At 48.7% G+C, this 60,948-nt stretch overlaps 1 protein-coding gene and 2 long non-coding RNA genes across 4 annotated transcripts; 1 reads left to right on the top strand and 2 right to left on the bottom strand.

The window, feature by feature from the left end:
• Positions 1-19,745: 19,745 nt before the first annotated feature.
• On the bottom strand, positions 19,746-22,132 carry OLIG1 (oligodendrocyte transcription factor 1). Its single transcript, XM_072806791.1, has 2 exons — positions 20,891-22,132; positions 19,746-20,617 (listed from the first exon to the last, which is right to left on the bottom strand). The coding sequence occupies exon 1, from the start codon at positions 22,019-22,021 to the stop codon at positions 21,185-21,187; it is 837 nt and encodes a 278-aa protein (XP_072662892.1). The 5' UTR covers positions 22,022-22,132; the 3' UTR covers positions 19,746-20,617; positions 20,891-21,184.
• Positions 22,133-27,065: 4,933 nt separating this feature from the next.
• On the bottom strand, positions 27,066-32,753 carry LOC140621573 (uncharacterized). Its single transcript, XR_012021322.1, has 4 exons — positions 32,365-32,753; positions 31,152-31,381; positions 28,175-28,349; positions 27,066-27,429 (listed from the first exon to the last, which is right to left on the bottom strand). It is a non-coding gene; the product is annotated as an uncharacterized lncRNA (long non-coding RNA).
• Positions 32,686-36,282, top strand: LOC140621574 (uncharacterized). Of its 2 annotated transcripts, none has more exons than XR_012021323.1 (3): positions 32,686-32,796; positions 33,505-33,766; positions 35,914-36,282. It is a non-coding gene; the product is annotated as an uncharacterized lncRNA (long non-coding RNA). The 2 variants fall into 2 exon arrangements; XR_012021324.1 differs by lacking the exon at positions 35,914-36,282 and adding an exon at positions 35,133-35,907.
• The last annotated feature ends 24,666 nt before the right edge of the window (positions 36,283-60,948 follow it).

Genomic DNA, 60,948 nt, shown 5'->3' with positions numbered 1-60,948 from the left:
GGATTGAGTCCTGCATCGGGCTCCCTGCAGGGTTTCTGCCTCTCTGTCTGCCTATGTCTCTGCCTCTCTCTGTGTCTCTCGTGAATAAAGAAATAAAAATATTAAAAAAAAAAGAAAAAAGAAACCTGGTGTGTGTTTTGTTTGTGTCCTCTTGCACATTCTCCCTCTCTTTCCAAGCAGAGGGGCATCTTGCAATGAACCGGAACCAGAGTCTGACTTGAAGGATCAGAATGAAATGGCCTTTGACAGGTCACTTTGTCCCACTTGGAGGCATTCATTCATAGTGATTGCAGATTGCTCCAAAGTGAGCCCCGCACAATTCCACCCCACTTTATCTAAAGGCCCAGGACTTGGTTAGGCTGCTTGCTCAGAGGCTCACTCCCTGCCAGCCTGTGTCCTAAAGCTTGTTGGGTTGAAGTCAGATTGCAACACATTCACAGATGATTAACCTATCTCCAGGAGGGCAAACCAAACTCTGAGGAAAAGGAGACAAGTCTCCAAAAGCAGAAGTTGGACTTTGAAGGGTATAAGTGGGCAAAGTTGCAGGCATTGGGCTCATCCGCACAGGGGAGGCCACGTCTACCTTAGCCTTGCCTTCATTTTGGCCCCAGGAAACTGCATGATCTGTCCCTTAAAATCACTTCCAAAATGTTTGCATCCTCTCAAAAACATAATTCTTTCTCAAAAATAAGTTTTTTTCCTGATTGTAAAAGTAATTCTTGTTAATTGTTTAAAAAAAAAATCAGTAAGTCCTGGAGCGCCTGGCCAGCTCAGTTGGTAGAGCTTGTGGCTTTTGATCTTGGGGGACATGGGTTCGAGCCCCACACTGGGTGTAGAGATGACAAAAATAAGAAAGCGACCGATAAGTGCCAAGAAAAAAATAAAACAACCCAAATCCCACCACCCAGAGATAAACACAGTTAATATTTTCTCCAGGTATTACCCTTACTCCATAAACACAATTAGATATACTTAAACTCATGTTATACAAGAATTCTATAAACTGTTCAGCAATATATTATGGCATCTTTCTCTGACTCTCTCTCTCTAATGAACTAAAGCTCCAGATTGTCATTTCAGATCATTCAGATTATTTCAGACTTAGGTCATTAAAATGGCTGTGTAGTATTTTATTGTAAGTCCATAACAAAATTTGTGAAACTCATCTCATAAGGAGGACCATTTTGGTCAATTCCTATTTGGTTTTAATATTCAATGCAACTCTGTGGTGAATATCTTGAGACATAAATCATTAAGCCCTTTATGCTATGTCTATTTAGAGTAAAATTCTTTGAAGAAAACTTCCTTGCTCAAGGGGTGAGGTCATTAATGATTTATATAACATAAAAGTTAAATATATAAATGTACATTATATAATATATAATATATTACAGTATAATTGTATATATAAATTGTACAGGATTATTTTTCACATAAAATTTATATGAAATTATTTTACAAACATGTATACAATTATATGTAACACAATACAAATAATTACATATAATAATGCAATATAGTAAGTATAATAAAATATAAATATATATATTTATATTTATATAATATATGTAATTTGCTAGGGACTTTAGGAACCCAGAAGGGTTAGATGTGCTCAATCCCTGAGCAGTGAAGACAGGTAATCATGTCTTTTAGACACTATACTTAATTTTTTCACTCAAATTTCACTTGAAATTCTCCAGGGACCCGCTAATGAAAAATGACTCTACACCCTGCAACAGGTTTCTATCCCCCCAAACCTCTTACAAGAACCTCCTTTCAGATGGGGAGCAAGTAAGCAAGCGAGACTTCCATAACAAAGAAGGAAGGAGGGACTAGCTTATATTGAAAAATAACTTGTTTGGACTCCACGATGGTAACACAAATCTATACCTGAGCAGGGAGGAAGCTGCCTTTCACATGACACTGGATTATTCTCTCTGAGATTGTTTTGTTTCTTCTTCTCCTTCTTTTTCTCCGCCTCCCCCTCCTCCTCCTTCTTATTTTGATACCAATCGGATTATAACTACGCTGTTCTTATGACCTTTTGCACCTTTTGTTTCATAATTCGAAAGAATCAAAAATTCTAGCGTCCATGAATAAATCCAACTCTTAGCTCCTTCTTGCTGACTAAATGCAATGGGGGAATAAATACAGTGAGTGTTCACAAAAACAGTGAAGAATAGAAAATTGTTTAAGTGGCCAAAGAAACTTTATCCTATTGTGCGGCGGGCCAAGCTATGCCAGCTATATGTAAATGTAAGCAGTGGTCTGTGTTCATGCGTCCACTTTGAAATTGCCATCTGAATTTAATTCTGCCTTTGTGATTAAATCAGGCCATTACGTTTAATCTCACTTAATAGTAAGAAACGTCCTTTGTTGTTTTCTATAGGCAACATATTCCGCCCCTAACATATACAGCTTGGCATTCACACTTTGCTATTAATCCCCGATGGCTGATAATTGCTTCATCTCCAGGCCCTCTGTCCAATTCACAAGGGGCTGATTGCAACTATTCTTCCCCTATACATTAATGCACTGTTTGGGTCTTGCTTCTTTGGCTCAGTGAACCCCATCAAGCTGTCCACATTTTCTGGGCATGTGGGCGTATTGTGAGATGTTAAATTAAATTCCGTGTTGACCCCCCTACACACCAGAATCTATTAGCTCCTGCAACTTAGCTGATTGACAAGTGGGACTATTTTTCCACTCAAAATCCTGCGATTAAACAACCACCACCACCACCAGAGGCGGGCTATTTTGTTTTTAGGCAAAGACAGGGGTTTTCTTACTGCTGTCTTGCTATGTACATTTTCTGACCACCGCAAGAGCAATTGCATTATTGCCACGATGCTGCTTCATTGATCTGCCACTTGTCTGTCTTGTGATTTCTCTGGGAAAAATGATCAGACCTCACAGGAGTACCATTCATGGCTTCAGGGTTCGAAATTCTTTTCACCTTGATTTCATTCCCCACCCCCACAAATGTTGTTTTAGGTGATGAGAATTAAGGCTCTTTCCACTTGTCATATATCCCATGAACTGCTCAGGCATAGAGCAAAATACCAGTCGGTGGAACAGCCTTCTGTCTTTCCTTTTTGCATGAAAGGTAACAGATAGGGCTAATTTTAATGTTAAGCTTTGCAAAGCAGAGAGGCTTTCTTTTCTGTCACCCATTCATTAGCTGGGCAATAGTGGCTAAGCTTTTCATTGTGCTAATTTAGGAATACTATCATTATCAAGTTGACTTTGTGGTTCCGAAATTAGTATTAGCTACTTGTGTTTAATTCATATTAAGTGCATACGGTTTCCTAAAGTTTGAACAGTGGCTACGGCATCTATATAACCTTCTGGTTCTGCGAATAGTTTTGCTGGGCTTTATACAATTTCAGCTTCATTGCTGCTCTTGGGAGTCTTAGAAACTCCATATATCCCTGTTGAAAACTTTGTTTTCTGATTATGAGCGACCCCATAAAAGTAATTTTATTTTTGTGTAACATATAACTCTCTCTATATATGCATAGCATTATATAGCATATACTTATATGAGTCATAATTACATAAAATTATTTATATATTCATCACAGATAAATCTTAAAAGTTTAGAAAAACTAAAGAAAAAGTAAAAACCATTCCAAATCCCGCAGACACAGACTGTTCTCAGTTTGGCTTCTTTGCTAGATACATTTTTCATCTGTGACTTACTTGTGTGAATAGACTCAAAGTTTCTAAAAATACAAACACATAATTTTTTTAAATTTCCAAAGGATTTTGTCATAGCAAATGTTACATAATTGAAGCATGGAGGAATGTGTGCCACAAAGTGAAGAAGTTATCTTATTTGTTAAATAAACATTTCATTTTGAAATCATTTTAATTAATTAATTTTCATTGAAGAATCACTGATAATGCAGTATCATGGTATACAATGTATTTGATATTTACATACATATCTTATTTATGTGCATATACATTATATATGGTCACTGCAATGAGTCCTGCTGTCATGTAGAATAATTTTAGATTTATAGAGAAGTTGCAAAGATAGTGGAGAGCTCTCTAATAATCCTGGCCCGGTTTCTTGCTTGTTAGCATTATATATAACTATGGTACATTTGGCACAACCAAGAAACACACATAACTTTTAAAAATACAGTGAGAAGCTTACAGTTTCTTAATCTGCTCCGTTTATCATGTAAATAAATAATCCTCTTTTGTTATTATCCATTTACCATATGAATAAATATTCTCCTATGTTATTATTCGTTTACCATATAAATATTCTTCGGCATCACCATTCTTAGAAAATGTCAGTTTAGGATCATCCTTTTTTTAAAAGAGGAAACTAAGGTAGTAAGTGTGATTATTCAATGAGTTAGATTCTAGCTAAAATTTTGATAGTGTGTGATCAGAAAGCTGCTTCCAGAACAGCTCCTGTGATGGAGGTGAGGGGTGGGTTGGAGAGCATCCTGTGGTGAGGAGCTTTACCCAGGAGCACCGTACCCTCCAACCTCTAATGGACCCTGGTACTCTCGGCAGATTCTGCTTGATGCTTGAAGAAGCATCAGCAGTGGGTCCTGGGGCCGGCCTCTGCAAAGGAGATTGTTTGTGCAAGCACAAGGAGTCCAAGTGTCATCATTTCTAGCTTTTGCTTTTCCAATGACATGGGAATACATTCTCACAAGAGAAATTTTAGAAAAGATACATTTTAAAAAGCAAATAAAAGCTCTAACATAGCCTCACAGAGATGACCACCACCAAGTGGACGCGTATTTGGGATTACACTGCTTTGCAATCTGCTTTTTTACTTCTGTCATGACCATTTTCCCTTATTATTCAATATTCTTCTAAAAAAAATTCCCCATTGGCTTCATGGAATTCTATTCCAGAACTTTGTTGCAATTATTTAACCCCATCTCATATTTTAGGGCATTTTAAGGTGTTTCCAGCTTTTTCTTATCATAAAGGGCACCGGGATCTTTTTTTCTATGACACGATGTTTCCTATTCTTTCCTATTTACATTTTCCTATTGTATTTTTTTCCCTCAAATATCAGTGTAACATAATATAAGGATGGAGTGTAACTAAGTAACACGTCATTTTCTTTCCTCAGGAAAAATCATCAAAAGCAGAATTAATGAGTGAGATCAAGGTTGCCCAGTTGCACCTTTTCCAAGTGGTATTTTGCAAGAGCCACAGAGAAAAAAAAAAGAACACACTGAATTTCACTGCTTTTGGTGGGGAACCCACTGTGGAAGTACGATTCTCAGAAGAAAAGGGGAAACCCTCACCATGGTTTTGGTGATTCACTGATTAGAAGTTACTGTTTAGTCAATTGTGTAGCTACCCAAGGGCTCCCACACAAGGAGATAGGTGTGTATACAAATGAGGCGCTGAACATGAACGCTGACACCCGAGCAACTGCCCAGGACCTGGCCAAAGGGAGATTAAAATAAATGCAAGGAGGTAAGAAGGATTAATGGCAAATTGTCATTTGGTGGGTCAACAGTCATATCGCTATCGTGTACAGGAAGCATGAGTGCAAGATAGAGCGGTTATAAGTAGCATTAAACTGTTCACCTCCTCATGCAGAAGTGGGATTCGGCACTGCAGATAATACTGCTGTGTTGCTAGCTCGTAATTTCAGTAGGGTTTTGAGCTGGATGCCTGTGTGAGCTTATTATGATTGGTTTTATCTACGTTGCCCATAAGTGACAATGACAATGGTCTCTCATTGAGTGGGAGTTGGTGTTTCTGTTTTAGTTTACTTTACACTAAGTAAGATGGGGGATTAGATATGTGATTTAAAAAAAAAAAAAGAGAGAGAGAGATTCCTAAAGCATGTATCAGGTATTTTTTTTAAAAAGACTTTTTAAAAAGTTAAGCTGGAAAATAGAAAAAAGAAGCTAAAAATATCTCAGCTTCCAATGGACTTATTCTAACACTGGGTCAATTAAAAATAAAATTTACCAGCTCTATAAAACAACAGCCGCCTGTACTTGGAGTTGATTTTAAGCCGATTGAGTGGTGCAAGCTCCGTGATCTTTTTAGCTATCACCTCTCATTTCTGGAAGGAAGAAGCCAAACAGCAAAGGTCTTGGGGGTAAATGGAAATAGGTGCCAGGAAAACAGAACAGCTAATGACAAGCTCATGCAATGTGAAGACGAGAACTCTCTGGGGGCCCCACGTGGCCCTGTGGAACTAACTGGCCCTTCTGTGTTTGAAGCATGAGTGCTTCTCGTTTCTTCTGCGTTCTGTAGCCCAGGGGTGTTCCTAAGCAATATCCTAACCTCATTTCTTTATTTCAGAGCATCAAATCAGTAGCCAGAGGAGCTATGGGTATTGGGCTCAACAATTAAATTCCAGCAGAGAGATTCCTTTGCAAACTGGGAAATTATTTAATTTCTGGCATGATTTTGTCTTTATTTGTACACGCGATCAGAGTGTTAGGTGGGGATTGCATTTTGTTCCTCCACCCTCCAAGCTTCCCGGCCTCTCTTTCTCTGCCCACCTCTGTCCCGCTTTCCTCTCCTTGTCCCCTTCTCATGTTCTTCCAGGGTTTGTCCTGCAAAAGGCACGGAGAAGGAGGGCAGACAGATCTGGGCGGGAGGAATGGCAAAGGAATGTGTCTGAGCAAACGAGAGAGGTGGTAGGGAGGAAGCCCGTGCACTTGAGCCAAGTCCTGAAGGGTTTGTAGGGTTGTGGCAGACGGATGAGGGCAGCGACACAGAGGGTGACAGGCTGGTGGGAGGAAGTGGCCAGGATGTGGGTGGAGGGGAGGGAGGAGTGATTGGCGAGGCTGGTACCTAAAGATGAGTGGGGGGTGGGAAGAGCACTCCGAGGAGCTGGGAATCCTGTGCTTTTGGCACTCTAGCCTGCAGGGATGTGGATCATCCGCCTGACAAATGTTAATGAAAAGCTCTCAGCAGAAGTGAAGCGTGTATTGGCCAATATGTTTGCATTTCTGAGGCTCTCCCAAGCTTTCTATGGCAGATGGAGAAGCTGCCAACCAGGTGTATGCTTTAGTCGCATGTGTCACCCAAACACAGTCTTGCAGACTTCGGGATAAAACACCTCACTTTTACCCAGCTGGAAGATTTTTTTTTTTTTATAAGATAAACTTTCTCCATCACCAGCCTGTTTATATCATCAAAATGACACCACATGATCTGGTCTGCTTTTGTGATGTAAATCATATCTGCTTCCCTAAAGCAGCCTTGGAGAAGGGACCCCGTGGGGGGCTGGGAATCTCTGAGAAGTGGTGTGACCAGACCCCAAATGGTAGCTGGGGGCCGGATATGAAGGGCCCCTGCACGAGCCCCTCCCACACCTGGTCTGAGCCATGAGATCAGTACCAACAGGCCAACAGTGAGCACTGTTGCGCAGTGTGCAGACCTCAGGAAGCAAAATGAAGGGTGTGAGGCAGGCTGGGTTTGGAAGCCCATCTTTCCCACAAGTGCTACCTCCACAAATTAACCTTTGTACCCACAAACCAAAGCGATTTATTGTTGTCTCCGGAATCCCCATGAATCTCCAGTCCAGATGGGAAAGAAGCACTGGGCTCTCTGATTTAAAGGGAGCCGGCTGGAAACTAAAAATTAGAAACTTGGCACTTAATTTCTCCTTCTTTTTTAGTCTCTAAACCCTGCGGCGAGGCTCTGTGGCTCCCTACCCCACCTGGGAGCATTTTAACTATTGTTGGCTGAACCCGTTATAGATATTCCCAGGGCAATTCCTTGCCTACAGGCTCCCCTCTCAGAAAGCAGCATCCATCCTCACCCTTCTGCATTGAGCTGAGGTCATTGCCTAGGGGTTTGGGGGAGCCCCCAGTTGTGCTTTGTGAAAAAGAAGGATCCATGATTTTTATATGCATTCTCTTAACCAAATCTCCCTCAACCTGCCTCACCTTCTGCAAGCCACAGGATAGCTAGGCATCCCAGATTACTTTGAAATGGATGCCTCATTTACTGAGACCCAAGACTGGCTTTATGACTTTGATTCAATACTGAAGGGTGTTAAGTCAGGAAAGAAAGAAGAAGAGTAAAGAAAAAAGAAAAAGAAGAAGAAGAAGAAGAAGAAGAAGAAGAAGAAGAAGAAAAAGAAGAAGAAGAAAAAGAAAAAGAAAGAAAGAAAGACAGACTGAGTTTATTTTTTAAAAACATTTTACTGATTGATTTGTCAGAGAGAGAGGGTGTGCACAAGCAGGGGGAGTGCAGGCAAAGAGAGAAACAGGCTCCTTGCTCCCTACTGAGCAAGGAGCCTGATGCAGGACTCGATCCCGGGATCCTGGGATCATGACCTGAGCAGAAGGCAGATGCTAAACTGTCTGAGCCACCCAGGTGTCCCTTAAAACAAAAACAAACAAACAAAAAACAACCACAAAAAAGATTTTATTTATTTGTCACAGAGGGAGAGGGAGAGAGAGAGGGCGAGAGAAACTGAATTTAAATGTTGCAGAAACAGTTCAAAGTTTATGGTTTAGCAAAATAGTCCGGAGCATCAGTAAGAAGGTTAAAGTGAGGACTGATCACTTGGGCTTTTGTAGCACCTGCTTATCTATGAACATGATGTCATAAACTGAAGACAGAGGCACAGGGATTGCTCTTCTCAGCTCCAATTAGCTTGCTCATTTGGAGTGTGGGTGGCGAGCCCAATGACCTCCAAGACCAGGTGAGGGGCCGGGGTAGCTGGAAGGGGTTGTGGAGACCCTGGCCTCAGCTCTAACTCACGGGGCCATGCAGAAGGATGAAGATCTGGATTTGTATGTAAAGTCTCCAGCTTTTCAAATGCTGGCAATTACGAATTCATTTAAAACAGACAAGCAAGCAAAATAAATAAAATAAAATAAAATAAAATAAAATAAAATAAAATAAAATAAAATAAAATAAAATAAAATCACCTGGCAGATAAGGAATTAGCTAAGGGAGATTGGCTAGCTCATCAAATCAATGGGGAGGCTGAGAAACTGGATTCAGGGATAACTGAGACAAGCAAGAGCCTGCCACACGAGCAGTCTACTTTGGATGCTACCACTGTCACCACTGCCACTGGACACTTGCTGCTGTCCCAACTGGATGCCCCCACTGGACTCTCCCCCAGAAGATCCCAGCCTCCACACCACTGAATGCTTGAGTTGGCTGTGGCCACAGCAAATACTCCCTAACAAGCCCCCGGCCTGTCTATTGCAGCCCCCAGATGAGACATCCAGGGCAGGGGCAGCTGATTGACCTTGCTTACACCATAAACCCAAGTTCTGGGTACCCAGGAGCCAGGTAGAAGGAATATATGGGACCTGGGCTGTCCTGAGTGGCATTGGGAGCCCTACCCTCCCCATGGCTGGAAACTGAGCCCAAATAGGAAGAGGATTCATAATCGGTGCTAAGGTTGAGCTTATCAGAACACGCCCAGGTTCAGGGACATCTCAAGGGCAGCTTGGAATGAGCCACGGTGGGAGTATTTACACTACAGAACGGAACAAACACAACAAATCAGGGCTTTGTTTTCTTTTTTTCTTTTTTCCTCAGAGGGCCAGTTTAAGAGCATACCAATGGTTTGTATACCAGATAGCCAAAGTGACACATGTCAGCTATCCAGGGAAAGGAAGTAATGATTTCCACAAATTCGATCCCTGAACTGAATGGAAGAAAGACAGAGAGCGTGAGCAAGTGTGCGAGTGCACACAAGTCTAGATGTGTATTTGCAGGTGTAAAGACAGCTGAGAACAGTGCCATTCAATAGAAATATAATTCAAGCTACATATGGGTATGGAATCTTTCTTTCTGGGCACCTGGGTGGCTCAATGGGTTAAGTGTCTGCCTTCGGCTCAGGTCATGATCCCAGAGTGCTGGGATGAAGCCTGCATTGGGCTCTCTGCTCGACGGAGATCCTGCTTCTCTCTCTACCTCTGTCCCTCCCTCCTCATGTCGTGTCCCCCCGCCCCCTTAAATAAAGAAATAAATAAAATCTTTGGAAAAAAAAGATTTTTTTCTTTCATTTATTTTTATTTATTTATTTTAAAGAAAGAGATGCAGGACTGGCCAGTGGGGGCGATTAAAAGCTCAAAGGCACATCACTTGTCCTCATTCATTTGATTTTCCAAATGTGTCCTGTGCATTCAGCCTAAACCCTATCTTTTAACCTAGGCCTACCCTTATACTTTTTATATATTCAAATCCCCAACTGAATCTTTATGTTTTTCACTTTCTTCTCTACGTGTGTAGATAATGTAATGCTAAATTCTCTACAAGTCACACTAAAAATGAAAAGAAATAGGTAAAATTAATTTTACTAATATATTTTATTTAACCAATGTGTCCAGAAGATTTCTGTTTGAGTGTATAATCAATATAAAATCCTTAATGGAATAGTTTACATGTTTTTCTTTATACTAAGTCGTCAAAATCCAGTGTGCATTTTACACCTGCAGCACATCTCAATTCAGTGCTCGACAGTGACACGGGGGCTTGTTTCCAGGACCCTGAGAATCATGACCTGAGCCAAAGGTGGGCGTTAACCCACTGAGCCACCCAGGCACCCCTTTTAACACGGTTTCAGTTGCTGTGGATCAGGGCGGGTCATTGACCTCGAATGGCCAAGTAGAACTGACAAATTCTCAAAAGAGGGTTCTTACCCATTTCTGTGTGCATGTGCATTTTAACTTAAAAATGAACTTATCCTAGTTTTCTTGGCTGGGGAGGATTGTCCTGGCTGAAGGGGCTACTGAGGGTTATCAGTTATTCCTGCACACACTAGAACCAAGCATGCTCTTCTGAAAGCCACAGCAAATGCTTTTCAAATGAATATATTGATTTTTAAGAACCTGACACAAAGACTCGCAGACAACCAGCACATGAGAGATCGGTTGCCCGTCCCTTGTCTTGGGGAACCGTCTCCCAGGGTTAAGATTTTGGTGTGAGGAGCAGCCATGTGTGAACATCAAGCCTTGCCTGGAAGACACAACTTCTTTATTTTATCCAATTAAGCACTGGGGTGATGTGGGATCATGCTCCAAGATTCCTTATGTTTAATTTTCAAATGTGCTTTCATATGGCCACCCCAGTCTCCTTGCCCAGAGTCACCAGGCTTCCAGGACCAAGTGACAGCCCTCCACCGGGTGAGGGGCGGGGGGAGAAAGCCAGGACTGACGACCTGGGCCTGGCAAAGGCCCCCGTAGGGCTTCAGACATTGAGGCTGGAAGTTGGGCTCAGCAGGGCTGACTGCAGGGCCCTGCCAGGTCCAGCCGCACCCCTGCCTTCCTTCTCGTTGGTGTGATTCCCTCTGCTGTGCTCCACTGTTGACCCCAAGCCCTTAGTACAGACCTGGCATCAAACAGGTCCAATAAAATGCTCAGTAAGGGTGCTGTTGTCACAGCCACCACTGCTGCTACCCACCACCTCTATTTTTAGAGTTTACTTAAAGAAACACAAACCACTCCATCTGGCACCAGCATGTTCTCTATCGTGGGTTCTTCCAAAGTAAGTCCATCGGCCTGTGCTCCAAAGGGGAGGAAGACGAGAAGCGTATGTGGGCATATCAATGGTAATAAGGGTGCCGGGAGCTTTCCTGAGTGCTCATGAGCATCACTGACTCCTAGAAGGGAGGCATCATTATTGCTTGCTCCCATTTTGCAGATGGGGATAGAAAGCCTTAAAGAACTTATGTGTAAACCTGCATAAGGGAACAGCAGCAGAGGATGGAGTTGGGGTTGGTGTGGGGGGTTGTGGGGCCCCTTATGCCCCTGTTACCCTGCGCCGCCCTGGAATCCAGGCCAGGGACAACCCTGTGACCTCATGTGTAACATGGGAATGGCCTTTGCCAGCCGGGAGGGCGGTCAGAGGCCTTGCCTGCATTGCCGGGCTGGGGTCTGGGGACAATGAAATCAGCGACGCTGCTCCTGTCTGGATTTAAACTTCTAGTATTTTGTTCATTGCATATTTTTGCATCCATTCTGATTTTAGAAGCTATTGCATTCAAATGTTATTTATCAAAAAACAAAAAACAGAAAACAAATATTATTTATCATGCTGAGTTTTTTGGTGCCCCCCCCCCCAAAGCGTTCTTTCAAAGAAAGCATGTCACTGGCCTCATCCTGGCCTGGCTCCACTTGCTTCTTGCTGCCCTGGGTAGTTCCTCCTGAGGCCCGAGTAGCCCAGAGCAGATCTGATCTATTATATTGTACTTTGAGACCCAAGTCTAGTTAATCAGAATATTATTTTCTATCTGTGCATTATTGACAGGTTTAAAGTGGATTAATGTAATATCTAAATATATAAAATATAAATAATTATAATAAATGAGTTTGAAGCAAACATAATTACTATTTAGATCTTTGATATTACTAAGAACTTCCTTCCTTCCTTCCTTCCTTCCTTCCTTCCTTCCTTCCTTCCTTCCTTCCTTCCTTCTTTCCTTCCATCCATCATTCCTTTCTCATTTTAACAAGTGTTTCTGTTGAGGGACATTCCTGAAGCAGGCTGAAATTTGCTCCAGGCACCAGCCCCCCCGAGTTCAGATGCCTACAAACATACGCCCCATCCTGAGAACTGATCAGGTCATCCTGCTGGCCCCCAGCAGCCAGCCACCCAGTAAGTGGTCTTGCCCAGACAAGAGGGACAGATGGCTGAGCCTCATCCCTGTCTCACTGGCAGGGAGAAGCCCAGCACCTTGCCGGGAGCCCCTCCCAGGCCCAACTGAGTTCTCTCCAGCCTCCATGTGCAGAGGATGACTCAGTCAGTGATTTCATTCACCCAGCCTGGTGTTTATGCCACTGACCACAAACCAGTTGATACTGTTTGGAGCCGTCCTGAGCTGATGCCGCGCGGGGGTGGGGTGGGGTGGGGTAGAGAATGTCATCCAGTCAGCTTGTGGCCTCTGTGTCCAAAACAGATGAAATGTTGTGGCTTCTGAGGAACTCATTGTCTGCTAGTCAGTCGGAGAGGAGAAGGAAAATCCTGGTGCCCTCCCTCCCACTGGACCTTAGAGAAGCATTTTGGCCTCCTTGGAGGCTCCATACAATCGTGGTGGGTCTGGGTGAGCTCTGTGAGGCAGCTTGGAAGGATGGAGTTAGTGTAGGACTCTGTAGGGGAAACCACATGAAAGACAGAGTTGGGGGGCACCTAGGTGGCTCAGTTGGTTAAGCATCTGCCTCTGGCTCAGGTCCTGATCTCAGGGTCCTGGGATCGAGCCCTGCATCGGGCTCCCCACTCAGTGGGGACCCTGTTTCTCCCTCTCCTTCTGTCTCTGCCCCCTACTCATGCTCTCTCTCTCTCCCTCTCATTCACTCTCTATCTCAAATAAATAAATAAATAAAATCTTAAAAAAAAAAAAGACACCGTTGGGTGCAAGTTAGAGACAGAAGTTTGGGAAGGGGGTATGAGAAGGCAGCTTTGCTTATTTCCAAATGGATTTCTACACAGCACCATCCGATGCTGGCCTTGCAAGAGAAGACTGAGAACATGCCATTGCTTTCTGAACAACCATCAACAGTTTATATAATCATGTAAATAATGCATTTCCAGGCAGTGGAAAAAAAACATATGAGAAGGAAAAGCAACCCCCATTGCAATAGGCGCCGTGCTGACAGTTTCCACATGCTGCCCCGTATACACCGTGTGAGGTGGGTCCTAAGATGACCAGATCTTAGAGATGACCACCCAAGGTCAGGAGGCCAGTGAGTGGAGTGACCGCTTGTGATGTACAACTGAAGGGCAGTGGGCTTCTAAGGCTTCATTCACTGGGCAGAGAGGAAAGGAGGGCAGGAAGGAGGATGGGAGAGGAGATGGGAGTGCGATTGCATTGGAACACAACAATCTCAGGTCCCCAGGAGTGGAGGCCACTGTGGGGTGATTCCCAACAGCACCAGCACCCCATGCCCCCCAACTGGATGGTTCTGTGATCAGAGCTGCCAACTATCCATCTGAGTTACTGTGGGTCTGTGTGAATATGAAATAGCAAAGGGCGTCCTCTGGGGCTCTCACAGCCCCTAGAACCATGGAGTCCCTGGTCATGAGTGGTATCAAAAGTTGTCTATTAAATGGGATGCTGTGGTGTCCTGCACTTATGGTTTTTTTTCTCCACTGGGATTGAGTGCAGTGAGAGTTGTTGGCTTTACTTCCTGCCCAGGACTATCTCTGAGAGAGCAAAAAGCCATGGGGGGGGGGGTGATTGTCATTCCAGGGGGGAAATGATAATCACCAGAACTGCCAGAAGCAAGCAAATGAACAGAATGACAACAGAATATTCCGTCGGGCTGGTAAGTGAGGTAGATAAAACGATAGCAAATGATCCTCAGAAGTTTCCTTTCCTGATTCTTCATCTGCTTGACTGTATTTTTTTAAGATCCGAACTGGAAGATACTTGATGATCACTACCCCGAAAAGCTTTTTTGGGGGTTTGGTTTTTTAATTTTTTGCCTGGATGCTCACAGTGACAGAAGGACCAGGGACACGTACTATCTTGCTCGAAGGGTGCAGGTGATGTGACATCTGCCTCCCGCCCCAAGCACGTCCCTATATCTCATCGCTGTCCCGCCTCGGAGCAGTTGCCACAGGAGCTGGAAACGTTGGAAATCCCTGCGTGCTGGGACACGTGGGGACCTGTCACCTTGAGTAGGACACATTCTGAGGAGCATCAACCAGACCCGAGGCCGGAAGAAGAGGAGGCAGGTGGGGGTACCACAACCTCGTCTGCAGAGGAGGAGGAAGGAAACGTAGGGTCTTCCCTCTTCCGGACAAAGCTCGCTTTCTTTCAGCGCCTGGCTTCTACCACTTTCCTTAACCAGCCTCAGCTTCCTTAGTTTTTGCCTCTTGGTGCTTCTGTGTTGTTGTCTATAAAATGGTGGAATCAGAGTGCCCCCAAATGAAGTGATGCATCTGAAATGCTTAGAGCACTGCTTGGCACCTGGTGTTACCTTTGGTCAACACCGCTATTGTCACCTCTAGTTGTCGAACTCCATCACCTCTACTTCGAGCTGTTCTAAATTCCATCTGCCTGGCCCCGGTGACTTGACTTCTCCTTTTCTCTCTCTCTCTCTCTCTCTCTCTCCATCTCTTTCTTTCTCTCTTTCTCACCCTGTCTCTCTCTGTCCCTCTCTCCCCACCCCCTCTCCCACACACACAGATGAGTGCTCTAAGTTGATCTTGTTATCTCCTGGTTGTACCACTGTACCATGCTCTAAGGAGGTACCTGGATTACTTAGAAGCTTCTGGAACACAATAGCCCTGCTTGACTCCCCACCTACAATGAGCGTTCTCCCCAGGCCCTGTCACCTACCTCTGGCTGGTGCTCCACGTGTAGGGCCCACTGTCAGGGGTGCCTGTGCTCTGTCCCCCGGGCTTGGCGATAGCCAGGGCTTACTCCTGCTGAGCAAGCTTTTGGAAAATCACCCACAGCCATGAAGAACACTTGGCAAAAAGACGCTCACATTGTTGAGAAAATCAGAGTCCATCAGCATCAGAACATCGAGCATCAAGGTGGAAAGGGTGAAAGGTACCGCAGAAGGGAGAGGCCCTATGACGACACTGCTTTCCTCTCCTGCCCAGCGCCCTTGCCCGGCAGGTGTCTGCTCCCTCACCTTCTGCCGGTTGCTTTCTGAAACCCTGATGAAAAACATGCAGCCATCAGAGGTTCTCTCAAAGGGTTTGCTTCACATCTGCTGCTCCCTGTCACCAACCTGGGCCTCCCTCGGGGCTAGGGGGCAAGGCTGCCGGAAAAAGTTCAAGTGGCTGAACCGCAGCTGGTCACCTGGTGGGGGGGACTGGCCCTCAGTCTGCCTTTTCTCGATGCCACTCATAGGGGCAGCCCAAGGGCTGGGCTCTAGAAAGCCTGGAAAAGGCAAAGGTCAGAGATTTTCCAGGAGGCAGGAAGAATGGGTTCATCTCTCGCCACGATTCCTATTTCCAGGACATTCTAGTTCCACCAAGGTAAAGCAAGGAAGCTGATTTGCCTCCCCAAACAGGTACTGGTCCCTGGCCTTGCTGCCTCTGACTACCTGTGTGGCCTTGAACATGTCTCCCAAACAGCCCGGACTTCGGTGCCTTATTCAGTAGGGATGAGGGTAGACAGGTAATCCTTAAATTCTCTTGCCCCATGAGCACTCTGTGGGATTTAGAGATAGGATCTGGCACCTGTGACCTTCGTCCTGGGTGGTGGCCCACCTCCGTGTTCTGTCCTCTGTGGTCATGGACAAAGGCTGAGTGAAGGAGAAACGAACTCCCTTTGCTTTCAATCCAGGTAATGTCCCTCCCTGAGCATCAAGCAGCCTGTAGTGTTTAAGGATGGGGACTATTGACCTGACGGTCCTGGGCTCACAGCCTGACCTCTGGGCGGTCTCTATTAGCCAGATGCGAAGGGGGAAGTTCTCTGATGGAGCAGCTAATCCCTGTGAGCAGTAAGAATTTGGCTTAATTTCTGATCAGGCATTTCAGCTTTTATGCTAGGTTTCCTAAAAAAGGGGAGAATGGAGGGGCACCTGGGTGGCTCAGGGGTTAAGCATCTGCCTTTGGCTCAGGGCATGATCCCAGGGTCTCAGGATAAAGTCCTGATTCAGGGTCCCTGCAGAGAGCCTGCTTCTCCCTCTGCCTGTGTCTCTGCCTCTCTCTGTGTCTCTCATGAATAAATGAATAAAATCTTAAAAAAAAAAAAAAAGGACAGAATGGTTTGGGGAAGTGTTTGAAGTGTTTGAAGAAGTCATTTGCGGCATCTCCATAAAGAATGAGGCTAGTCTGTGTGTGGATTGGGGAATATCTTACTATTTCCTGTTCTCATCTTAAATGTGGTAGGATAAGCTGGATTTGCTTGAAAAAAACCTTTTTTTCCTTACCACTAAAAGCTGCGTGAAAAAAGTGAATGTGTGTTTTAGAAAAGCATGACGCTTCCCAAACTTTTGCTTTATGAAGTCGAGGTGGTCATCTTTTTATGGAATATTTATTGAGTGTGCAGAAATGGAAGGGGTAGCCATGAGCAGGACAACGCCTTCTGGAGGAGATGCACTTTCCCCATAGAGGTGCTCTAAGCCTCTATGGTGGTGAGAAAAGGCATCGATTTAAGGGCACGTCCTAGTGATCACCTGGCCAAGAGAAGAGCCTTTGCTCTTGCTGGTTTTCTTTGTGGCCTGCCTTCCTCAGGCTCCAGGAGGTCTGGCTAGCAGGCTGAGGCTCTAGGATTGGCCATTAACCGGGGTCCAGCCTCTCCTGCATACTAGTCCACATAGACTAGCCCAGTGACCCTGAACCAGAGGGGTGCATGCAAGCGCTATTGTTAATAATCTGACCTTTGGGAATCAAAATACTTTCCAAGCTTGGAGCGGGCCTCTTCCTTGATGGGGACACTTACCTTCGAAGTTACATATTTCACAAGGTTATATTTTCATACCTGGTGTGATCAGTTTCCCTTAGAGGAGAATAGCTGTAAATAGACCATCGCTACGAGCTAGGCAAATCCCATGGTGCCTTTAATCTGCTGTTTACTGATTGCTCACCTGGCCTCCCGTACGTCTAGCAACTTTCTCAGGGGCTCCTGTATTTACCCCTTAGGTTCCATTCGCTCTAATCACCGGGATTGCGCATCAGTGGGTGGCTGGGTGCAGGGATCGTTTGTTTTGGGCAGCGAGTCACATGTTCCTTCTCATCTTGCTCCTGAGGCTTGACGTGCTTTTCTCAAGGGGTCCGACTTATTCCTTCTCTTCTTCCCCAATCCCTTCAAAGACCAGGGTAAATTTTTTTTCTGCAAAAAGCTAGCTCTAGCTAAAATCAAATGAGGTGGGCCCATCAGCTAGCTCCTCTGTACATGTGACACAGCACTGCAGATTGGAAAGAAAAGCTCCACGCTCTACCACGTACGTGTCTGGGCTTAAACACTGCACCTGCCACGTGCACGGCTCTGCCCAGAGGCCTGTGTCGGGAGGTCTAACTTTTGTCATCGACACCAGATAGAATTACCTTTTCGTGGTCGCATCCTACAGGACTATTTTGAGTACCCACTGATGCTATTTTTTTTTATCTTATAAGGAGCCAGTCTGCTAGCCTTGTTTAGTCCAATGGCCAACAGAGGCTACATGCAGACAGATAGCTTAAATATTTCGATGAGACTCAACACAGCCCTACAGATTCTTGTTAAATTCATTCATAATTGGGCAGCCCCGGTAGCCCAGTGGTTTAGCGCCCTCTTCAGCCCGGGGTGTGATTCTGGTGACCCGGGATCGAGTCCCCACATCGGGCTCCCTGCATGGAGCCTGCTTCTCTCTCTCTCTCTCTGTCATAAATAAATAAAATCTTTAAAAAAATTCATTCATAATCTCTAGCAGTTCTGGAAAGCATGACTTTCTAGTTGAGTAAAAGAAAAAATCACATACACTATTACCTTTTCTGTAAGCCAGGGGTATCTGCTCCGATTTATAAGTAGAGACAGGAGGGAGGGAGACCACCCACCCCTTCTCTGCCCTGTACGTTCCTTTTGTCTTTTGGGATGATGGTGGCACTCAGATGATGGAGTTGTGGCTGAGGGAAGCACTATTTATTTCTAGTCTCTTGGAAATAATTATTTTTCAGGGAGGACCTGATTTGATTTTGATTAGTTGTTGATTTTTACTTTGGGTTCCTTGTCAAGATGCAAGGGAAGCAAGAATGGGCATTAAAGAAACAGGAAATCCCGATTCAAATTTACTTATTACAAAAGCCTGTGACTTTTCTGATGGTGGAGTCTGGGAAGAACGAGAAGCTCCTTCCTGAGATGGGTTGGTGCATAGAGCTTCTTTCCCTCACACCCTCTCCCTCCTCCTCCTTGAGGAAATAGACACTTAACCAGCGTGGTGGGGGAGGCAATTCCCTCCTTCTAGCATTCTGTCCCCCACCCCCCACCCCCCACCTCCCGCAACATGTTCCCAACATGAATGCTCACCATCCCTAAGTGCATACATACCTCAGATAAACCAATGTGGATAGAATGAAGTCATCTCAGGTTTTCTTTCATTTTCTGCAGGCTAAAGGGGACACTTTCTCCTCCTTTAACCCCTGCCCTTAAACAGTGGTTGGATTTCATTAATAACTACAAAATATTTACATATTGCATGTGAGTTAAACATTTCAAATTCTTTATAATATTGCCAGTCACACAGAGGAGCTTTCTTCGCCTCTCAGAATGATGTCCAAGGTCATAAGTTCCTCGGAGACGGCTCCAACCTTATGTAAAGAACGGGAGAAAGCTCATGGCGGTATGACACTATTTCACCTTCTGTCCACTAAGAGGGAAAGAGTAGATTTTCGAGAAGGACGTTGACATACCAAATAATTTTATGATCAATGTATTTTTAAACTCATTTTTTAGAGAAGAAAGTAATCAAGAGATCCATCTTGGCTAAGAGCTAATTCCTGAAGTTGCCATCCACTCACTCACCTGCGGTCCTTATATTTCTACCTGGTGCCTGAACTTGACGTGCAGTTGATCAGATCATTTTACAAATTCATTAGATCATTTTACAAATCACGAAACCAGGTTTAAAAACTTTGAACCCTGGTCGTATTTAACTACCAAACATCCCGAGCATCTGAATCCACCAGCGCACCAGGACATTTTTAAAAATTTTAATTTTATGTAGGCTCCGTGCTCAGTCAGGAGCCCCGGCCTGAGGCTTGAACTCAGGACCCTGAGATCAAGACCTCAGCAGAGATCAAGAGCCGGAGGCTTGACGGGCTGAGCCACCCAGGAGCCCCAACCAGGGTATTTTTATTAACAAACAAATCAGAGGAAAACGTTAGGTCTTTAAATGTTTTATTTTGTTGATTCTTCACCGAGCAACGAAACGAAGTTAGAGATAAAATAAAAAGCCAGTTAAATTCGGCTACTACCAACAACCAAAAACCTTAAACAGAGACTTCAAAGCAAGCTGCTGAAAGATCATAAAATAATCTTGGGTGAAGTAATTTGTTAACGTCTGTAACGAATCAAGACCGGTCATCTATGCAGTTCTCCAAACGTCAAGCTGCGGAGAGCGCAGGTCCAAGACCCCTCGCGCAAAGGGACAGCGCAGAAAGCGCCACCGCAGCGGGGACCCGCGAGCCGCCGGAGGGAGTTTTGGGGCTCGGGTCCTCCTCTGCGCCTTTTAATGAGAAAGTTAATTAGCGACCGTGCTTTTCCGACCAGACTGGAGGCGACTGCGAAGTGCCGCTGTTACCTATCTTAGTAAACCAAGAACACCAGCTGCGTCAAAGGGGGGGATGGGGGTGGGTTTCTGTTTTTAAGCGAGCTCCAAGGTTGGCTACGCTACCTCCGGGGAAGGGCAAACAAAACGGTGAATCTCAAGTCCTAAACTGTCTTCTTAAGACCTCAGGATTTAAAAGCGAATAATCTCCGCCACAAAACAAAGATAATCTACTGGTTACGCGACTCTCAAAAATTGCACTCTCGCAGCCAGGGTGGAAGAGCGGCCCAACAGCCCAGCCCGGCCACCCGGGGACCCTGGAGTTATCCACGCCCGCGCCTCCTCCCGCGGCACCGCGATGCGCACCGTCCCGCCGCCGCCGCCGCGGAGGGTCCGTCCGTCTGCTAAGCCTCGGACCATCTGCACCGACTAATTGGTCTTTCTCTGCTTCCTGAGGTCGCGCAGCCTCCTTTGACAGGGCTTGGCTGGTGGGAACAAGGGTGCCTGTGACCTCCCCGGCTGGGGAGAAGGAAAAGCACCCTTCCCCATCCCTAGGAGAGCAGCCGCTTGGTCCCCTGCTTTGGCAGGTGTCGCCTCTTTGAGCCGTGGCGCTGGGACCGGCCTCCCGCCGCACCCAGAGCAAGCAAGCCAAAGCCACCGCGCGGTGCCCTGCAGTGCACGCCACCCCCGCGAAGCGCACGACTCCAGGGACCCGGGAGAGACCGCAGCCCGGCAAGAGCGGGGTTGGCAGCGCGCACTTGCCGCCCGAAGCAGCCGGAATCGACTCAGAACCCGCATCGGCCTCCTCGACGCTCCGTCGAACATCCGCTCGCATCACTCTGATCTCCCCGGGGTGGGGGCGGGAAAGGGGGCGCCCCGCGGTCCCTTCCTCTGGGCGAGAAGGTTGGAAGTGCATCCCGGCCCCCCCTCCCCGCCCCCGCCCCCGTGCTCGTCCGCGAAGGCAAGGCGCGGGAGTGGGGTGGGGAGGGCGCGGAGCAGCGGGGCGGCGGGAGGCCGGGCCTAGGTCGCGCCCCGGGCCCGCGCGGGGCCCCTCACTTGGAAAACTGCGCCTGCACCGCGGCCAGGCCCAGGCCGGCGGGGACCAGGTGCGGGAACTTGCAGACCGCGCAGGTGCACAGGCCCGGGCCGCCCGCGCCGCCGCCCGCGCCGCCGCCGGGGAGCGCGAACTGGCCGCAGGGCGGCTCGTCGAGCGCCAGCGACAGGTACTTGGCGGGGCGCAGCGCGTCGGGGGGCCCCACGGCGCCAGGCGCCAGCAGCACGGAGCCGGGCGCGGCGGCCAGCAGGGGCAGGCCGGCCAGCAGCAGGCGCGGCGCGGCGGGCCCGGCGCCCTCGCCCAGCGCGCGGCGCAGCTCCTGCAGCGAGCTGCCCAGCAGCAGGATGTAGTTGCGGGCGAGCAGCAGCGTGGCGATCTTGGAGAGCTTGCGGCCGGGCGCGCCCTGGCAGTGCGCCGCCGAGTAGGGCAGGATGACCTCGCGCAGCGCGTCCATGGCCAGGTTCAGGTCCTGCATGCGCTTCCGCTCGCGGCTGTTGATCTTGCGCCGCAGCTGCTGTTGCTGCTCCTCTTTGGGGTCCGCCCGGGAGCCGCCGCCCGCGTGCGCGCCGGGCCCCGCTCCCGTGCCCGGGGGCTCGCCGGGCGCCTCCGGCTTCTCGCGCGCCGCCTTGGGGAGGAGGGGGGCCGCCGTGGAGGAGGAGGAGGAGGTGGAGGAGGAGGCGGAGGCGGAGGCGGAGGCGGAGGCGGAGGAGGGCGGCTGCCGGTAGCCCACCAGCTCGTACAGGGAGGCCCCGAGCTGCAAGTCTCCGGGCCGCTGTGGCCGCAGCATGGTCGCGGGGGCCGCGTTCACGCGCGCCTGGGAAAGCGCATAGTACATCTGGGGGGCGGCGGGGGCGGCCGAGGGCGCCCTTCAGGAACGCCCCGGGGTGGGCCCTTCGGCGGCCGCCCCTCCCCGCGGACCTGCGCGCGGGGAGCCGATGGCCGGGCAGCGGCGCGCCGCCGACCCCTTTAAACCCGGCTTGGGAACCTGCGGGGCCGCGGGCCGCCGGGCGCAGCCAATGGGGGCGCGAGGCCGGGGCCAGGCGCGCGCTCATTGGCCGCCCCGCCTCGGGCCGGCGCGGAGGTGCCGCTGGCAGCGCTCAAGAAGGTTATTGTGAGGGTCACAGGACCGGCCCGGCCCGGAGGGGGGGCGACGGCGCCTCTCGGGGTGAGACGGGGTTGTTCCTGGAGGCCTGCTGGCTCGGCTGCGGCTGCCTGCTCCTCTCCGCCTCTACCTTTTGTACACGTGTGCGTATTGTAAATTGTAGCCCAGTGCAAGGAACCGGGCACTGCCGTCTTAACCGTCTTAATGCACGCAGGTAGTGCTAAGTGACAGCCCGCGCTCGCTCGTACAGCCAATGACAGATCCCCTCACCGCGCAGGATGCGAACCCCGTGCGCACCAGTGATTCCCAGCCCGCCCCTGAGCAGCGCTGGGCCACCGCCCTTCTTCTGTCCATGCGTTTGACTGCTCTACCCACCTCCTTCCAGTGGGATCATAGGGCATTGATTCGTCTTTTAGTGACTGGCTGACTTAGTACAGTGGCCTCAAGGTTCATCCATGTTGTGGCCCTTGTCACAGGCTGAGTGGCACCCCGTGGTGCGTGTTCACCGTATTTTGTTTGCCCATTTCTCCAGAGTCGGACACCTGGGTTGATTCCACCTTTTGACTTCTTTTGTGAATAATGCTGCAATGAATATGGCAGTGCTGCAATGGGTGTAACGGGTTTTGTCTTTGTTTGTTTGTTTTTGTGTTTGTGTTTGTTTTAAATATGTGATTTCTTGCCAGGTTTTCAGGACTGAATTTCTAGGCTCAAGGGCTAGTCGTATTAGAATGGTTACACCAGGGAGATCCCTGGGGTGGCTCAGGGGTTTAGCGCCTGCCTTTGACCCAGGGCTTGATTCTGGAGTCCTGGGATCGAGTCCGACGTCGGGCTCCCTGCTGCATAGAGCTTGCTTCTCCCTCTGCCTGTGTCTCTGCCTCTCTCTCTTTGTGTCTCTCATGAATAAATAAAATCTTAAAAAAAAAAAAAGAATGGTTACACCTGGCCACTGTCTCCCCTCCCACTGGTTGAAAGGTCTTTAAGGGACTTAGGAGCTTTGGGGGTCCTAGGTACCTTTCCTCCCCAAAAGGGACATGTATCCATTCTATCAGTGACTCTACTCTGGTTTAAGCAAAAACCACATAGAAACTGGCCGTTTATTAGAAACAAGCAAACAAACAAAAATCCACCCACTGGCTCATATCTGTTGAGGGTGGGACTGTATTTCCTCTTCCCCAAATGACATCATGTGGAGGCTATAGAAGTTTTCTACCCCAGGGCCTGGGCCTAGTACTGCAGCCTGTCATCATAGCATGGCAAAGGGGCATGCGGAAGAGGGCACTGGCATCTAAACTTCTACCATCCACTAGTCCACCTGTGGCTAATAAAATCTAATAATTAAAATAAAATTAAGTTGGAATTTAGTTCCCAAGTTGCACTAGCATTGTTTGAGCATTTAGGAGTTCTAGGTGGCTAGAAGCCATCTATTGGACAGCACAGAGAACATAACCTTTGTCACAGAAAGTCCTGTTGGACAGCGTGATGTCAAGGGTCACAGAAAGAAAATGAGCTTTTCCATCTTGGTCCTCCTTGGGATAAGAAGAGAGACGTTTGTCCGCCATGGAAACTGATCTCAGCTCTAGAAACCTGGGCTTGCAGATTTCAAGGCTGCTTGGTTCTCGTTTTCTCCCACCAACATTGGCTCCATAGGCTCATTCTGATCTCTGCTTCTGACCTGTGACATCCTGCCCGTCCCTCTGTTCAATACTACTTTCTTCTTGAAGCCTCGATGAAATCTCATCTCTCTCTCCCACCCCCATCATGTTTGACAAACCACTGAGAGCTTGCCCCTGTGGCCTCAATTGTGTTATGTGGAGATCATCTCCGCATTTGGACGTGATTGTTTTGAGGACGGGGACCACCCATTCACTCCTGTATCCTTCCAAAGTTCAGAATGGAGCTTTGCCCCTACTGTGTGTCCGGGGGATGTCTAGGAATTGGTCTGAAATCTCTAGCTCACAGGCTCACCCCTTGAGATGTTCAAACTCCCAATTTGCTGTAATCCAGGAGTTTCCTGTCGGTCGCACAGAGAGGGGAGGAACCAGGTAGGACCCTCTGGGCCCCAGGAGGCCTTGACTTGACAAAGTGTTGGAGAGGTCGCTTAGGAAGAGAGATGAAGCCTAGGTGGGCAGGAGCTAAGTCTCCAAGCAGAAATGTACTGGACAGGAAGGAAAGAGACCAAGCAAATTGACCTCAGAAGTTCCAAGCAGGTAAGCGGCTCGCTGCTCATTTGAAAACAGTTCTTCTTTTCAAAATATTTTTACAGACATCTGGTTTTTACTAGAACCCTGTGAGCTGGGTATTTTTAAAAATCCCTGCTGTAGATGATGTAACTGAGGCTCCTGGAGAGTAGTGGGTTTCTGGAGTTGACGGGGTGCCGTCAGACAGGAGAGGCAGAGCTGTACCATCAGTGGCTGGCTTCTAGAAGTCCCTCCAGCTGGACCAGGCTTCCAGCAAGCCAAGAGGAGGCCATGATGAGGAGGGTTGGCGGCTGGGGGAAGGAATGGAGGGACCAGCCGAGGCCAAGCCAGTAGCAATGAGTTGATGGGTTCCAGCCAAGTCCAGAAGAGAGGGCTCTCGGGGTCCCACCTCGGCAAACCCTGCACCAGCCCACGCTGGTAGTGCCCACCTTCACCCTGAGGCCCCCTCTGTCCTACAGCTGGGGTACCATATTGGGGCATTCCTCTTGTGTCCCCATGCTAGGCAGGGGCCCTGGGGCCTTACCCTGCCAGCAGGAAGAGGAAGTGAGTGAGAAAGACAGAAGCTAATGCCTAGGATAGAGTGGCCAAAGGGCACCCCCATATGTTTCCCACCCACGAGGCGGGGGAGGCGCCCCAGGAATCCATGAGATGGAAAGACACACACTGCTCTCCCCCCTTGAAGGGCCCCTCTTTACCAGGGATGTCCCTAAGGGTTCCCTTTAGCTCTTGATCTCACCACATTTCTGTCTTGGGAAGGAGAACTCCATTCCCCTGGCCCTGGACACAGTCAGGAGGACATGCTGGTCAGTGTGCATTGAAGTGTTCTCCTTGGAGCCCTCCAAGAGGGTTCTGGGTGGCCGTACGGGCCCAGCATGGGCACAGGATTTGGCGCTTGTTGAAACTGGTGACTTGGATGGCCCCTTCTGCTGGACCGGAGCTCCAGTGGCATGCAAAGTGTGACAGCTGGCAAGGGCCAGCGAGTCATTATAGCTCCTGGCAGGGGCCCCGTGGGCTGTCTCAAGGGGAGGCAGCTGCTGTGGCCTCCCACATTCAGGACATACTTGGAGAGCTACTTGTGTCCCCCATAACAACCACTCTTGTCTTTGCCTAAAGGGTCTTGTGTGAGTGTGCTAGTGACTCCTTTCACCCCCAGGAGATGTGTCAGGCTTCCTTTCCCCTGTATAGAAACCTAGAGCTTCTCCCACCCGTTCCTCCAACCCTGCTGGCCACCCTTGCTTTGGGTCAAGAAGCTCAAATCTTTGAAATGGCAGACAGTGGGGACCCAAAGCCCCAGCCAGTGTGTGAGGGGAAATGTGTGCTTGGGATGTAGCCCCATCCACCTCCCCATAATCACAGACAGACCATGCCTCTGTGAAGCCTGCCCACCACTCAGAGCCCTCTGTTGGCACTTGAGAGACTGCCTCTTGAGGAAGGTCAGCTAAATGGGGAAAAAGTTGTCTTTGTCAAAACGTGCTGTTCAAACTGGCCAGAGCCTGACCGATAATCAAATAATAGAGGTTGCTTTTTAAAGTGCTACTTTCTTCTAAGATGGGCAAAATTCTTCGGAAAGTTTAAGGGATGTGTGAGGTGTTGAAACTTATAATTCACTCTGAGAAGTGACAGCCGCACCTAAGGTTTGCCCTTTAATGAGGTTCCATCCCAGGACAACCCTGCCTGGAACACAGAACACAGGGAAGGCGTCGCAGGGAGAGGGGTGCTCAGCATCTTTCTGGGTGCAGGCGAGCAGTAGTGAGTAGCAGGGAGATAGAGAGCACGGGCAGGAGAAGGCGGGTCGCCCTTTGGTAAGTGTTCTTGGATGGAGCAGAGCTCCTTAGAGACATTGCTGTCCCTCTCCCCTGGGGACCACCTTGGCACAATCTAAGTCACACTTAGACATGGTTCAGGTTAAGAAAAAATTCCTGCTGGGCAAATTGGAAAGAATATGATTTTTGTTCACTTTCAGAAGGGAACAGCTCAAGGTAATTGAGTTGTTAAGAGCTGCCAGGATGTTCACAGGGACTTACGATGTTATTTCAAAGCTATGTCATTGTCACAGTTGTCCTTTACGTCTGGTGTGGAAGCGCACGGGCAGTGATGCAGTGTACTCCGTTCTGGTTCAAACGCTACCGATGATCAAAATAGTGGGTGTGTTTCATAATTATTATAGGGAGGTTTATTTTATTTTTATTTCTTATTTTTTTAAAGATTTTATTTATTTATTCATGAGAGACACAGAGAGAGAGTCAGGGACGCTGGCAGAGGGAGAAGCAGGCTCCCTGCAAGGAGCTGGAGGCGGGACTCGATCCCGGACCTCAGGGTCCCAACCTGAGCCGAAGGCAGACACTCAACGGCTGAGCCACCCAGGCGTCCCTATTGTATTTTTTAATAAATGTCATTTGGATCTGATTTTAATAAACTTGACTACTTAAGAGTATTTCCAAGTCCACATTTGTCTTCTGACTCTTTTTGTGTGCGTGGAGAAATGTAGAAAGAAAAAAAAAGGAAACAAAAATCAGAGGGCATCTGAGTATTTTTCAGATTCCTTTTTACTAATAAAAGGTTGATTAGGCTATTGGCGACAGAGCTCAAACAGACTGGGTGTTTGGGTTTTTGTTTTTTTTTTTTTTTCAAACTCAGGGTGATCTAACAGAAATACATTCTCACTGCTTCCGTGAGGACCAAATGCTGAAATTCTACATGTCCCTGGAGCTCTAGAAGAACACATTTTAATACCTCTCCCCGCATATCCTGAAAGAACTCTTCTTTAAAAGAAATTTCAAGTCATCCTTGTGGAAAGCGGTGTAAAGGAGAGAAGTAACATCTTTTTTTAAGAACAACCGGAGAGCCTGTCCCATCAACACCTAAAAGCACGTTTGCAGAATTTGAGGCAGGGACATGGAATGTCACGCACAGAGGTCCTCCGGGTCAGCGTGATAAGGGTAACTGCGAATTAAAGATACATACGTTATTAGTACATGTGACTCGATGCCTGAAGGGGTTGGTTTGGGGCAGAACAAAAATATTCTCTGCGTCTCCCTAAAGTCAGTAGCTGAAGCCAAATGTTCCAAAGGCTTCCATTGATACAATGAAAAGAGACAATTTGCTTGGAAGGCTGTGGCTAATTTATAACACAATGTCCAATGTCATGGTTAGTTTTGTTGCAAAAATTTGGCAGTTTAATCTAGAGTCTCAGGCAGCCTGAAAAGATGCGAGCGATTCTGGCTACAGCCATCCCTCGCTCGCTAGATGTTCCAAATGGTTCAAACAAGCCCTTTCATAGAGACGCAGGGCCAAGTGTGCTCAAAGGAATGAGGGGAAACAAAGGTGGCTCTGAAGTCATTTCCCCGCACTGGGTCCAGCCATCCGGTTTCACTCTTTCCCCATTGAATGTGCAGAATGCAACAGGAAGAGCAGGGATAAAGAGAACAAATAGGCCGATGTGTTTGGGGAGAGAATGGGGGAGAGGCCGGGGCGCTGAGCTGCTATACTTTCATTCTAGGGTTTCAGAAAGGAGTGAATGATGAATTATAGAAACCTGAAAGGTAATAAAATATGGGTCACTGAAGCGCTGAGGCCAAGTTCCTAAAACACCTGCAGAGACAGAAGGTTCTGGAAGTCACTGCGGCCCTGCGGTCGCCCGGGCAGACACCCTGCCTGGGGCACAGAAGGGGACTGTTCAGAAGCTCACCTGTTGTTTTCCTGTTGGCTCGCAGTCCTTCCCCGGCTGTAGGAGCCAGCGGCTGGATCTGACTCCAGATTAGACCACCGGGGGAAAAGAAAGGCAGTGTGAAGACTTCCCAGGGTGCACTTAAGGAGACCGGAGCTGGGAGGCCGCCGCCTTCCTCCCCAGAAGGCGCTCTGACCTGGAAATATGAACTTGGATGCGGAGGCCTGGCCACGTGGTACATGCAAATCTCCTCTGCTGTAATATTCGGAGGCTTCTCTGCTCAGAGTCTCGGCCTGTTTTATGTCTTACAAAGAAGAGTCCTGGGCCCTGGGCTGGGGATAAGAGCTGGCCTGTTGCCTTTGCTCTTCGAGCTAAGTTTTACTCACTGGGGCCTCTGTTTCCTCGTCTATAATAAAATGGGACTAATCGTATTTTTAAAAAAGATTTATCCATTTTTATTTGAGAGAGAGAGAGCACACGTGCATGAGAGAGTGAGCGCAGGAGGGGTTCAGAGGGAGAGAATCTCAAGCAGACTCCTGAGCATGGAGCCGATGCTGATGCCGGGCTCGATCTCACGACCCTGAGATCACCGCCTGAGCCAAAACCAAGCGTCGGATGCTTAACCGACTGAGCCACACAGATGCCCCTGGGAATAATAGTATTTATCTCCTAGGGTGGTTATAAGCCTTAGAAGGAAATATAAGTCAGGTGCCTTGCCCAGAGCCCGGCACATAGTAGCTGCTTAATGAAATAGCAACAGTGGCTAACATTTCCTGGGCACCTGCTGCCTGCTAGGCACCACCAGAAACACTTAGTTTATGGTTTTCCTTCAGACTAAGGTGGCATTCCTGTTTTGTTTGCTTTAAGTGCATGTTTTCTCTGCATGAAGGGTCCTCGCGCTTGCCGAACACCATGGATCTTCTACTAGACCATATAGCTCGGTTTCAGAGACACTGTCCTGGACACACCAAGCCAAAACCCAGCAACAATTTACTAACGAAGTGATATAATTGAGGGGCGCCTGGGTGGCTTAGTGGTTGAGCGTCTGCCTTCAGCTCAGGTCATGATCCCGGGGTCCTGGGATCGAGTCTCGCATCGGGCTCCCCTCGGGGAGCCTGTGTCTCCCTCTGCCTGTGTCTCTGTCTCTCATGAATAAATAAATAAAATCTTTGTTTTAAAAGAAAGAGATGATATAAACGTGATATCAGTATCCTCCCAGACCACCCACCACATCAGATGGAGGAGTCACACCAGAGATGGTGCTTTTAACTCTGGTGCTATAACAAAGTACTGCACATGGGGCATGTGACATGAACCATCTGAGAGGGCTGTAGGACACATTTTGAGGCCGTACAACCTGGGCCTGACTTGCGTGACTTAGGATAAGACACATTACCTGGCAGTGGCCCAGTTTCTTCCATCTGTAAAACGAGGAGACTAGAACTTCCAGGGTCATGATGAGGACTGAGTGAGCTGACACCAACCAGTACAGGCACAGAGTCAGCTGGTACTGTCTTTTTGTCAACCTCCGTGATGGGTTGACTGTGTCCTCCTAACGTCACATCTCAGTCCTCATCCCTGTACCTCGAATGTGACTTCATGTGGAAATAGGGTCATTGCAGATACAATGAGTTAAAACAAGGTCATGCAGGTGGGCCCTGATGCAATATGACTGGTGTCCTTAGGAAAGGCGGAGAGATTTGGACACAGACACATGTGAAGATGAAGGCAGAGATCCCGGCGATGCTTCTAGAAGCCAAGAAATGCTAGAGACTGCCAGCAGATCACCAGAAGATGGGGTGAGGGATGGGACAGCCTCTCCCTCACAGCCTCGGAAGGATCCAACCCTACCGACAGCTGGACTTCTGGCCTCCAGAACTGGGAGGCAGCACATGTCATACACCCCAGCGTGTAGTACTCTGTTCCAGCACCAGAGCTAACCGCACAATCTCCGAGAGGACTCCTCGTATGCCGTGGTGGGTGGTCAGAGGCCAGGCCCTATAGTCAGACCCATGGGTGCTCACACTCAGCCTCCCACTTCCAGGCCTCTGGGCAGGCTGCTTAACCTCCCTGTGCCCTGTGAAGCTCACAATTATGCTTCTGTTCACAGGCGTGCTTTAGACCGTGAGTTAGATGGTTGCCTGCCTCACGTAATGTGAGCTGTTCTACGTGGCTTGTTTGGTAGTTTCCAGAGATCACTGGAGTTTGGAGGCGAAACTCTGCTCTGGACCGGATTACCTCGGGGTCTTGTTAAAACTACAGATTCTGGTTGGGTAGGTTTGGGTAGAGCCTGAGATTCTGTGTTTCCAATAAGCTCCCAGATGGGGGTGATGCCCGTTGGAAGACCACACTTTGAGCAGCGTGTAGTGAGGGCCAGGATGGCTTCACCTCGTCCCAACCAGGAAGAGGAGACTGACTATTCCAGAAGAGAGTTATTAAAAGAAGCCCTGTTTCCTTATCCCTGTCACTTGGGCACATGGATATTTGATGAGGTCTCAACCATGTTTAAAGCGAGAGCAAAGTTGGCTCTGGAGAAAGGGATGGGCAAATGGGCATGCCTGTGGCTACCCGACAGTGAGGAAGGCCTGCACATTGGCCAGGCACACAGGCACAGACGGGTGGACACAGGCCTGGGATTTGTCCTTCTCCGAGAAGCTGGTGGTGGACAGATGAGACGTGGTGGGGGGAGGCTGTGGTCACCTGGGATCGGGCAGGGTAGACAGGACCCATGGGGAAACATGAGTCAGGCCCTCCCCTCTGTGGGACCCTAGCCCTCCCCACTTCCCTCCATCTAGAAGCCTCAGCCCATGCCTTCCTGTCACTGGGCTCTTGGTGTAGATATGTGAACTCCTAAGGAGACCTTCTCAGACCATCCATCCTAATGGGGCCACCTCCCCACTGGCCACTGTCACTCCTGCCAGCTTTATTTTCTTCATGGCACTTGCCAGCAACTCAAATGGCCTCATCAATTACTTACCTACTTACATGCATGTCTTACCTGCTTATTTATTTCTTCCACGCTTGAGGGGAGGCTCTGCAGGAGCAGTGGTCTCCTCTGTATCCTGGGGCCTTGAATGGGGGTGGGCCCCCAGCAAACATGTGAACGAATGAGGACACAGGCCACATCTAGACAGACTGGCCAAGTTCACTGGATGTCTGCGTGCAGAGCCCTGTGTCTGGTCCTCTCAAAAGTGTGGGCACCGTGCCTTCTAGTGATTTGTAATCCACCTGAGGATATGAAGTTCATGTGTGAACACCTGCCTGGCAGTATCAGGTGACAAAATATGGGGAGGCCTGCCTCTTGGGGCCAGGTAATCAGAGCCTGGGAAGCACCCAGGGTCTTGTTAAAGTGGAGAGCCCGGGTCAGTGAGCCTGGGTAGCACCCGGGGTGCTTCTTTGGGACCCTGGGTGGAGCTTTATTGTGATCTAGCGCCCAGTTGATGCTGCCGCAGCTGGTCTTAGGGCCACGGTTTTTAGGACTCCAAGGCTTTGCTTTAGCTTCTGAGAAGATGGAGAGGTTGCTTACAGCGGAAGCCTCTTGGAGGAGGGTCTGGGAAGCAGAAGGGGACAAGGAATGTGCCCTGATGGCTGGAATGGTGAATGGAACCAGGATGGAGAGATAAACCAGGAAGGTTGGGGGAATGGGGGGTATGACAAGCGAAAGCCCCCCAGCCCCTGCCACACCATGGCACACACCCTCCTTCTGCAATCTTGTTTTTCGAAGCAGTTCCTAGAAGAGTTGAGATATGGTGCCCTGCCTTCCTCTGGTCTGTCAATCAGTGAAAACATGTTTTCAGAAATGTTACAACCTGAGATTGCCCAACACGGTCTTGTGGAGGTGGCAGGACAAGCTCTGTGGCAGATGTTGCCAAGGCCCAGGTTTGCAGGCAGGTGCTGTGCGGCGGTGGCAGTTCTTTTTTTTCTTTTTCTTTTTCTTTTTTAAGATTGTATTTATTTATTCATGAGACACACAGAGAGAAGCAGAGACATAGGCAGGGGGAGAAGCAGGCTCCCCGGAGGGAGCCCAATGCGGGACTTGACCCCAGGACTCCAGGATCACGCCCTGAGCCGAAGGCAGATGCTCAACCGCTGAGCCACCCAGGCGTCCCCTGGCCAGTTCTAACCAGCTGGGAAGGGTATGTTAGCGTCCCAGGAATACCCTTGCACTTATTTCTTTACAAACCACATCTGTTAACTCATTTTAGCCTTACCGTAGCCCCATGAAGTCGAGAGAGCAAGGGCCCATGTTGCGGTTTGGGCCACGAAGGCCCAGAGAGAGTCAGGGCCAGCTCAGTGTCATGGAAGCTGAGCCCAGACTAAGACAATCAGGGAAAAATTGTCCTTTCTTTCTCTTGCCTCCATGCTCATGGATGTGAACATGTCTCTTCCACCAGGGAAAGCCCTCCCTGGAAGCTGTGGAGTGATGGTGTCTTGGTCAGCAGAGTTCTCTTGCTGTGATGAGACCTACTCTTACCAAATGGTTGCTGGAATGCCGGAATATTCGAGAATATTCTAGAATTTCCGGGGGTGTGTGTGTGTGTGTGTGTGGCCTCCATCAGCTCCCTCCACACACACCCCCACAGGAGAGAAAGGGGTACAGCTGTGGAAACTGGCACTGCTTCCCACATTGCCTGGAGACTAAGGTCAGGGCCAATTTCATGCTCCTTTGTCCCCTATTATGACCTTTATTTTCCCGGCACATGGCAGCTGCTTGTGTCCAAATGGGGAGATCGGAAGTATTATATTGTTAATAGGGCTCGAGAAGAGCGATGACACCCTCTCCACTGACTTGATTCTCCCCAACTTTAACAGTGGGGCCGCTGAAAGTGCTGTCGGGCATTTGGGGCAAGGTTTCAATGGCTTTGATAGAACAGGGACTTGCCTGCATTTCTGGATTTTTGCATACTCGGCAATAAGGCAGGGCTGAGGGCTTTTTATCAAAGGGGACAATCGAGGCAGCGCCTCTCACCCTTCACATCTCAGATGCCGTTAGCTCCCCGCGCTGGCCGTGGCTCCAGCTAGCCGGGCTGCTTCTCCACGCCTCCGTTGCACGCTTGCTCGGAGCTGGTGTAACAAATTCGAGGCAGAGGGGCCTGCTCACTGCTGCTGCAGTGTCCCCCTGGGACGCCCCCCGGGGCACCCTTCCACTCTGCTGCCTTTCCGCCTTTATAGTATTCCTGGGCTGCCGCAGTAGTGTGGCTTTAGGATATGCTCACGGAGCTCCAAAGGGTTGCCCCATGCGTACCAGCAGCAAACAGTCCAGACCCCATCAGCCACTTCTCTTCGCCGACATCTGCTAGCAACTTTAATTCTTTGCTCTCCTCCTACCCTTTCCTTTCCAATCTCTCCAGCTTCTCTGCCCATTACTGCACCTGGTTCCAGCCCAGGTCCTAAACTTGCGTCCCAAAGCCGTCCCTCTGCCCTCTGACTAGCAGGACTCACCCTCTTCAGAAGATTTTCTCCTCTGCGTGTACCCTGGCAACCCATCGCCGTGTGTCACCAGGTCAAAAGCAGCACTCTCTCTGGATTTTGGTGAATGAAATTCTCTTTGTCTTACTACCCCAATAATAGATGTCGACTGTAGTACCAAGCAAGAGAGGCATCGTGAGCCGGGTGAGATAGCCCAAAGTGTGTCCCTGTCCTTTTTTTTTTTTTTTTTGTTTTTTTTTTTTTTTGATGTCTATCTACCTTCCCGCTGTCACCTTGGCTATTCTCACTTGTCTCTTGTCTGTCACTGGAACTTGGACAGGTGGAGGCAGCGAAGGCATGAGGGGTCCCGCTTTGGGTCTCAAGCTATGTGGCCTCAAAACACAGCCTCTTCTAAAATCAGTGCAAGAGGACTGTCTGCAAACAGATTCTTGGCCCTGACCAGGAGCCCTGGGTGGGATTCCGTGTTTGTCCCCCTGGCGTCACTCCCCTGTTCCTTCTGCTGCGATGCCGTGTGGATGTTGGAAACATCCCCCCACGCCGAGGCTACACCATGGCTGGACATCTGTGGGAGGCTCTGTGCTGAGGACAAGGTGCTATCTTTTGGGGGATTAATTCATCATCCATATTGTGGCCTGATGATCAAATCTTGATGCTTCTGGTTCCCTGCGGTCATGGTCTGAACCTGAATTGCCTCTGAATGCTCAGACTCAGGCAGCTTGCTCTGAGCCCAGGCTTGAGGGGCCCCACTCCAGTCCTGCTCTGGCTGTGTCCCTCGCCATGGGGAGAGGAGTGCCTGGGGCCAAGGGGATGTGTCCTCCCAGAGCTCGCCCCATCCCATGCATGTGCTTGAGGCCTGTAGCCGGGGGAGGGGAGAGAAAGGAATGGGGCCAAGAAGGCCATGGGGGCTTTTTTCTCCTCTTCCTCTTGGCTGCCCCCATGTTAGGAGTGGCTCCATCTGAGCCTTTATTTTTTATTTTTATTTTTTATTGTTTTAAATTTTATTCATTTATTTGAGAGAGTGAGGGAGAGAGCGTGCAAGCATGAGAGGGGTGGGAAGAAGCAGAGGAAGAGGGAGAAGCAGACCCCACACTGAGCAGGGAGCCCGATGTAGGGCTTGATCTCGGGATCCTGAGATCATGACCTGAGCTGAAGGCAGACACTTCACTGACTGAGCCACCTGGATGCCCCCCGTCTGAGTCTTCAGTCTTTACTTTCTTGTGGATAAATGACCAACACCCAAGCTTCCTCCAGTGAACATCTGGAGACTACCCCAGTTCTTTTTTTTTTTTTTTTAAGATTTTATTTATTTATTCATGAGAGACTCAGAGGAGAGAGAGAGGCAGAGACATAGGCAGAGGGAGGAGAAGCAGGCTCCATGCAGGAGGCCAACGTGGGACTCGATCCCGGGGCTCCAGGATCATGTCCTGAGCCAAAGGCAGATGCTCAACCGCTGAGCCACCCAGGCGTCCCAACTACCCCAGTTCTTAATAAAGAGTAGGTCAGTGGGGTCAGGTCCATCCTCACTCAAAGCTTTTTCTGACATACTCAGCTGAATCCAGGGACCCAAAGGCTCCACCCAGTCCTGCCTCTGAGCTTTTGTGCTTGGAACCTGGCTGCCATTTTTGAAACCCAACATCTTTGTTAGAGAGCCATGTGGAGAGAGAGGCCGTGCGAGTACCTGTGGCTCTGTGGGCCCCTCAGACTCCCCTCCTGCCTCCCTCCATGCCCTGTGCTGCTGCCCCTCAGCTACTGTGCTGACCACAAAGGCCCCCGGGGACCTTTCAGCAACACCCAGCCTCATCCCTGCCTCACACCATTGCTCTCGCAGTTTCCTCTCCCTGGCGCACCCACTGAGCGGCAGGCGATTCACACTTCTGCAGGTCCTCTTAGCCCAGCTGCCTCTCCTGACCTCTAACCTTATAATGACCACACCCCTTTACCTGTGAGCTTTGTTTTCTTCCCTATATAAAATTATATCACAAAAATTTTGTTCTCAGAGCCTAGAACTGTGCCTGGGACATACAATGTTCCAAGTAAATACTTTTAGACTGGATGGATGGATGGATGGATGGATAGATGGATGGATGGATGGATGGATGGATGGACGGATGAATGAATCCCAGCCCTCTTGTTCCTTCATCACCTTCACACTGTTTTGCTGCAAAAACAAACATCTCTGCCACGCATCTTTTTACAGATACCTTCTCAAATTTGGGGAAACTAAGCGTCCATGGTGGATATGGTAACCGGCCCCTGTTCCCATTCTCTGCTTCTTGTTTTCCCATTTGGGAGAGAGGAAGCTCCCATTGACGGCCATCTGTCTTTCCTAGATTACGGCACAGCTTCAGACGGACAGACCTTGCCTGCAGCCAGCTTCCCTGTATCACTGGATGCAAATCCTGTGGGATTGGATTCCAGGCTGCTGTGAGGGGAGTCAAAGCCTTCACTTTCCTCTGTTGGGCATGTGTGAGGCCCCACTGAGAGCACACAAAACAGCCTCCCATTTCTCATTTCAGACTTCCCCCTAGGCCTGTTATCAGGCTTGAGCAATTGCTTTCATGCTGCAAACTGCTATTGTTCACTTTTGTACCAGGGAGAATTTTCCATTCGTGGCTGGATGGTGCTGTCAATGTGCGTCCACTGCCAGTGCTCCTGGGTGCTGGAGAACAAATTACTAACCTTCAGAATTTTGAGAAATAATGAAATGGTAGTTTCAAGCTGCCCTGTGTGGAGGTAGTTTATTCTATCACAATATGTAATTGAAACAACCCCAACCCTTGTTGGCACGTAACTCTTGTCGGCATTTTCTACTTAGGAAAAATGTTTCCCTGGGCCTGACCCACCCCTGACCACATAAAACAAGAAGAACTTTGTTCCCCCTTTGGGCAGAGGATTTTTATCAGTATTAGTTTCCCCTGAACAAAATGGAAAACACAAAATAATAGTAGCTGAAATAAGATATATTCCCCACCCCTTGTAAAAGAAATCTGGGGATAGCCAGTGCCAGGGCTGCTCTGTGCATCCCTCTAGCTTTTTTGCCCTACCATCTTAGTGTTTGGCTTCTACCCTTAAGATCACCTCACAGTCCAGGATGGGTGCTGCAGCTCCAGCCATGAGACCTGCTTCCAAGTGGTAGGGGAACAAAATGACAGAGGGCAAAGAAGCACACCACCCAGCCAAATCAGCATCCTTTACATAGTCTTTGGTCTTATTAACCGGAACATATTGATCACATAGGTGCAAGGGATGCGGGGGGAATGCAATCATACATCTCAGCCCATTATAATCCTAAATAAAACCAAGGTTCTGATGCCAAAGGAGAAGGGGTGCTAATAGGTGACCAAGTGAGGGTGAAGTTCTGATACAGCTGAAGAAGAAAAAGAATGGCAGCGAAGAGGGGGTCTTGTCGCAGCCAGCTGCAGAAATAAGCTAGAACCTTGAGGTGATAGCTCTCTGCTCTCTCCCGCTCTGTGGGCTCCCTCTGCCAAGCTCCCCCCGCCCTCCCCCCGGTCTGCTTGCTTCCTTCTCAACCATGTCCCCCAGGAACTTTCTGCCACCCTACCTACACTCAGGGAAGAAGTTGTTGCTCTCTGGGGCTCTTGCTCCTATAGGCCATGCTGCCTCTTTGTCTTGGGTACAGGTCAGCCTCTCGGCTGCACCCTACAAAAAGGAAAGGGGCCCCACCCTTGTAATAGGCCCTCTACTGAATGGCTTTGATGCGTGTGTGTGTGCGTGTGTGTGTGTGTGTGTGTGTGTGTTGGGATCCTTGTGTTATATTCTGTTGTGTTGTCTAAAGAAACCATGAGATAAGGCCACAGCCCTGGAGAGATCCCCCTGAGGGGGTTACTCTCCCATTCTTAATCTTCTGGGGGTGTTACTTCTTAGACAGGACCCTAGGAGCCAAGACGTGGCTTTGGGCAGGAGAGGGTCTCTCTCACTTGCTCTCTCTGGACCTTGTTCCCTTAGTTGTTGAGGGACCTCTATGGGCAGGAAGAGGCTCCTGGATGAAGGAAGAAGTTTCTACTTTCACCCCCAGAGGTGAAAGCCTCTCGTGAAAGGTGAAAGCTGCCTCGTGGCAGCCAGGAAGACACCTTCTGCAGGAACCCACATAGAATATGATAAACTATATTCTGTTTATTTTCTTTTTTCCTTCTGGCATCCTCAGGCTTCCAGTAAAGTCTGGTTTAAATGCTCCAAACTGGTCTCTGCCATTGGGTGAGGATGGACAGAAGACCGAGGAGCCCTCAGCCAGGCAAACGTGTGAGCAGAGGACGATGTGGTCTCCACTCTTGCTCCCAGCCTCTCTGGGTCATGAGCCGAGGGAGGGCGAGGCTTTGCTCTTGCTGCCCAGCTGCCTATCCCTGTGAGGACCACCTGTTCCCCAGGTCTTTGCCACCCACGGCTTGACCCCAAGGCCAGTCCCTCCCTCACCAAGCATGTGTGGAGGGCCTGCCCCTCATGGGCCAGCCCATGGCTCTAAGTGTACATAGAGGGACGAGGTGGCAGGGGAGGGGAAGCAGACATGCTCATGGGACAGATGGCTAGCTGGGGGGCTGGGGGTGCCAGTTCAGCCTGGGGGGAGGGGCAGCGAGGGTCCTCAGAGAAGATGGCTCTGGGGCTCGGAGTTCTAGTCTGTGTCTCTGTTTTAACGGAGCTAGGATCATGCTGTACCTGGAACAATCAGCTTGGCCTACACCTTGCATGTTTCACGTGGCCATTTCTCGGTCCCCCTTGCAACACGGCACACACAGCTCTAACTCGATTTTGTCTGTCACCCCATGTGTATCGCTGTTTAGTCTGCTCTGTCTTGTACCCAACAGTCTAGGCTCTAGATGTGCTTCCGTGCATGATCTTACATCAATGCCATGGAACCTTACTTGCGGGGGATCTGTGGGGCCATTGCTCATTCCACAAAATTAAGGTCATATGAATTAACACTTTTTGCATCTGCCTTTCTCACTCACTCCGCTAGAATCTGACCAAGTCAGGGGCAGAGCTGGGACTCACAGACTTGAGTCATGTGGCAGTTGGTCACCTGAAAGGGAGGAAGAAAATGAAGGGAGAGGTGGCCATTCCAAGAAGACAGATTCTTTCCATGGGCTAACTCCACACATGCAGGAAGGGAATTGCCAGAAGGCTCATCAAGCCCAGGGGCCTCTACCAAAATCCAGAAAAGGGAAGGGGTGGAGGCTGCACCTCATGCTGTTCTGGGGGTGTGTTTGCGTGCAGAGGGCTGGAGGCAGCTGCGGGCTGCTCTTTGTGACCATCACGAGGCCAAGGACTGCCCCATTTTCAGGGACATCTCTGGCTGCTGATTGCCTATGGGACAGTCCACCTTCTCAGAGCCAGCAGCACCACTGATTCCCCTAGAGGCACAAGGCCAGACCTGTGGGATGGCCAGGACCACCAAGGGTCATGGCAGCCTCTGCCCAGACACGAATGGATAGAGAGTGACCCATCGAGAGAACAAAATCTCCCTCACTTTGCTACGGAATATTTCAGGGAAACCAGTGTATCTGCGAGTGGTGATTTAACCTAAATGCCAACTTCGGTTGCTAGAAAGATAGAAGTCATGGGGCATGTGGGTGGGTGGGGGGCACGAGTGAACATGTTAGCTGAGCAGTTAGACCCAACCAGGCCCTGTTCTAAGCCTTTTACCCAAGTGGCCCCATTTCATTTAATAACCCCATGAGGTTGGTGGCGGTATTTTTATTCTTCCTTCCTCAAGTGGGGAAACTGAGTCTCAGAGAAGAGATTTGTCCCCAGCCAGCCTGACTCACCAGCAGGACTTGATTTTTTTTTTAACAGTATCTTCCACATCCCAGGCCATAGCTGGGGCCCACTGCCATGAGGTCCCCCACCCCTTTCCTAGAAAGATGCCCAGGGAGGGACCTTGTTTTCTGGAAACAGCATCAAACTCAAAGTGATGAGACTGTCTCCAGCAATGTCTTGCCAGGGACCCCTCTGGGCCTCAGTTTCCCTATGTATGAAGTGATCCCTGCCCTGTGATCCCTTACGGATCTTTCTCTTTGATGGATCTCTAATAAATTCATTCACACAGAGGTGATGACTAAGGAGGCTCCTTGTATTTCTTTTTCCTACAAATATTTGCATTTCAGTTCTATGGATATTTGAGACAAATAAGGAAATAAAGATTTGGGAAGCTATCAGTTGGGAAGTAGATGGATGGAGGCCCTTCAGATAACCCTGAAGTAAGGATACATGGGGAGCTGCTTGGCTTCCTTTCTTGTGTCTGAGAGACTTGTAGCCATTACTAAGGCTAAACATGGCCAGAAGACGATCACTCTTATTAACAGTAAAGGCAAAATGGCTTTACAAATTTCTTAGACATTTGGAATATACCTGAAACTGAATGGCACAATTTTTCCAGTATCCCTGCTTTGGGCCCCAAGGCGCAGATAAGGCAGTGTAGAATAGTGTAGAACTAACTGTGTGGAAGAGTAGAGAACAGAGTAGAACAGTGTAGAACACTCTGGAACAGTCTGGAACAGTAGAGAGGATGGGTCCAATGCAGTGGCTGAGGCTCCTGTCCTGCTCTTGGCTCTGCCATGTGACTCTGGGAATCTCTTGACCCCATGAGCCTTGATTTTTTTTCCACTGCATACTGGAGCGATGGTGACCTGACCTGCTGACTTCATGGAGACAAAGGTAACAATGATGAGGAACGGTGACAGAGCATTCAGAAAGATTCATGTTCTCAAAAATGGAAACCGAATCCTCATTACCCACTGGGGGTTTCTTCTAGGATAATTATTTAATTCACCAGAAACTTCTCAATAGAAATTAGTACATGTATTGGCAGTCCATCTATTTTCTTTTGTCCTAGGAGAGTGGCTTTCCAAGGCTGACGTATCCAAGACAGGAAGCTCATTGGAGTCACCAACATTCTCAAATTGTTGTCGTTGGTAGATTCTGACAGTTTATGACCTGTGGGAGTAGAGTAAGGTGGTATCTGGGAGAAAGAAAACATATCCTCCACACGCCTCTCTTGACGGCTACTTTATGGTTTATTCATTCTCTGAAATAACTTTAGATGAAATGAAAATCAAGTTTTGGTTTGTTTTCATGTGTTTAAAAACCACTTCTTCATGGGTTCACCATGCAACAGACTTCCCATCCATGGATTCACCTAGGAAGAATACTTAATAAAAATGACCCTTCTTAAGGTCAATTCTGTGTTGGTTATTTATGAAGGAATGCATATGCATTATGGGTGCTCATCCATATGGCACCTAGGAGAGAGGTAGGAATTTTCTAGAAGTCAGGATATAAGTAGCGGGTGCCAGGTATACAACTGGCAGGTGGTGGTGCTGGGATTCGGACTGCCATCTGCCTGATTCTAGGATCCAAGCGCTTATTCTTACTGCTAAGTTGGAATCAGAGTATCAACCCTCGGCTGACAGTGGACCTCTCCTGGGTGCCTTCATTCCAAAGCTGTCCAGTTACTAGAAGCATTGTCCAGATGCTGGCTGATAATATGTGTTTCTTCAGAGCTCCAGACTGGAGATTCCTGGATTTCCTACAACCTCTTCTAAAAGAGGGAAGGAAACCTGCCAGGGATGTGTAGGAGCTCTCCAGCCTCCATGGGGCTGAACTGAGGAGTGACCCTCACAAGCCAGCCTGGAGCTGTCTTACTGCTCAGAGAGCCATCCTAGAAGTTGCGTGCCGCCTCTCCAACACTACCTTGTTAGAGTACTGGGTTGGCCCCTGGGGCCCTGGATTCCAGACTTTGGTCTGCCAGTTGCTAGGTGGGTGCCCCAGGCCATCACACTTGTTGGGTCCATGCTCAAAGGGGTTCAGCTCTCCCCTTAGGAGGGTCAAGTTCTGACTCTTTGGAATAGAATTGGCATATGTTTGAAGACTCTGGGTTCCACCAGATTAGACCCTGTGTAAAATAGTAGGAGATGAAAAACAGAGCATGCCCCTCTCCAAGTGAAATTGAATTATTTCACAGTATCTTAGAGGTCATTGTGATACTTGCGGGGGGGCGGGGGGGCACCTACAAGATGGCTCTGCTCTTTGGCAGCTGATGGGAAATCAGAGAGTTTCATATTTTCACCCTGTCCACGAACTCCAATATCATGTCAGTCCCGGGGTGGGGGTGGAGAGGTTAGAGTAAATGGTGCTTCTTATTATCCCTTAAACAATGTGTTATGAATTGAACTGTGTCCCACCAAAAATGATATGTTGAAGTCCTAACCCCCACTCCCTCAGACTATGACCTTATTTGGAGATTGTGTCTTTACAGATGTAGGCAAATGAAAAGGGGGTCATTGTGACGGGCTCTAATGCAATGTGACTGTGTCCTTACCAAAATGGGGAGTTGGGACTCAGAGACACACATGAAGGGCAGACAAAGTGAAGACACAGGAGGAAGCCAACCATCCACCAGGCTAAGGGAGAGATCTGGAACAGACAGACTCTCCCCCGCAGCCCTCAGAGGGCACCAACCCTGCCGACACCATCATCTCAGACTTCTGGCCTCCAGGACTGTGAAGCTCCCCACTTTGTGGTGCTTTGTTATGGCAGCCCTAGCACACTAATACACAGGGTGAAATGGTCAGCTAAAAGGAATCAGACTTGGTTCTAAGACGGCGGTAGAGGCCCAGACTCCTGAGGCGAAGGCGGAGTATAGGGGGTACAGAGCACTGGGGACCCAGTTTTCATTTCTTGCTGTTTCCAAAGGGAAGGTCTCCCCCCCATTTGGTCCTGCCTCCCTCTTTCATGAATTCAAAGTTATATTTAAAAATGGAAATGATAAGAATTTAAGTTGACTTTAAAATTGCCCAAGTCTCATGCAGCCGAAAATTGCTTGAACCCGGTGGGGAACTGTCTAGATCTGCCCAGAAGATCATCTGCTTTTCCACTGCTGAAGTTTGTGACTCCCCAGATACATTGTTCTTTGTGCTCCCAATGAGGGTGCATCCGGCCCAGCAGACCCAGACCCAGGCTCCTCCCTGTTCCCCGAAGAGAAAGCCAGCTCTAGGCTGGCGGTTGCAGGTGACGGTCCTGACCGGTCCAGGAGCTGATGAGAAGTTCATAGGCTGTTAATAAACTGGAACCAATCGGTGAATGCAAGCTGATCGTGCTGGGGCCGGCTGGGGCCGCAGGTCCTTGGGAGAGCTTGCACTTGTGCTGCTTTTATCTGCATGGAGCAGGAGCATGAAAGCGCCCGGCCGCTCTTGGTGTTTGTTACAGTGAATAGACATATGTCCCTCACACTAGCATGGGGAATAGCTAATTAAGCGACACAATGATTGCTTATGCCCGGGGCTGTCACAAACGAGGCCCTGTCACTCTCCTCGGGAGATCCACAAAATGGGAATTCACTTTTAGTGCATGATAATGAATATATTCGAAATATATTAAAATTGATTTAGATGCCACACTCCTACCCTTGAAAAAAAAATCAAGAGCAAATGCTATTTTCACAAAAGTATTTTGAAGCCCACAAGGGGCATGGGGCTTGGAGTGTGGGGGTGAGAGAAGCCTCCTGTTAAACGTTGGCTGGTTGAGGACGGTGTTCAGCATTGGCTCTCCGGTCGCATTGCATGAATGAGTTAGGGTCTTAGGGGTGCAGTAGCTATTCTTTGCGCAACATTAAAAGAAATGGTTGCATAGACTACCTGGAAGCCACAATCTTTCAGAGTTTTAAGGGTTGAATTATGTTTTTCTTAGGTGAGTCCTCCCTTCTCTTCCTTTGCTATAGATGGGACTCATGGGGGAAATTCGTTTCCTTCAAAGCTGAATCATTTTAGCACATCAAACAGAAGTACTGTATCCTATTTAAGACTCACGCCACTACTTTATTTCTTTCTCTCTCTCTTTTTAAAGATTTTATTTTTTTATTCACGTGAGACACACAGAGAGAGGCAGAGACATAGGCCTTCCACTGTCAGGACCAGGAAGGAATCAGGCTGGGGAAGTGGGAACAGTTTGAAAGGTCACATGGCTAGAATATGGAAAACTTGAAACCCACCTCAAAGTGTCTTTTGTTACCAAGAGCAGGACTGGCTACCTAATTTGCCAGTCCTGGTGCAAAATGAAAACAGGGGGACCCTTTGTTTAAAAATCATTAAGGATTTCAGGGCACCTGGGTGGCTCAGTCAGTTAAGCATCTGCCTTCGGCTCAGGTCATGATTCCGGGGTCCTGGGATGGAGCTCCACATCAGGCTCCCTGCTTAGTGGGGAGCCTGCTTCTCCCTGTCCCTCTGTCCCTACTCCTGCTTATGCTCCCTTGCTCTCTGTCAAATAGAAAAAAAATCATTTTTTTAAAATTTTTTTTAATTTTTATTTATTTATGATAGTCACAGAGAGAGAGAGAGAGAGAGAGGCAGAGACACAGGCAGAGGGAGAAGCAGGCTCCATGCACCGGGAGCCTGACATGGGATTCGATCCCGGGTCTCCAGGATCGCGCCCTGGGCCAAAGGCAGGCGCCAAACCGCTGCGCCACCCAGGGATCCCTAGAAAAAAAATCATTAAGGATTTCCAGACAGTGACAGCAGAGCCTTAAACCAAGTGGGGGACTCTTCTGAGCCCAGGCCCCGTGGGACTGATGACATGCGTGGCACACCCATGAAACTGGTTCTGGCAAGAGCCATTTTTTGGTCTCCAATAAGACGAAGGGGAAAAGAAGGATGTCCGGGTGGCTTAGTGGTTGAGCATCTCCCTTTGGCTCAGGTCATGATCCCAGGGTCCCGGAATCGAGTCCTGCATCGGGCTCCCCACAGGGAGCCTGCTTCTCCCTCTGCCTATGTCTCTGCCTCTGTCTGTATCTCTCATGAATGAATGAATGAATGAATGAATGAATGAATAAATAAAATCTTTAAAAAAAGAAGAAGAAAGGAAAAGAGAAGTAGGAGACAAGAGGAGATATTAAGTCCTAATTTTTTATACAGTCCATGAGCCCACAGAAGGTCGTCTGCTGAGAAGAAATGGAAAATGAAGCCCCAATTAATTTTGCTCATCCTCATCAGTTGAATGTGAAGAGTACTGCAAAACTGCCCACGGAGATGTCTGTGTACTTTTCTTTCTCCAGGTGTGACAGGCTTTTTCTTTCCACTCCAGATTCTATCAGTTCAGAGAACTTGATCCTCATAAGAACTACACCTTTGACGGACCAATCAGAATTTGGGGGAAGAGAAGCAAAGACGGAGAAGTCCTGCCTTCTGCACTACGATGCACAAAATCAAAGTCTTTTTCTTTTTTTTTAAATCAAAGTCTTGATTAGTATTCATCCAGATGTTGAGAGCCCTGGCTGCAACCGACTCTTGCTGGGCTGAGCGGGTGGGGTGGCTTGTGGCTTGTCTGGCTCTTGTTGGCTGTGTCCCTATGACACGCACACAGATGAGTCTGCCTCAAGGTCCCTGCTCCCCTGCCTTGGACCCCTGCCCACCCCCACTCTTTGTGGGTTCCTTTATGCTGGGAAATGACCCCTTCTTGGCTCCACCCACGAGCCAATGTCCATGGGAAAATTGCAGGGGAGGGCTGTTGGAAGAAACCTGTCACATGTTTTTTTAAAATTGTGGTAAAAAACACAAATTTTACTCTCTTAACCACGTTTCAGTATAGAGTTCAGGTGTGTTAACTCTATTCATATTGTACAACAGATCGCTAGAACTTTTCCACATCTGTTGGGTTTTTATGCTTGTCCCCGTGACCCTGCAGGCCTCGCACTGCAGACACCCAAAGGAGAGGAAAAACCCAGCACTAATTAATATCCTTAAAAGAGTGGGACCTTGTTTATGACCAAGCCAATTCCCTGGGCCCCAAAGTTTGTGACATGATTTTATTGTCTCCTAATCATTGGCTATTAAAAAAAAAAAAAAAAGGATCTGTTGGTCACTTGGATTCTTTGATTTGTTTTTTCAGGCAACTCTGAACTTGATTTCCAAATCATCTCCTAATCATGTCATACTGAACCTTAAAATTCACGAACTTGCAGCTAGCCCAGGGCTTAGTTCGGTGCGTATGAGAGATGCTTCAGGGATGCCTGGGTGGTTCAGTGGGTTAAGTGTCTGACTCGATTTCGGCTCAGGTCATGATCTCAGGGTGGTGAGATCGAGCCCCCCACTAGCTCAGCACTGAGTGGGCAGTCTGCTTGAGATTCTCCCCGTCTGCTCCTCCCGCTGCTCCTGCACATGCAGGCTTTCTTTCAAATAAAGCAAGAAGTCTTTTTAAAAAAATGAGTCATAAATATTTGATGAGTGAATGAGTGATGGAATGGATTTTCCATATGAACGAGGAGGAGGAAGGATAAAGGAGATAAATGTGTGTGATTTCTAAACCTCACCTACGCCAGTGGCCTCAGTCTCTCACCAGAGATCTTTGTCCAAGCAAATCTTATGGGGTGTCAGGGCAATGGGCAGGGACAGAGGGGAGAACACAGGGCCAGGTGACCAGAGGACCCTCATCTGGGAGGATTCACCTTTGGAATGAAAGGCAAGCAACTCTTTGGAAATGGATCAGGTGGGACGGCCTGGAGAGGAACCGAGATGAGGGTGAGCCGGCTGGTGAGAAGGCCAGCACTGTTTAAAAGCAGCCGAAGGTCGATCTGAAGGCTGCCTGTAGGGGTGCCTGATGAGGAAGGAGGTTGGGTAACAGGTTCGGGCGGGGCTAGCAGGAGCTGCAAAACCTCTTCGGAGGAAGTGTTGCAGGGAGAGCAGAAATCAACAGTGGCCTGGCTTGGGGATCCAAAAGCATCTGGAAAGAACTCTGGAGATGGGGCATTATGAGAAAAGCAGGGAGAGGCACTAGAACATCTGGAACATGAGACTGTTTGGCTGTTTGGACTGAAATAGAGCAGGATTTGTATGTTTATATGTGTCCTTTCCAAAAATAGGAATAGAGCCTAAAAGCATTTGCAAGGGACCCCTAGGATGGCAGCCTAGAAGGAATGAGGTTTGGGCTAAGTAGCAAGAAAGCACCCCTCACTTACTCAGAGACAGTGTGTCTGCAGTGTCCTCTGAGGCTGAGGCCAAACGCGATACAGGAAAAGGCAAAACTCTAACATCAGCAAATGGGTGGTGGGCACTGAGGGGGGCACTTGGCGGGATGAGCACTGGGTGTTAGGCTATATGTTGGCAAATTGAACTCAATTAAAAAAAATAAATAAAATTAATTAATCATGTATCTCACTTAAAATAAAAATAAAAAACAAAGACATTATATTATATACAAATGGATGAAATACTCTAAAAGCAGAAACTGTCATATTGTATCAAAAAAAATTGATGTTTTGTTTTACCATTCTCTGCTTCACTAAGGACAAATGGTCCAGTTCCAGTGGTAGAACAGAAGCTGTTGCTTTCCCCTTTAGATGAATAGGTTGTTATCAATGAAGTGACTCACAAGGCAAGGAAGCCTCATTGCATCCTTACATCCCCCAGGATACAGTGAAGGAGACAGGACCCAGCCAAGGAGAGGTATTAGGGTCACACATGCTTGCCACTGCAGTGGGGTTTCAGAGTGCACCACCGGTGAAAAAGGGTTGGAAGAACCACTGGAAATGCACCTGCTAAATGAATCCACAATATGTGCCCATGGGCAAAACGTGTCCTGTCCTGGGCCTCAGTTTCTTCGTCTTTGGGATGGGGTCACTGGAGTAACCCACTAGATCAGAATCACCTGGCGATCACAAACATACACATTCCTGGAAACCAGCCCCTGGACATGCCAACTTGTTAGGTGGGGGTCAGGCCCTAGTATGGATGTCAAGAGCCAACCAACCAACCACCAAGATAGTTTTGATGCACAGCCAGGTTTGCAAGGGATGACAGTAGGGTGCAGGTCCTACTCTGTACCATGAGTTGACTTTGCTCTTTTTATAGTCACAAAGATGCCAGAGATCTGTGAGCAGAGCAAACCCAAGAGTGCACTCATACCATCCCCCAATTCCATGCTCAAATCTAACTTGCAGGCTAGTTCACATTCCCACCCTTCCCGACATCTCCCTCACCTTCTGGACTCCTGGCCTGTTCTTTCTCTTTCCGTCTCCCAGAACATCCGTAACACATCAGTTGGCTCATGTGTGTAGAACAGCATTATTTGGTGTCATCATGCACCCTGCTGTCTCTTGAGCTGACCTTCCCAGAAGGGCACGAACCTTTGAGGGGGACCCTTGTCTGCCTCCTGCCCCAACACTGTGATTGCTGACTTAAGTTGGGCTGCTCGGAGCTGGTGGTGGCCGGGTCAGCCAGCCGTTGTAGGACAGCTAATCATCACTTGGTTTGTGTCAGTGCAGCTAAGTTAGCATCTGCGCTTCCACCCATTCCAGGGGTCATGGGAGACTTTATTAATTTTAGTCACCTTCATGCAAATCTCCTGTGCCCCTCTTCCTTGTGATTTCATTAGCCTGAAGGTCAGGGTGAGGTTCATTCCGTGACTCACTAGATTTCTCAAATTGTAGGTGTTTTGGGGACCTTTTGGCTTTGATTTGGAAAAGACTCTGCAAGATCCACTCTCCTGGGTAACAGTCATGCTTTTCTTACCCATTGTTAATTATATACACCCATCCCAGGGAAAAAAAAAAAAAAAGGAAAGGAATTAACACTCTAAATTAGGAACATACATATGGAGAAAGGCGGGGATGGAGTTGGGGGTGTGTGTGGGGGGGGAGTAGTGCCATATGCCAGATGGAGAACGCCTGCTCCTACTGTATCATGTTTCCTTGTTTTCCAGTCTCCTCATCTCTGTCTTCTCCCCTGTTATTGTTTTATTGTCCTTTTAAAAAAAATCACAGTAAGCACCAGTTATTACGTTGATATTATGGGGCAGGAGAAATGCCTGCCTGAGAAATTTTAGAGAGAGAAATATGCTGTATGTCACCTCGCATGTTTCGGACTCTACGTGCCTCTGACCCTTGCTTTGTAAAGAACTGTGCTGAATTTTCAAGTGATTGAGTTAGGTTTAAGTAAAAGTTTTCTATCCATTGACTCTGATAAGGTGCATTCTGGATGTTTATGGTGCGGATTAAAAGCAACCGAGCTCTCTCCAATTCAGAAGTGAGGCTTTTTCAGTTTGTTGGCAGCTCTGAAATAGCATGAGGCACGACTCTTCAATCTGCACAGATGCGCCTCTGCAGAGACTCCTTCACTGTTTTCATTCTCACTTCTCCCTTTAACTCTCAGTAACTCCATAGCATAGGTCACAGTGCAAAATAGAGTACATCCTCCTAAGGAGATTTTAAGGTGGGTCTCTTGTCACTTGGTAAAATGGATCCATCCCTGCTCCGAGCAGCCTTTGTGGCACTGCTTTCTCTTTGTATCCTTTTTCAGGGGAGCTGTCATCTGCTGTGCTTTAATTATGTGTCCCTTAGGATGTGTCAGGCCTTTTCCACTCTCAGGGATTTTAATACTTCCTCCCAGTGTACCGTGCTCATCTGATTTCCCCCCTAATCTCATGAATCTCCTTCCACCAAATATTAATCCAGTGGTGATTAGCTTTCTCAGCGTCCACCTTTCACAACAGTGGAATTTTTGTATAATGTGTTCCATGGGAGCAGTGCCTATAACTGCTTTGAGCAAGTCTGTGGTCGATACTATTAAAAATAATCATCAACTAAGTGCGATGTGGTATCCTCGGTTGGATACCTCTACTCTTTGGAAGAGACAAAGGGCATTAGTGGAAAAACAGATGAAACTCCAACAGAATCTGTGGCTCAGTTAAAATCAGTGTAACAGCGTTAATTTCTTAGTTATGCCGAATGCTCCGAGGGAATATAAGATAATAATGTCCAAGGAAGTGGAGTGAAGGGCAGATAGGAACTCTCTGCACCATCATGGCAGCTTTTCTGTCCATCTAAAATTATTCCAGGGGCGACTTGGTGGCTCAGTCAGTTAAGCATCTGCCTTTGGCTCAGGTCATGATCTCAGAGTCCTGGAATGGAGACCTGCATTGGTCTTTCTGCTCATTGGAGAGTCTGCTTCTCCCTCTCCCTCTGTTCTCTCTTTCTCTCTCAAATAAATAAATAAATAATCTTTAAAAAAATAAAATTATGCCAAAGTGAAAAGTCAACTTAATCAGTATTTTCTGCAGAACAGAAAATTTAGCAGGAATATGTGGACTTCTTAACATGCCAATAGAGCATCATTTCTATAAGCCTGGGATCTGAAATTCCACCTCTGCATCTCACTGACTATATGATCTCTGGGCTTCTGTTTCCTCATGAGTAAAATAGGTGTACAAATAGTCCTTGAATCAGTGCACCTGAATGATGCCTAGCGCATGGTTAGAACCTAATCAATGTGAACTTTTCTTTTTTTCAATTTAATTTTATTTATTTATTCATGTGAGACAGAGAGAGAGAGAGAGAGAGAGAGAGAGAGGCAGAGACATAGGCAGAGGGAGAAGCAGGCTCCCTATGGGGAGCCCCATGCAGGACTCGATCCAGGGACTCTGGGATCATGACCTGAGCCAAAGGCAGACGCTCAACCGCTGAGCCACCCAGGTGTCCCGTGAACTTTTTTTTTTCCGTGAACTTTTCTTACTGATGTTTCACTAAATTCAGTCTCTCCTTGGTGAGTCACATCATTGTGGGCAGTCTCTTAATTTTAAACGGTTCCATGTAGGAAACCAAACAAATCAAGCTCCTTACATTTTCGGATCTACCTTTCTTGGCTCCAAAAAGTGTTCCAGAGTATCTAAGCAAAGTCAATCTTTCAATCTTCTCATTTCTCATAGTTCAAGGGCAAAGTCTGTCACTAATGGAACTTCTAAAGAAGAAAGAAGTTTAGCATAATGAAAGATTCAGATCAAAAGCCTTGGGTAGCTTTTTCCTCCTCTGATTTGCTGAGCTCTCAGTGAGAGTACTAAATGGAAAAAGAGCATGAGTTCCCAACTGAGGGCACAGTTTTGTGCCCCAGGGGACATTTGGCAATGTCTGGAGGCATTTTTAGTTGTCCAACTCAGTGTAGAGTACTATTGGCATCTAGTGAGTAGAGGCCACCAATACTAATGAACATTCTACAATGGACAAGACAGCTACCCATGACAAATAATTATCCAGCCCAAAGTGTAATAGCAGTCCATGGAGAGACCCTGAATAGAGTAGCCAACCATTTTGTTACCCAATTGCACTTTTCCAGTTGAGATTGTATGAAGTGTGTCTTCCCTATACAAAGAATGTGTTTATCTGCAATAGATCTTGGGAAAATTAAAGAACCTTCCAGATGGTCATCAAAGACCATGGACAAGTTTTTGTTGATGGTAGGTATTCCTTCTAAAGAAAGACTTTGGAATTCAGGTCTTCTCACGTTTGAGTGAGGGAAGAAATATGGGCAACTCGATGGGTCATCGGCAAAGGAAACATTATATGAGCTTTTCTTGACTATTCATAAGATAGTTCTCTAGAGATTTAGGTGGAAGGCTAAAAATGAAGAGAGAAGTGAGTTTTATGAAGAGGATGGAGAAAACCAATAGAATCGTGGGTGTGGTAGGTGGGCTTGGGAGGAAGTAAAGGATGAAGCATGGCAATACCAGATGGAGGTCTTGAATGTCTATAACAGATTGGCCAACGTTGCCAGCTCTGCAATCTTTCCAGAGTCTGATCATCTTGAGTGGCACTGAATGGTGGTTTTCTTTGCTAACAGAATCAATGAAAATAATGTTTTAGGTAAAAGGCATACTTCTGACTTTGAGGAAACTCTCTGCAGTTTGGGCCCGGCCAGATTATGTGAGTCTAGTAGTGGAAATATGTGAGATGATGTACTGAGTGAAGCCTAACTACTAGAACATTCTGTGGCTACTTTCTAGAGCTATACTTTCCAGGACAGTAGCCACGAGCCACAGTGTGGCTATTTAAGTTAAAGTGAATTAAAATTAAATAAAATTAAGTACAATTTAAAATCCATTTTGAGTGCTCAATGGCCACATGTGGCTGGCAGCTACTGTACTGGACAACATAGCTATAGAACATTTCCATAGTTTCAGAAAGTTCTAGACAGAGCTGCTGGAATCTAGCACCTTCCTACTGCTTGTCTGGATGTTCCATCGGGACAGGAACAGGGCACAATGGAGCAGCGGGCCATCAACAGAATGTATTTTAATACACCAGGAAAGCCCTGATCTGGAAATTCAAGAAGCATTGAGAAATGACTGATGGGAAATTAATTTTTAGGCAAAACAAAACTTATAAAGGTAAATCTAAAAAGAGGAATGAGCGAGGGCAGAGAGACAAAGAGTGTGAATCAGGAAAGAGGGAGCACATTTTAAATTTTTATTAGGCAGGGGCACCTGGCTGGCTCAGTTGGTAGACCGTGTCACTCTTGGTCTTGGGATCATGACTTCATTGCCCCCATGTTGGACATAGAGATCACTTGAGAAAAAATTATTAGGCGGAACTAGAAGAGTTCTAGGTCATCAGTGATTCAGGCAAATAGAAATTTTGGGGTGCTTGGCACATCTAGTCATCATAATTCAAGCTCTGCGCCTAGCTTCCACTGTCATGGGTTTAGGGAGATTGGATTCCACTGGATTCAGTGTGCCTGATGTGGGTTATGGGCTTCTTTCTTTTTTTTTCTTTCTAACATACCAGAAGCAAAGGGCCATGTGGACTTTCAGTGGGTGACAGGCCATGTGGGTAAGCTGAAAGAAAAACACGTGTTCCATAATGAGCTCCAAATAGGCTGTCTGGTTGAGTCTGCACGGCTCCTCTAGTGCAGGGACCAGAGGCACCAAGGCCGAGGGGGTAGCTTCTCAAAGGCTGGGCATGAACAGGGTCCTTATAACATGTTAGTTTGCAGATGAGTTGCTCTGTAGGGATGGGAGCTTGTCCAGTCCCCCTAGTGGGGTGAAGAGAGTCACTTACAGACCTCTGGGCTCTGCTCCTTAATATTGTGTGAGCACAGGAAGCCCGAGGGCTCACCTGTGAAGTGGATAACGTGCATTTTAAATGAGGTAATGAATGTAAAATGCAAAAGGTCCTACCAACCTGAAAGGGCTATCAAAATCTACATTTTTTATATTTATTTATTTATTTATTTATTTATTTATTTATTTATTTATTTAAGAGAGAGAGAGAGCATTAGTGGGGGAGAGAGAGAAGTAGACTCCTTGCCGAGCACAGAGCTCGATGATGAGGGGCTCAATCCCGGGACATTGCGATCAAGACCCGAGCCAAAGGCAGATGCTTAACCAACTAAGCCACCAGGCACCCCAATATCTACATTTTTAAAAGTTTTCCTCACCACTCATGTGGAAATTCATTCCCTTTCCTTTAGAAAATGGATTTCAGCCTACCATACCTAACCTGTATCCTAAATATTACAGACTTCAGTGCCCCTCCCCAAAGCCTACTTCTGACCCTCATGGCACTGGCCCTGTGAGCCTCATGTTCCCTCACTTCCAGGCCTCCCCTCAAATTCTCCCAACATAGAATTTCCTTGTTCAGGACTCTCAGGATCCTCCTTGGTGGTATCAACAATCTGGTATAGACTGACCTGAGTGAACAGCTCAGAGTATCCCCTCCCAGGCAGTGGAGACATCACACTGACCCCAAACAGCGGCATTAACAGGAGGGATGCTGAGCAGCACATACAGCTGGTGGGGAGACAGTGGGATCCACACCAGCTTCCCAGGGCTCCCCTTGAATACCACGAAGCTTAGATGGATTCTGAAGACCAAGGTGCTGGGGGGGACGCCTCCTTGTCTGTTGCAGAGTCAGATTAGAGGGGTTTGCAGGCCTCTCTGGGGTGTGGATCTGGGGTGACATCCCTGAGGCGCTGCCCTCCGTGTACTACTGTCATCCCAGGAGTCTTGCTCCAAGTGAGTCCCAGCACCCAGCTCTGGGGACAGGAGCAAGGGGAGTCCACGGGTTTGCCTGGGGAGCTCTGTGGGTGGGGAAAGATACAGACAGTAGCTGACACCCCGTCCCCTCTCCCAGGACCCAAGCTGCTGGCCCAGCCCCACCTGGCCACACCTCTGTTTCAAAGAGGGGGTGGGAAGAGCAAAGGGGTGGCTCTCTGGGGTGTGGGGGGGTGTTTCTTCTCATTTGTAGAGAAGCAGGGATGGATGTTCAAGGAGACCAGGTGCATTCCACTTAGCTACAGGCTTCCAGAGGAATTTCTCCAGAGCCTTACTTTATAGTTGCCAAAAGCTGGGTTTTGTTTTCTTTGTGTTTTGTTTTGCTTTGGGGGGGTGGGGCACGGAGCTACTTTCTCTCCGCAGTGATTCACTGAGATTCGGGGAAGAGCCAGAAGACAGACCCTCAGAGGGGAGGGTCTGGGAAACTTAAAATGCAAAGATTAAAATTGTGAGCCACGCACTTGAGCTAACTCCCGGGAACAATCCAGCGGGTGTCTCCCCGTTTCTGACTTTCCAAGGCATGAAAATCACTTCTCAATTCTGTGGCACGGTACAAACAACCAAAAGCCCCAATAATTATTCCTTCACACCTCTGCTCTCATATCACACCCCGTATGTGCCCAAGGGGCAGGGCCCACCTCCCCCCTGGACAGCCATCATCTCTCCATAGAGAAGCAGTGTTTTGATAACTGGGCCGAACTGGGAAGCACTGGGCTCTGCGTCCTGACCCAGGCAGGCGCGGCTGAGTGTTCTCACAGCCATCTGTTGCGGCCTGTAATGCATGAGCACATTAGCACATGGCCCGCCAGCAGACTCGACATTGTTCTCTTGGCTCAGACCTCAACAAAGGGGACACTTTTGCATTCGGGATAAATACAACCACTGAGGGTTTTTTTTTTTTTCCTTAGGATATTTAATGTTAAGGTTTATGCTGGCTGTCTGATTTGAAAAGTTGCAGCCACCCTCCCCCCAGCTCCAACATTTTCTTGTGACAGTGATGGGGATGGTTTGTGGGAGCTGCAAATTTGCCAGGAAATACTTTTCCTCTTCTAGATATGCTCCCATTGGAATGACTCAGCAATTGGAGTATTGGCCTTTTTTTTTTTTTTTTTAACCCAAGGGGTTTGCTTCCCAAAGGATTAGAACAAATTGTCCAACTATGAATCTGTTTAATTTTTTAAACAATTTTTAAAGTTTTTAAAAAAATTTTATTTATTCATGAGAGACACAGAGAGAGGCAGAGACATAAGCAGAGGGAGAGGCAGGCTCCCTGTGGGGATCCCAATGCGGGACTGGATCAGGCCCTGAGCCGAAGGCAGATGCTCAACCACTGAGCCACCCAGGTGTCCCTGTATCTATTTAATTTAAGAGTTGGCCTTAAGCCTCAAGATCTGGACCCTAGCTCTGCTCAGAACTAGCCCAAAGAACTCAAGGAAGCAGTAGAGAATGTTACAGTTTTAGTACGTTTGTTAATCCTAACTGATGAATTATTTCAGAAAATCCCTTTTTTGATGCCCACCCGAGGACCAATAGAAGACCAACCTCCAAGACTTGGCTGTTTTTAGAACAGCATTTTGGGGAAGGCAAATAGAGTCCAACAATGCACCTTGACAGGATCAGATTCTGCTGGTGTTTTCTTCTGTGGGAATCCCAGTGACGCTTCATGTCTCTTCCCTTCTAGTTAGGAAATGGTTTGGCGGCAAAACATCATCTGTGTGCATCCATTCCATTCCAACAAATATTTACTGAGTACTTACTTTGTGCTGGGCAGAGTTCTACATCAGGCATCAGCATGAGCAAAGATCTCTGCCTCGTGGAGCTTCTATTCCACAGACAAAGACAGACAATAAACAATGAATTTAGTAAATAAAAATTATCGTATGGGGGAAAGGCAAGTGAGCAGAGTAAGGGGATTGGAAATGCCAGGGTACGGTTCGAGTATTAAAAAGGAAGAAGGTAAAACCATTATTTCAATTTACTGAGCTTCCATATTCCATTTATTTATTCATGAGAGACAGAGAGAGGCAGAGACACAGGCAGAGAGAGAAGCAGGCTCCCTGTGGGGAGCCCGATGCGGGACTCGATCCCCAGACCCCAGGATCATGACCTGAGCCGAAGGCAGACACTCAACCACTGAGCCACCCAGGGGCCCCAGTGAGCTTCCATATTCCGAAAATAAATGTAAAACATCCTTGAGATAATGATACCTTCCCCACATTAAAGTGCCTCCACCTCCAAGCTCAATTCACTGGGAGAGGAGCAGCTGACTACTCCCCAACAATCGGGGTAGGTCTCAAAGCTCTTAGATGCTAAGAAAGGGCATATTTCTTAAATCTGTTTCTCTGTATGTTTCCAACCTGCCCAAAGCAGGAGATGGGGTAACAGGACCGTGAATGTACATGGAATAAAAGTCAGTTGGGATATCAAATCGTATACTTCCCTGATGTTGAATCCTTTTCACTTAGCTTGGTGTCCACTTCCTAAGCAGGTATGATGAAAACCTCCGTGTGCTCCAAGTTGGCCATTTCATCTCTAAATCACAATTGCTGAGAGTCTGGCTGGATACTCAGTCAAGAAGGGAATAACTCACAAGACACAACCCACCGCAGCTATGCTTCTCACGAAGATTTGGCCTCTTGGGACGCCTGGGTGGCTCAGTGGTTGAGCATCTGCCTTTGGCTCAGGGTGTGATCCTGTGATCTCTGCCTCTCTCTCTGTGTCTCTTATGAATATATAAATAAAATCTTAAAAAAAAAAGAATAGTGTTCTAAAAAAAAAAAAAGATTTGGCCTCTTTAAGATCCAAAGGTACAGATGGAAAGGGGGCCCAATCCACGGGGGGGCACAGTGCAAACCTCAGGGCCTGTTGTAATGGGGTCCTTGACACAGGATTGTGGCTGGCAGAAAAGGCATTGGGATCCTTTCTATGAGTGCCAGGGAGCACTTCACAGTTGCAAAAAGTCACAGAGGATTGTAACGTGAAATGGTCCTTGCCAAACTTTTCACTTTATAGATGAGTAGACTGGGGCCCAGAAAGGTCAATCCACTTGCCTTAGAACACCCAGCCTGCTCAGAGACCGAGCTTACGAAACTCCTAGCCCACACCTCTTTGCACCATGAGACCTTGCAGCAAGGACCTGAGGTGTTACTCAGAACTAAGTGAAACTGTGAACAGAGGAATAGATACACAAAATGTGGTCCATACACACAGAGGGGTATCACTCAGCCTGAAGACGGGATGAAATACTGACGTGTGCCATAGCATGGATGAACCCCGAAACGTGCTAAGTGGAAGAAACCAGATAAAAAAGGTCACAAAGTGTGTGATTCCATTTATACGAAATATCCAGAATAGGTCAATCTATAGAGACAAAAGGCAGACCTGTGGTTGCTTGGGGTAGGATGGGGCAGAGAGGCCAGTGACTCCTTGATGGAGTCAAGCATTTTACGTCAGAGTGACAAAAATTTCTGGAGCTAGATGGGGGTGGGGGTTGTGCCACACTGTGAATGCCACTGAGTTGTTCACTTTAAAAATGGTTATTTTTGAGGCGCCTGGCTGGCTCTGTTGGTTGTTTAGTGTCTGACTTCAGCTCAGGTCATGATCTTGGGGTTCTGGGATCAAGGCCCGCATCAGGCTCCCTGCTCAGGGGTCAGTCTGCTGGTCTCTTGCCCTCTCCTCCTCCCCCAGCTCATGCACACACTCTCTCGCAAATAAATAAACACAATCTTAAAAAAAATAATAAAATGGTTAATTTTATGGTTAATTTTATAGAAATTCCACCTCGATGAAGGCAAACAGAAAGAGGCGAATGAGTAGGAGAAGCTGGTGGGTGAAACCAAAAATGTGGGCATCCTGACCGAGCCACTGTTACCCTTGTGTCCTCATAGCAGTATTGGTCTGAAGAGCTGAGTGATGGGGAGCCCCTGGCCCAACTCCCAAGAGGCCCCAGCACTGTTCTCCCTGTGGCTCCTGGCTGTGACTCTGGAACAGCGAGAATCCTGAGCCTTCCAGCTGACCCCTGCAGGGCACAGGGAGGGACCAGGCTCTGAGGAAGAGGAAGGGAAGGGACAGACAGTGAGGCTGGTGCCTCTGCTTCACAGGCAACCTTCCCTTCAGTGAATTCCTCTCTGATCCTGGCTTCTGCCCTTAAAAGAACCCGATTCTGGTTTCTCCAGGGAGTGTAGGTCCTTCTCCACTGTGCAACGCTAAGACTATTCAGTGAGGACCAACTGAGTGCCAGGCCCTGTTGGGACCTGTGGGGGCCTTGCCCTGCACTGGGGGGATTTAGAATCGGATTCTGTCTATAGAGCTCAAAGAAACTCTAGGCCTTCGCTGGGGTCCTGAGGCTTACAGCGCCACCCCCTTACCCACTATGCTTCAGGACAGGTCATATGACCAAGACTAACAGGAATTTTACCTCTGAAGATCTCCCAGAAGCTTCCATGAGGTGACACCCCAGCAGCCCTGCACACTTCCGCCTCATCGGTCATGCCCTGTATGCCAGGCCTAGGCCCAGGTTCTCCTTTTCAACATCCATTCTTGTCTGGGGCCAGGGAGGAGGTGACACAGTTGTCCCCAGACTAGTAGGCATTATTCAATTTCTGTAAGAAGAGACAGAGGCTTTAGGAGGTCTTGTAACGTGGCTCCCTGGGGTGTTGGGGCCTAAGTCTGAACACAAATGCCCTGGGTCAAAACGAAGATGCCCATCAGTCTCTAGGTCTCAAAGTCCTCTAGCAGTGCTTGATTCTCAAGTGGTTTGCACTCCGGTCTCAGATCTACACTCTAGAAATCTCTTCCTTCCCTGCATCCTCTGTTGACTCGCATTATTCAGAGGCTCCCATCTAGCAGGCACATCTAGAGACAAGGCCTCCAAACTAGTTTCTACCTCGGAGGAGCCTCACAATCAAGGACGGTAGACATTTCCAGAATTGTCTACACTCTGCTGAAGCAGAGGCTACAGATTCCATGGGCACACGCAGAACACCAAAAATAGTTGTTGTCACCCCTGACGCTGTCCCTGTGGGCCAGAGCTTCCCAGGGCCTCTGCCAGCAGGTGAAGGTGGACCAGGTGACCCAGAGAGCTTTGGCATCTGAGTCGGACCCTGACCTGCCACAGAGCTTTGGTGATCATTCAACCTGACTCGATTCTCCAGGGAGGAAACCCGCCAGGAGAGCATGCACACAGCTTCTGAGAGGCCACTCCAGCCCGGCTCTGCAAGACAGCTTCCACCGCCAAGAAGATTTTAGGATGAGTGAATGGCTCGAGGTCCTGACTGTGGCCCCTGGGCGCATTTCTGCGTGGCTCTTGCGCTGGGCTCCAGGAGTTGAGCCTTGAGGCCCCAGGACTCAGAGGGCCCGGGTGGTGTTGGAGGGAAGGTCGGTGGGCCGGGCCTGGGAGACCTAGAACCCCGACTGGGACAGATTTCAGTTCTCGGGCCAGTCAAGGAGGGAAGAGGTAAACAGAGCTGCCCTGGCCCAGGACCTCGTTCACCCAGCATCCGGAGCTCAGGGGGCCGCGGGCTTCCAGCCTCTGAGGCCGCTGCTTCAGAGCTCCGGGCTCGCGGCTCTAGGACGCCCGGGAGACAGCGAACTCGCGTGCAGGAGCCTGCGCGCTCGGACTCGGGTGCACGGCCGCGGGTGTGTGCGCCCCGCCGGTGGCCGTGTTCGTGCGCCCGGGGACTCCCCCGCCACGCTGTCTGGCCCCCACGTGGGATCTGCTTGGCTCCCTCTGGGGGGGGGGACCCCAACTCCTCCCACAACCAGGCACTCAGAGGCGTGCGGCCGCCTGGGAAGAAAAGCTCCCAAACGAAAGCCGCGCGCGATCCAAAGCAGTGACTTCAACCCGGCGGGTGTGGACGGCGCTGGGGCAGCGGGCGGGCGGGGCGGGCCTGCGGAGGCGGGGTGCGCGCCTACCCGTGTGATTTGCGCCACATCCGCCAGATCCGGGAGATCCGAGAAGGGGCGGAGGGGCCGCGGGCGCACCGGGCGCACGGGGCGCGGCGGGGGGGCGGGGGGGGACCCCAGGTCAAGACGCAGCCTGCAAAGCCAGCGCCCGGCTGGGAGGTCCTGGTTAACCGCGCCACGTCCGGGGGTTACACACGGAGCCCGTGGGCGATTTCGGCCCACTTGCTTGTCTCTGGGGTCCTCGGCCAGCTCTAAAGTGGGGTCCGGAGCCCCCCGGGAGGAGGGCGCGCGCCCCCAGCTCGCCCAGGCGCTTCCTCGGGTCGTCCCGCAGCCCGGCCGCCGCGCAGGTGTGGGCCTGGCCCCCCGCGGGCATTTCAGGTTGCGACTCCTTTCCGAATAACCACACGCGGTGTGGACTGCACAACGGAGCCAGGGGTGCAGCAGCAGCTGTCTGGGCGCGACGCACGGGGGCCGCCTCGGCTCACCTGCTGCGGCCCTTCCTCGCCCGCGCCACCTCGCGCGCCCTAATCATAAAGCCTTTCGGCACCGCCTGCCGCCCAGATGGGGGACACGGGGCGGGGGGGGGGGGGGCAGAAGGGTCCAGACATGAAGAGGGAGCACCAGGAGCGTCACCTAAGGGGGCTGGAGGGGGCGGGAGCTCGGAGGATCTTGGGGGGGGCTGCAGAGCGAGGGGCCTGGGTACGGCTGGGACGACCTCGTGGCCGTGGCGGTGGGCTCTGGAGCGACTCTCGAATGACAACTTTGCCACCTGCATTTATTTCCTGGCTATGCCCCTGAGCCATTCACTTACCCTTTCTGTGCCTCAGTGTCCTCGCCTGTAAAATGTAATAATAATAGCACGATCCTCAAAGGGCTATGGTGAGAACTGAATGAATTAATACGCTAAAGCTCTCAGCGCCCTGCTCTATACCAAGGAGCCTTTAATGCGTGTTGGCACCTCCTCTTCCAGCCTCCTGCTATTATTAGTACCCTCAACTCCCCAGGGATGCCTCCCGTGGCCTCCTTGCTCCCAGATAGGCCTCATATGTTGTTCATTGCAGCGCCCCAGTCCTCCCATGAACCTGGGCAGTCGTCGGAGCCCTCTAGCAGTGAGGCTGCCCATGAAGAGAATGATGAGGAAATAGGGATGTGAGCTCCAGGAATCCTCAGAGCTTGGACGCCCTCCTCCCTGCCCCATCCCTATCCTGCTGGGAGTGGCCCTTACTCAGACAGGGAGCCCCAGGGATCTAGCCTATGGGTGTCTCCAGCCTCCAAACCCAGGAGAGGCATGTTCCACAGGCCCTTCCCAACCAGGGTGGGATTCAATGCAGCAACGGTTTATCCTAAGAGCCATCAGGCCTGTTTCTGGTCTCTCTTATGGTTTTTTTAGAGACATGACTGAAGGGGCCTGGCACCAGCCAAGGGTCTTGCGACCCTTGGTGTAAGGTCCCTGTCAAAGACTGCCACCCCCTATAATCCCTACTGGTACTATGAAGCATCTGTGTGGGGCCCAGGAACTTGGCCTAAAGTCTGTACTAAGAGAGGGTGTAAAATAAGACATGGGGCTTGTATAGAAGATCCTTTGGCTTAGATGAACTTCTAGGGGGCACGAAGGTGTTCACTTACTAGAGGGAGTTCAG

Source organism: Canis lupus, chromosome 30 (genome assembly GCF_048164855.1).
Source record: "Canis lupus baileyi chromosome 30, mCanLup2.hap1, whole genome shotgun sequence".
NCBI classification, from domain to species: Eukaryota; Metazoa; Chordata; class Mammalia; order Carnivora; family Canidae; genus Canis; species Canis lupus.
This window is presented reverse-complemented; position numbering and strand designations above follow the sequence as displayed.

Coding starts and splice junctions, on each gene's coding strand:
- OLIG1 (XM_072806791.1), bottom strand. CDS start 22,021: ATGTACTATGCGCTTTCCCAGGCGCGCGTGAACGCGGCCCCCGCGACC.